General features: G+C 37.1%; 2 protein-coding genes across 3 annotated transcripts; one reads left to right on the top strand and one right to left on the bottom strand.

Annotated features, from left to right (window-relative positions):
* The first annotated feature begins 444 nt into the window (after positions 1–444).
* Positions 445–32950, top strand: SLC10A1 (solute carrier family 10 member 1). The gene is made up of 5 exons (XM_074236025.1): positions 445–924; positions 19090–19300; positions 24698–24876; positions 26594–26790; positions 31464–32950. Exons 1-5 carry the CDS (start codon positions 548–550, stop codon positions 31550–31552), a joined length of 1053 nt encoding a protein of 350 aa, XP_074092126.1. The 5' UTR covers positions 445–547; the 3' UTR covers positions 31553–32950.
* A 6416-nt stretch (positions 32951–39366) lies between these two features.
* Positions 39367–45439, bottom strand: SRSF5 (serine and arginine rich splicing factor 5). 2 transcript variants are annotated; one of them, XM_074236026.1, is made up of 8 exons: positions 45286–45439; positions 44258–44402; positions 43901–43971; positions 41963–42061; positions 41799–41868; positions 40536–40609; positions 40308–40418; positions 39367–40205 (listed from the first exon to the last, which is right to left on the bottom strand). In XM_074236026.1, the coding sequence occupies exons 2-8, from the start codon at positions 44381–44383 to the stop codon at positions 39956–39958; spliced, it is 801 nt and encodes a 266-aa protein (XP_074092127.1). In that variant the 5' UTR covers positions 44384–44402; positions 45286–45439; the 3' UTR covers positions 39367–39955. The 2 variants fall into 2 exon arrangements, with proteins under 2 accessions (XP_074092127.1, XP_074092128.1); XM_074236027.1 differs by lacking the exons at positions 39367–40205; positions 40308–40418 and having other exon boundaries at positions 40594–41547.
* Between the last annotated feature and the right edge of the window lie 26650 nt (positions 45440–72089).

The raw sequence follows: 72089 nt of genomic DNA on the forward strand, positions 1-72089 counted from the left end.
GAAGAGATTCTCAGGCTCAGGCAGGATAGAACATAGTTGCTCTTAAAATCTGGCTGACCCCCTGAAGAAGCAGAAGAATGAACAAACTCTACTCTTTGCACTCATCCTCTATTATGGGACTCTGAGAATCACTGACTACTATCTAGAAATGAACTAAAACCCATTTGATGGGTTTTAGAAAGAGATCTGGGATATGGAGGTATGGAAAATGAGCTAGACCACCCTTTAGTGGTCTCTTGCTGTGATATAATTAACGAAGGCAGAAAAAGAGAGAGTCCAAGATGTCTGGAGTTTATAGGGAGATAGAGGAAGGTGAGGAAGTAGGTAGATGAGAAGAAAGAGGAACTACACAGATGCAAAATTGTGTTTTCTCTCTACAGGGAAGCTGCCAAAGAAATCTACATTGCATCATTCTTTCTATTTACCCAAAGCTGTATTTTGTCCTTCAGTTCTAGGAGGCACCATAGAGAACTGAGGGGAGAGAAGGTATGAAAGAGAGCTGTTAACCACAATTTACATCACGGCTGTCCCAGGAAATTTCAAGAAGATGGAGGCCAAGACTTGGGGCTTGAGTACCACCAATGCTTCTTCTCCCCTCAACTTCACTCTACCACCCAATTTCGGCAAGCGTCCCACCGACCTGGTTCTCAGTATCATTTTAGTACTCATGCTCTTCATTATCATGATTTCCCTAGGGTGTACTTTGGAATTCAGCAAGATGAAAGCTCATTTCTGGAAGCCCAAGGGGATTGCCATTGCCTTGATCTCTCAGTATGGGGTGATGCCACTCACAGCCTTCGCTCTGGGCAAGATCTTCCAGTTGAACAGTATTGAGGCTTTAGCCATCTTGATATGTGGCTGTTCCCCAGGTGGGACCCTGTCCAACGTCTTCAGTTTGGCGCTAAAGGGAGACATGAACCTCAGGTAAGATAGAAGGAGGCAAGAATGAGAGTGGAGAAGACTGGTATTGCAAGGACTCAGCAATGGAATCATAATTCAGTGAAAGCAAAAAGATTAAAACTGGGTTTAAGTGTCTTGTGGAAAGCTGGGTCATTGAGGTGGGAAAGGTATCAATTGCTCAGTCTTAACTGCTAACCCTAGGTAGGAATTAAGGGTTATGCTTTAATTTAAATACTAAGATGACTGGAGAACAGGTTAGTCAGGGAGTGCCCTTCTCTACTGTCAGGGGTAGCTCAAGTAGAAGTCTCCAGACTGCCCTGAGAGGGTACAGATTTGATTCAAAGTAGGCTTAGGAAATTCATACCAGTTCTAGAGTTCTTGTTTTAGATATAGAGATTGGAAAGAGGCAGATTGACTCTAGCCCCTTAAATTTCAAACCAGTCCAAGAAGATCATGGAAGATTCTTTTTGATAGAACCCCAAATTACCCAGAGATAACTAGCCAACTCTTCACCACTACCACCACCATCAGCACCACCACCACCACCAAACACACACACACACACACACACACACACACACACACACACACAGAGGCAAAGCAACTTAGTCATTGGAGAACTTTTGAATTAAGCTATCAAAGAATTAAGATGCTTCAGGAACAACTGTATAAACACACAATCCAGGGAGGTTTAGCCGGAGAACATTATTAAAATTCCTCAGTTTTTCCTGTATGGCTAATGGAGTCCCAATGGTCTAGTCCTGCTGTTCTCATTCCATTCATGAGGGTATCCAGGTTAAATAGTAAATAGACTTAAAGGTAAAGAATGTTTGTTTGTTTTTTTAATTTTTTTCTGTACTCTTCAATTTCCTAGCATAGTGTTCAATACTTTTTGAGTTTTTGGTTTCTTGGTCAACTCAGCACCAGATCATCCCAACTAAACTCAGCTCTTTCCTGCTTTCAAAGCTCTCCAGTGAAAAATATTCTAACCTACATTAATAATTAATAGCTCATTCTGTTCCTGATAAGTCTCATCTTTTATCTGACCCAAATTTCTTATGATTAACTATTTTCCTCTTGTTCTGAGCTACATTATTCAATAGTAGGTCTGGTGGTCTAATGAGTATTTATTCCTTGTTTCTTGAACTGAATCCCATTAACAAAAATAAAAACAAATTCTAGAAAAAAAACTAAAGGTCCAAAGTTGATTTTAAACTAAGAAACCTAAGAATTGTGTCTTGGGGTATTAAATAAGGAGAAGTTCTGTTTATATTAAAAAAAAACACTTTCCAGGGCAAAGGAGAAGAAAAAAATAAGTGACATATACATTCCAAGTGAACCTATTAAAGTTTTAAAAACCATTATCTAGTCAGAAGCTCTTGGCTTTATCTTATCAAAAATTTTCTGGTTTCTTCCTCACCTTTTTTCTTCTGACCTTAGGTAAGACAATTGCCAGTCACCAGCTAATAGAAAACAAAATTTATTTTATACTTAACTAGGGTCATCCAACAGAAACCTTATCTTTGGTGCAAAAGGCAGTTAGGTGGTGCAAAAGAAGGCTGAGGCTGGAATCAGAAAGATCCTACCAAATCTAGCCTCAGATACTAACTAGTTTGTGATTCTGGGTAAGTCATTTAACCTTGACTGCCTCAGTTACCTCATCTGTAAAATAGGGGTAATAATTAGCATTGCTTCATTTTCCAAATTCCAAAGAAGTTCAGAGATACTAGCAATTTTTATTGATATAGAAAGTTGGAGGATGTGACTATTGTGGCCCCAGGCTTAAGGTATTGAGATAGAAGGCAAAGAGAAATCTATCTGTTTTGGGGCAGTTGTTTTTAGTTGTGTTCAAATCTCTGTGATCTCCTTTGAGGTTTTCTATTGGAATGATTTGCCATTTTCTTCTTCAGTTCATTTTACAGATGAGGAAACTGAGGCAAACAAGATTAAGTGACTTGCTCAGGGTCATATGGTTAGTAAGGGGTTGGGTTAGATGGTGTCTAAATTTCCTTTCAGTCTCCTAATCCCTAATTTTCAAAAAGTGAAAATTAAAACTCAGAGGAGAACAAATTGCCCAGAATCATATAACCAAGCCAAAATTGGAACTCAGGTTTCCAGAGCTGTTTTTCTCATGGCTATGGTAACTGTCACATTCAGTGTGCCCATTGCTACAAACTAGAATCAACTGGAGATACACAAGAAAGAAAGGGAAACAAACATCCTAAGTAAACATGAACTTTCCATCCATACCAATGAACATGCATTATTTTTTGTAAAAGATCAATAGTCTGGGGTGGCTAGGTGGCATAGTGGATAAAGCACCGGTCTTGGAGTAAGGAGTACCTGGGTTCAAATCTGGTCTCAGACACTTAATAATTACCTAGCTGTGTGGCCTTGGGCAAGCCACTTAACCCCATTTACCTTGAAAAAAAAACCCTAAAAAAAAAAGATCAATAGTCTGACTGTTTCATTATTATCCAATCAGAATTTAACAATTCTACAAATAAAGCTCTGTCCACTACAATGCTCTTACCTATGAAGTCCATAAACTTCACTTTTCCTGGTGGGTAGCAGAGGAAGATAAGTTCTCATGAAACAAAACAGAAAATCCAAATAAAAGATTTCATAGTACTATAGCATCGAAAATCATTTTGACTCACCTGACAGAAGCATGGGATACCTGACAAGTGATCATTCAGCTCCTTCCATTCAGCACTTCCAATATTCACTCTCTCACCATCTAGCTTAGTACATCTCTTGCTATTAGGAAATTATTTATATTGAACCCAAATCTGCCATCTTCTTCTTTCCACCCATTAGTTCTATTTTTTGTAGTAACTCACTTCCTCTCCTAGATGATAACTTTTCAAGCATTTAAACACACATTAATCTCTTCTTCAAATTTTTGTTCCTATATTATTTCTAGGACACCCCCCCCAACCATCTTAAAAATAACTAACATTTCTAGTTTGTACAATGTTTTGCATACATTATATCATTTGATCCTCACAAGTCTAGAAGGAAAGTACTAATCATTCCCATTTTACAGATGAGGAAACAGATTCAGAAATATTAAATGACTTGTTCATCACACTGTCAGTTGTGCTAGTTATGTCAGTGGTCTGAAGCCAGATCTCATCAAACTTGGAATCTAAAATGCCATCCCATGATGGTACACCCCATGCATAGAGTAAAGGCAAAGCTTCCTGTAAGATTTGATGACTTTACAATTTGAAATATTTACCAAGCATATATACTTAATATACATTGTACTTGGTGTGTGCTGTACTGGGGAATAAGAGAAAGACAATTGTATGATCCATGCTTTCAAGGGGCATATCATCTAGCTGAGGAGACTCCAAAAATATAAGAAACAGCATAATTAAGTTCTAAATCATGGGGTTATTTATGATACTGTAAATATGTTAGAAATTCTTTTTTCTTATTTGTATAGATGTTGAAGAAAAGTAGTATATATTGAACTCAGGCATTGTAATGTTTTAGGCATACATCTGTTAAAATAATTTTGTTTAATTGAATATTATTATAATTTTTAAGCATTTTTAGTCTACAAAGAAAGATAATCAAAATGGTATAGTCCCTCCATGATCTTTGACATGATTTTACCACTTTATGATTTGAGGTTACCTTTATAGAAATCTTTAGGAAGAAAAATCACAGTATGTAAAAACATGCAGTTTGGTGTGGTTGTTGTCATTCACGTCTAACTCTTTGTAACCCCATTTGGAGTTTTCTTGGCAAAGATACTGAAGTGCCATTTCCTTCCCCAGATGAGGAAACTGAGGTAAACAGGGTTAGGATCTCACAATTAGTGTCTGGGGCTGGATTTGAATTCAGGAAGATGAATCTTCCAACTGGAACACTAGCACTCTATTCACTGCACCACCCAGTTGCCCCTGCTGTTTTGGGTCACCATTTCAGAACAATTGAGTAACAAAATCACCAACTCACTTCTTTCTGGAACACTCCTGAGATTCAAAGGGACTCTTCACAACAATCAATATAAGGAATCTCTTCTGAAAATTAAAGAAGGTATTTTCCCTTCCAGTGGACCTGGGGCTCTTCCCTTGGATGAGTAGGTCATCTGATTTGGAGATGGAGAAGACAGACTGATCTTCATCAAGCTTCTGTTTCTATCCTTAATCCATTTCCTTAAGAATGATCTTTTTGTCTACAAATATGTCATCCATCTTTCCAAAGAGGGAAGAAATTTGAAAAGGGTTTTTTGATCAGAGAAAATATTTTTAATGTTCAGTTTTACAAAAAGGAAGTTTTAAATATGCTTCTACAACTCCCTTCTTGTGCTTCTTGTAAAATTATTTGAAGTAATCTATACTGATTAATTCTAGAATCTTAATTTAGAACCTGCTAATCAGTGGTAAACTACATTACTCAAGTTGATTCAAAATATGCAACTCTGTATTTTGCTTTAATGCAGCAAATGCAACAAAATAATAAGATGGCAAGAACTATTTTAGATAGTTTAACAGTCTGTCAAGTGACATAAGATTGCTTTGATATAGAAAAAAATGCAGTGAGTGGAGAAAAACCCAGTGTTCAAATATAAGTTTCCAGCCTACCCTTTAATCTCTAACAAGAGTCAAAATCCTATGCAGAATATCAAAACCTTATACGATCAAGGTAGTTCAATTTAAAGACAAATAGAACTGATCAATTTAACCATAGCTATTACAGAACAGACATTCTTAAGCCCATACACTGATTTTCTATTATAATGATAGCTCTTTTTCTATGTATGGGTTGTTCTTAGTTCTAGCCAATAAATCTTAACAAGTACAGCAATTATATTCCTATCTCAATTTTGGGGGGTTGCACTTTGCAAATGGATGACTGTAAAGGTCAGAAAATTCACTGAATTCCTATTTCATACCTCATATCCATCATTATTCCAGGAACATCTACTAGGAATTAGATAGTACACTACATAGAGTGGAACTTGGAATTGAGAAGACCTGAATTCAAATTTGACCTTAGATATCTGGGAATGTTTGACTCTGGGGGAACTCAGTTACCTAAATTTCTTCAAAATGGGAATAATACCACCTACATCCCAGGGTTGTTGCTTGTTCAATAGATTGAAATGTTCTCTTTTGATGAAAGTGTCCAGTAAAATAGTGGAAAGATGATGATGTGTTAGGACCTGGAGTAGTCAAGATTCCCATTAATACTTCTATAGAACTTTAAAAATGTAGCAGGTTTAAAAAAAAAGTAGGATAACCTCTAGGTGCCTTCACTCAGCCCAGAAGTGTACAGAAAGATAATTGGAATCCTACAAAAATAAAGACAGGTCAGGATAAGTGGAAATCACAACACAAAGTAGCCTCCTGGAGAGGTTCAGCATAACTTGAATTTCAGCATTATTCAACATCCCAGAGCCTAGTGGCAGGAGATTAGCAACCACAAAGTCCCCTGGTGGGACTATAACCCAGAATGGGGAAAGGGACCTCAGCTAGAGCCTAATGTAGACTGAGTGGGAAAAAAGGAGGTCCCAGGCACAAGTTTAATCTCACAGCACCTCCTGAGCTCAGAAGCAGGAGGGAAAGACCCTAAGGTGAACCTAACAGGGGTTGCCATCTCAAGAACTTTATGGTAAAAGAAAAGTCTTTTGATAGAGCACAACTTGGGAGAAACAAGCAGCTGAATGTAGCAGCTGTCACTATGAAGAAAAGAACTTAGAATATAATATTCCCAAAGAGAAAAAGATGTAGATTTACAACCAAGAATAACTTACCTGGCAAATTAAGTTTAACCCCACAGGTAAAAAATTGGATCTTTAATGAAATAGAAGCTATTTAAATATTCCTAAATAAAAGGCCAGAACTTAGTAGATATTTTGAAATAGAAGCACAGGAGCCAAAAGAAACAAAGAAAGGTACTCATATTTATTTAATTTGAAGGGAATACATGGAAATGAATTGTTTAAAAGCTATTGAATGATAAGTGTTTTCTGAGAAATTTCATATCTTTAAGGTTAATAAAGGAAAATATAACTGAGGGCCTGTGGTAATTTTTTCCCTCCTTCTTGTTTTGATAGACTCAGGAAAAAGACAAAAATGGGAGGGACAGGGAACTGAATTGGGGAAGAAAGGAGTGCAAGAATTGAAGAATAATTAATCATAGTGAAAAGGAACTGGCATTTCATGAATTTCACTTTTATCTGAGCTAAATAAAAAAAAAAGAATGAACAAAATCATACCCATACAAAAATTTTGGTATATAAATACATTAAACCCATAAAAAAATTAGGAAGATGGGTCAGGGGAGGGAAAAAGAAAAACTTAGGAAGTTGGGCAGGATAGGTAGAATAATAGTCATAAGTAAAACAAACTTTAATATTGGAGAGAGGAATGTGAAGGAAGTTGGGTTTTGTTTTTTTTTTAGGTTTTTGCAAGGCAAACGGGGTTAAGTGGCTTGCCCAAGGCCACACAGCTAGGTAATTATTAAGTGTCTGAGGCTGGCTTTGAACTCAGGTGCTCCTGACTACAGGGCTGGTGCTCTAACCAATGCACCATCTAGCCGCACCCAACTTTTTGTGTGTGGGTTTTTTTTTGTTTTTTTGTTTTTAGTTTTTGCAAGGCAATGGGGTTAAGTGATTGGCCACACAGCTAGGTAATTATTAAGTGACTGAGGCTGGCTTTGAACTCAGTTATAAATCACTCTTGCAGTTCTTGTAGTTAGATCTTTTTTTCTTATGGTTATTTTGATATTAATCTCTTATTTTGAATTTCTTTCTTGAGATTCTTTTCACCCATGACTTCTCTTTCTTGATGTTTAGTGTTTTCTTCTGTTAACACAGATTTTCAAGCTCAGTTCCTGGGTGTGGATGTTGTACTTGGGTCAGTTCCCTTTGGCAGTTTTGCATGGGTTGGGTTCATCATCTTTGTCATATTCTCTCGATAGTCAAGACACCACTGCTGATCCTGAGCTACATGAAGTGACTGGTATTAAGCCCACCCTCAGCCTCTATGCTTGCCTTCTATCTTAGTCTCCTGATAGTCCTCTGTGAATTATGACCTTAATCAGTCTTTTCCTTGCACAAATCCCAATCTAGATTTGTTTCTATCCCTATGAACCTCTCAGGTCTTCAGTACTGTTCTTCTGTTCCCTGGCATAGTTGGCTATGTCTTGTGCTGGGGCTTCTGATGCTTGATGGAGTCCACAGTTGGGCACTGTGTCCCTGCTCAGTGACTTACAGGTAATGTGTATTGCATTTTCTATGTGTAGCATAATTAGATATCTGCTCTTGGATCTAGCTTACTCTGTTTCCAAACAAGAATGCAACTTCTATGCAGAGAGTAGGAAAAGACTTTGTCAGCAAGCACCATTACAGCTTATTGTGAAGGAACAGGGAGGATCCTAAACAAAAATGGTCAGAAATCAGAGAAGTTATATAATAAACAAATAAAAACACAATAATAAATGAATTCTTCAGTTTGAAGCAAGAAAGGATCATACTGCTTGTCATTTCCTTTTTTTTTTTTTGCAAGGTAATGGGGTTAAGTGAGATTTTGCCCAAGATCACACAGCTAAGTAAGTATTAAGTATCCGAGATTGGATTTGAACTTATATCCTCTGACTCCACAGTGGGTGTTCTATCTACTGCATCACCTAGCTGACCCTCCTTGTCAGTTCTTATGTCACAATAATATTCCACCACAATCATATGCCATAGTTTGTTCAGTCATTCCCCAATGGATGGACATCTCAATTTCCAATCCTTAGCCATCACAAAAAGAACTGCTATAGTATTTTTGTACAATAGGTCCTTTTCCCTTAAAAAAAAATCTCTTTGGAATATAGATCTATCAGTGGCATTGCTGGATCAAAGGGTATGCAGTTTTATAGCCCTTTGGGCATAATTCCAAATTTCTCTACAGAATGGTTGTAATTATTAATGTCCTAGTTTTCCCATATTCCCCTATAGCATTTATCATTTTCCTTTTTTACCATATGAAGTCAATAGCTAATCTATAGAAGGTGAAGTTCTACAAAAACTCATTATGCATTTCCTTTGACCAAATCAGGGCATATCCAATCAGAAAAAGAGTCACTTTAATTTTCTTAAAATTACCTCATTTTCCAAGAAGTGTAGGTACTATGGAAACCAGATAATATTTTTCCTTTTACTTTCTCAATGACTCCCAATGATAAGGGAAAGCTTTACTTGCAGGTCACTTTCACCACCCGCATAAGAATGTTGTCTTTCTATATATATGAACAACAAAAACCAAAGGCAAGAGACAGAAAGAGAAGTTCCATTTAAAGTGACCATAGACAACATTAAATTCTTGTGAATTTACTTCCCTAAGCAAAGCTCAGAAACTGTATGAAAAAAGTTTCTATGAGTAAACTTCACAGGAGATCATCTCTCAGTTTTATTCCCTCATTGCCTGTTCTAATTCCTTCAATTTCTTTTTCTTCCCTTATTGCAATAGCTAACATTTCTTTCTTTCTTTTTTTTTCTCCTTGTGCTTTTGAGTGCTCTGCCTAAAAGCTGGTAAAATTTCTTGGGGATTACAGGCTCTGAATCTCCTTGATTGGCCAAATGAGTCTCAGACCAAGCCCACTTAATCATTGTTTGGGACTTGATTGGTTCATAGTGAATTCAAACAGCAATTGTTTTTGTTTTGGTCTGAATCTCTGAAGATATTCCCCTCTTAGATTTTTTTTGAGTTCATGAAAGAAATTCCTTGCTTCTTTTCTTTCTCACCTGCCTTAATCACTGATTTACACTGAGGTTCTTACCCTTCCCCCATATTTTTCCCCCTTCCTTTGGAAGTGGTCTTTCTTGGCTTCTGTCTCATCTCTCTCTTACCTAACCTTAATGACTGAATGGGCATTGACTCAGATAAACTGTGACCTGGAAAGACTTAACTTTGAAAAGTCAAATTATCTCCTATATCAAAATAAGGTCAAAATGAGTTTAGAATTTAGACATAAAGGGAAATACTGTAGACTAATTAAGAGATCAAGAAATACTCCATCAGTTGGATCTATGGAAAGACGAACTTTATGACTAAACAAGAAATAGAAAACATTATAAATTGCAAAATGGGTGATTTTTGACCATATTAAAATAAAAATGTTTTGCACTAATAAAACCAATGCAGACAAGATTAGAAGGAATACAAAAAATACAAAAAACTGGGAAACAATTTTCACAGCTAGTTTTTCTGATAAAGAACTTATTTCTAAAATATATAGAGCATTGAATCAACTTTATAAGATTATAAATCATTCCCCAATAGATAAATGGTCAAAAGCTATGAATAGGCAGTTTTCAGATGAAGAAATTAAAGTTATATATAGTCACAAGAAAAATGCTCTAAATGATTATTGATAAGAGAAATGCCAGTTAAAACAACTATGAGGTACCATCTCATACCTATCAAATTAAGAACAAAAAAGGATTGAAGAGAATGTGGGAAAACTGGGACATTAATGCATTGTTGGTGAAGTTGCAAACTGATCCAGTCATTCTGGAGAACAATCTGGAACTATTCCTAAAGAGCAATAAAACTGATCATACCCTTTTGACCCAATACTAGGCCTATATTCAAAAGAAATCATAAAAAATGGGAGAAGTCTCACATGGTTTAAAATATTCATAGTAGCTCTTTTTGTAGTGGAAAATAATTGAAAATTGAGGGGACACCCATCAATTGAGGAATGACTGAACAAATTATAGTATATGAATGTAATGGAGTACTATTGTTATATAAGAAATCATGAGGGGTTGGACTTTAGAAAAGCATGGAAAGAATTACATGAACTGATATGAGTGAAGGGAGCAGAACCAAGAATTGTATACATTAACAATTACACTGTGAGATGATCAACTATGATGAATGTGGCTTCTCTCAGCAGTTTGGAGATCACAGGCAACCATGAGAGAACTGCTTTGGACAATGCCATCCATATCCAGAAGGGGGAAAAACACAGAATCTGAATGCATACGATACTCACTTTTTAAAAACTTTTCTATGTTCTTCCTTCTTATCTCATGGTTTTCTTTCTTTACATTACAGATAATGCTTATTGATTGTTTTAGATAAATATTATTTATCATTTTAAAATAAGTCCCATTTATTCCTATGCTTTTTTTTAAGGTTTTTTTTTTTTTTGTAAGGCAAATGGGGTTAAGTGGCTTGCCCGAGGCCACACAGCTAGGTAATTATTAAGTGTCTGAGACCAGATTTGAACCCAGGTATTAAGTGTCTGAGATCAAATTTGAACCCAGGTACTCCTGACTCCAGGGCCAGTGCTTTAATCCACTGGGCCACCTAGCCGCCCCTCTCCATGCTATTTTTTCCTTTTTAATCCCTCTTTCTCTCTTACTTTGCTCCTGTCCCTCTTCTTCACAGAAGTGTTTTACTTCTGATCACTGCCTTCCCCAATCTGCCCTTTCTTCTATCAGTCCCCCCCACCTCCCTTATTATCATTCCTTTTTACTTCCTTATAGATTAAGACAGATTTCTGTGTTCAACACAGTGTCTATGTTATTCTTTGAGTCAATTCTGATGACAGTAAAGTTTAAGTATTGCCTGCCACCAGCCACCCCATCTTCCCCTCCATTATAATAGCTCTTTCATGCCTCTTTTATGTGAGATAATTTACCCTCTTCAATCTCTCTCTCTCTCTCTCCCTCAGTACAATCTCCTTTTTCATTCATTTATTTTGGGGGGCATCCCTTCATTAAAGTCACCTCATAGGGGTGGCTAGATGGCGCAGTGGATATAGCACGGGCCCTGGAGTCAGGAGTACCTGGGTTCAAATCTGGTCTCAGACACTTAATAATTACCTAGCTGTGTGGCCTTGGGTAAGCTACTTAACCCCATTTGCCTTGCAAAAACCTTAAAAAAAATAGTCACCTTATAGCTACGCTGTTTACATATACTTTTTCTAATTGCCCTTATAAACAGTAAAGTTCTTTTTTTTCTGATACTTAATTTTATTTATATGTAACCAATAGTTACATCTTTTTTCTTTTATTTAATATTTATTCTCATTTTGTACAATGTTTTTTTATACATTAATAAAATATTCTTGTTTAAGAGAAAACAAAATACCCCCTCCCCCCAAAAAATATAGACTCACTTGAGTGATAAAGTAAAGGGGAGAGAAAAAAAAATTTAATTTAAATTAAAAAAAATAATAATAGCAATAATTGTAGGTATGGCCAGGTGGCACACTGGATGGAGCACCAGCCCTGGAACTAGGAGCACCTGAGCTCACATCCGGCCCTGCACACCCAACAATCACCCAGCCATATGAAATGCAAGCCACCCCAACCCCACTGCCCTGCATAAACCAAAAAAAAAGAGAAAAAAAAGACCTAAAATAAAATAAAATAGTAATAATAGTAGGGGTGGCTAGGTGGCAGACAGAGCACTGGCCCTTGATCCAGGAGCATCCGGGTCCGAATCTGGCCTCAGACACCCAAAGATCACCCTGCTATTCGGCCCCAGGCAGGCCACTCAGCCCCACTTGCCCTGCACCCCCCACCGAAAAATAATAATAATAAAAATATGCTTCAGTCTGTGTTCCAACACCACCAACTCTGTTGTGGGTAGATCACATTCTTTATGATAAGTCCATCACAAAAGTTACTTCCATATTTTTCCACCGTTGCCATTGCTAATCACAACTGCTTCCTTTCATATTTCTCCACTACCATGTACTATATTTTCTCTATCCTTTCACTCTGACTCTGCTGTAGGGTAGCTGAGTGGCACAGCAGACAGATCCCTGGTCCTGGGGCCAAGAGGCCCTGAGCCCCCCTACCACCCCTTAGGCCCAGCATCCACCTGGTCCTATGGTTCCGGACAGGCCATCCAATCCCAGCCCCTTGCAAGAAGTAAAAAAGAAAATGTGTTATATCTGACCATTCTCCCCCCCATGGTCCATCCTCTCCTCCTTCATTCACATCCCCACCCCTTCCCCCTGTCCCCCCCCCACTCCAGATGTCTATACCCTAATTGAATATATATATATATAAATATGCTGTTTCCTCTCCTAGTCACCTGAGAGCAAAGATTCCCTCATTCCCCCTTGCCTTCCTCCCCTTTCTTATCATTGAAAAAGCTCATTGTAATAAAGAAAAATCTTCTTATATGAAATATGTTGGCCTATTCCCCCTCTCCTTTTTCTTTCTCCCATTACATTACCCTTTTTTTCCTATTGACTCCATTTTTACACCATATTTTATCTTCAAATTCAGTTTTCTCCTATGCATATGAGTATTATCAGTGTCATTTTTCTATGCAGGAATATATGCAGTTCATCATCATTAAGTCCCTCATATTTTCCCCTTCTCCTCCAATCTCTATGCTTCACCTGAGTCCTGTATTTGAAGATCAAACTTTCTGTTCAGCTCTGGCCATTCCAACAGGAACATTTGAAATTCCCCTGGTTCATTGAAAGTCCATCTTTTTCCCTGGAAGAGGACATTCAGTTTGGCTGGGTAGTTGATTCTCAGGTGCATTCCAAGCTCTTTTACCTTCCGGTATATTATATTCCAAGCCCTACGAGCTTTTAATGTAGTTGCTGCTAAATCCTGTGTGATCCTGACTGCATCTCCACAATATTTGAACTGGCTGCTTGTAATGTTTTCTCTTTGATTTGGGAGTTCTGGAACTTGGCTATAATATTCCTGGGGGTTGGTTTTTTGGGATCTCTTTCTCAGGGGGATATGTGGATTCTCTCCATTTCTATTTTGCCCTCTGCTTCTAGGATATCAGGGCAATTTTCCTGTAGTAATTCTTTGAAAATGATGTCAAGGCTCTTTTCCTGATCATGACTTTCAGGTATTCCAATAATTTTTAAATTATCTTTTCTAAATCTGTTTTCCATATCAGTTGTTTTTTTAATGAGATGTTTCACATTTTCTTCTAATTTTTCATTCTTTTGGTTTTGAAGTATTAAGTCCTGATTTCTTGTGAATTCATCAGTCTCCCTGAGTTCTATTCTTTGTCTGAAGGATTTGTTTTCCTCAGAGAGCTTTTTTATCTCTTTTTTCCATCTGGCCAATTTTGCTTTTTAAAGCATTCTTCTCCTCAATAACTTTTTTTTAGGTTTTTTTTTTTTGCAAGGCAAATGGGGTTAAGTGCCTTGCCCAAGGCCACACAGCTAGGTAATTATTGTCTGAGGCCGGATTTGAACCCAGGTACTCCTGACTCCAGGGCTGGTACTTTATCCACTATGCCACCTAGCTGCCCCCAGCATGCTATTTTCTTCAGCATTTTTTTTGGATTTCCTTGACTAAGCTGCTCACTTCATTTGAATGTTTTTCCTGCATCTCTCTTATTTCTTTTCCCAGTTTTTCTTCTAACTCCCTCATTTGATTTTCAAAGTCTTTTTTGAGCTCTATCATACCCTGAGCCCAATTTCTATTTTTTTTAGAGTCTTTAGATGCAGGAGCTTGTGCTTCCTCATCTTCAGACTGAGTGTTTTGATCCTTCTTGGGCTCACAGGCAAAATATTTCTCAATGGTGTTCCTCTTGCTTCTCTGCTTGTTCATTTTCCCAGCCTTAGCCTGTTTTGGGGGTGCTTGCTGAGCTTTTAGGACATTCCCACAAGGATCTCAGTGTGTGATGCTTTGTCCTCCCTCCTGGTCTGTGAATGACCATAAGAGCACCCCTCTGCCACAGGGCTGAGGTGGGGGGCCCTGCTGTTCTATGGGGGGGCCTAGACTGTGATCAGGATCTGAATGTGGTCAGAGCCCTAGAGTCCTGTTCCAGGGGCAGAGCTCTGCAGTTTCTCTTCACTCCCCTCCCTAGGTTCAATGGGCTTATGCCTTGGGGGCTCCTGTTTACCGGCTCTGCCTGCTTCTGTTTCCTGGATCTGGACTGCTGTGTGCCCTGAGGGCTGGGCTTCACATGCTTGCTCTGGCAGAGGTCCCCCGCTGTTCCCCCAATTTGTGCTCGGTGCTCCCTGGGGCATAGCTCAGGAAACTCCCCTGCTGCTGTGAGCTGAGGCTCCCAGCACCCTGGGGCTGCCTCCAGGAGGCTGAAGTTCTTTTGCTCTGGCGGGCTACCCCTCTGGCAGGCCGCCCCTCCGATCCTGGGGAGCAGAGCCTTTCTGCTCTTTACCAAGTTACCTTGAGTAGTAGAACTGCCTCACTGGGTCCCTCTGTGGATTCTGTCTCTCAAAAATTTAGTTAAGAGTCCTTAGTTTCAAAGTTTTATGAGAGAGCTTCTAAGAGACATTGCTTTCTTGACGCCATCTTGGCTCTGCCCCCCAGCCGTAAAGTTCTTTAGAGTTAATAACATTATCTTTTTATACAGAAATATAAACAGTTTTGGAATCTTTTAGAATCTCCTTATATTTTCTCTTTCTTGTGTCTCTTTTTTAACCTTTCTATGTTTCCCTTGTCTTGTATTTGGAGATCAAAATTTTTATTCAGCTCTGGTCATAAATTAGAAATGTGTCAAAGTCCTTTATTTCATTAAATAATCCCCCCGAATGATTATATTCAATTATGTGGGGTAGGTGGTTCTGGGCTGTAATACTAACTCTTTTGCCTTCTGGAGTATCTTATTTCAAGTCCTCCAGTTCTTTAATGTGGAAGCAACCAAATCCTGTTTAATCCTAAATGGATAGCCACAATATTTGAATTATTTCTTTTTGGCTGCTTTGAAGTACTTTTTTCTTGATCTGGGAGTTCTGGAAATTGGCTATAATGTTCCTAGGAGTTTTCCAGGAGAGAGAAGAAATGTTCACAGGATGGTTTTGCTTTCTATACTATACCCTAAGGTGCAAAAAAAGAACAACAGATCTTGAGCTAGAAGGGACTTAAGAGAATATCTCATCTAGTTTACAGATTAGAAAACTGAGGCCCAGAGATGTTAAGAAACTCATTTGGGGGGGGGCAGAGCCAAGATGTGAAGGCAGGAAGTGAAGGCAGAGTGAAGGCATGAAATTCCAGAAGTTCTCCCCCAGACCACTCCAAATGCCTTTAAATTATGACTTTAACCAAATTCCAGAGTGGTGGAACCCACAGAAAGATGGAGTGAAACAATTTTCTGGCTCAAGATAATTGGAAGATTCACAGGAAGGATCTGTTTCACTGGGCTTGGAAGGGGTTGCATTGGAACAAACCAGCTCCAGTCTTCCAGAAACAACCTGCAGGGAGTCTAGGTCACTGGAGACACCTGGGTCTGTGGCAACAGGCAGTTTCCAGACTTCTCATCCCAGGGATTGCCAAGGATAATTTGGAAGGTCAGTGGGAAAACTGCCACACCAGAATGAGAGCAGATCCCAGGCCACTGTAGCCTCAGAATAGCCCTGGTCTGGGAACCAGAAGGAGTTGCTTCCAGAGCACTCAGCCCATAGATGGTAAGGGGAATAGGGAAGACTGCAGAGGTCTCTCCGCTATCCTTGGATTAAGACTCTGTTGCTTTGCCCATACTCAAATCCAGGTCGCAGTCTGGGGCCTCATACTGCCATAACAGAGCAGGGACCCTCCTCACAGTTCCAGGGCAAAGGGGAGGGCCTGTGGTCATCCACAGGCCAGAGCACAGGCCAGGAGAACAGTCAGAGTCTCTCATAAGACCTTGAAAGAATTGAGATCCCTGGGTGGTAGCGGGGAGGGTGGTGGTGGTGTCCTTGCAAACAGCTGCAAAAACCTTCAAAAACTTGGCCTCTACCCTGGAAGTAGAGCCCCACCTTAACAAAGAGCTAAAAGTAAATCATAGGCTGGGGAAATGAACAAACAACAGAAGGAAAAAATCTGACCATAGACAATCCCATGGAGGATCAAAATACACATTCAGAAGATGACAAAGTTAAAGATTCTGTATTCCAAACCTCCAAGATAAATATAAATTAGTCTGAGGTAATGGAAGAGCTCAAAAAAGATTTTAAAAATCAAATAAGGGAGGTAGAGGAACAATTGAGAAGAGAAATGAAAGCAATGCGGGAAAATCATGAAAACCTAGTCAGTAGCTTGGTGAAGGAAGTACCAAAAATACTGAAGAAAATGACATCTTAAAAATTAGTTTAGGGGAAGCTAGGTGGTGCTGGCCCTGGAGTCAGTAGTACCTGAGTTCAAATCTAGCTTCAGACACTTAATAATTAGCTAGCTGTATGGCCTTGGGCAAGCCACTTAACCCCATTTGCCTTGCAAAAACCTTAAAAAAAATAACTAGTTTAGGTCAAATGGAAAAATCAGTCCAAAAGGTCATTGAAGAGAAGATTGCCTTAAAAAGCAGAATTGACCAGATGGAAAACGAGATAAAAAAAAATCTTTCTGAAGAAAATAATTCATTCAAATGTAGAATGGAGCTAAGGGAAGATGATGACTTTGTGAGAAATCAGGAAACAAGACCAAAAGAATAAAAAAAAAAAAACCTTAGAAGATAATGTGAAATATCTCATTGTAAAATCAACTGACCTGGAAAACAGATCCAGAAGAGATCATTTAAAAATGACTCGGTTACCTGAAAGTCATGACCAGGAAAAGAACCTAGACTTCCTTTTTCATGAAATTCATCCAGAAAATTGCCCTGATATTCTAGAAGCAGGAGGGTAAAATAGAAATTAAAAGAAACAATTCAAATATCATGGAGCCAGAAAGAAACAATTCAAATATCATGGAGCTATAGTCAGGATTACACAGGATTTGGCAGCATCTACATTAAGTGCTCATAGGGCTTAGAATATGATATTCTGGAAAGCAAAAAAGCTTGATTACAACCAAGAATCAACTACTCAGCAAAACTGAACATCCTTTTTCAGGGGAAAAGATGGACATTCAATGAAATAGGGGACTTTCAAACTCTCCTGTTGAAATGACCAGAGCTGAACAGAAAGTTTGATCTTCAAGTACAGGACTCAGGTCCTCAGCATAGAGAGGATAGATGGGAAAGGTAAATTATGAGGGCTTTAGTGAGGATGAATAGCTTATGTTCCTGCAGGGGAAGATGATACTAGAACCTCATGAACCCTCTCATTCAGGGGCAGTTAGAAGGAGGGAGTTGAATATGAAGGTATGAAACATTATAAAGATGGAGTTAATGGGCAAGAAAGGAATGAACTGGGAGAAAGGGAAAGGAGAGGTAGAATAGGCAAAAATATGTGACATAAAAGAGGCAAGAAAAAGTTTTTGCAATGGAGTAGAAGTGGGGAAGGTGAAGGGAAATTAGTGAGTCTTCATTCTCATCAGAAGTGATTCAGAGAAGGAATAAACAACACACTACATAGGATATAGAATTCTATCTTATCCTAGAAGAAAAAAGGAGAGGAAAGGGATGGAAGAAAGTGGAGATGGGGAGGGGAGGGGGATGTAGTTGATAGAAGAGAGGGAAGATGATGGAAGAGGGTAATCAGATACAACACACTTTTGAGGAGGTACAGGGTGAAAGTAGAGAAAATAAAATAAATGGGGGTGAGGAGGAATAGGATAGAGGGAAATACAGCTAGCAATAGCAACCGTGGGAAAAAAATACTGAAGCAACTTCTCTGGTGGACTTATGATAAAGAATGGGATCAGGGTGGCTAGGTGGTGCAGTGGATAGAGCACCAGCCCTGGAGTCAGGAGTACTTGAGTTCAAATCTGGCCTGAGACACTAAATAATTACCTAGCTGTGTGGCCTTGGGCAAGCCACTTAACCCCACTGCCTTGCAAAAAAAAAACACCCTAAAACAAAAAAAAGAATGGGATGCATCTCAAAGAAAGAGCTGATGGTATCTGAATATGGAATGAAGTACACTTATTTTTCTCTCACTTTATTTTTCTTGAGGTTTCTCTATCTTTGTGAGGGGAGGTGGGATTATGTTTACTTTTACAAGACTATTGTAGTAATGTGAAAATTAATTAATTAATTAAAAAAAAAAGAAACTCATTTCAGATGACACAGGAACAGACACAAACCTAGATCTTCTGACTAGTGTTTTTTGTACTATGACCCTGGTTACTTCTGTAAGTTAGAAACAAGAGCCCTAACATTTTCTATGTCACTAATGAAACTAACATCCTTTGATCAAAAGATTTTCTAAATAATCTTTCTCTCTATCACTCCTATCACTCAGTAGGGCTGAAGCACTACCAGGATTATGTCATAGTTATGAGTAGGAAATAATCTGACAGGGCTGGTATAGTCAAATATGCCCCAGGATCTAATTCCACTTCTTCTCCTACTATTCCAGCATTGTGATGACCACCTGCTCCACATTCTTTGCCCTGGGCCTGATGCCTCTCCTCCTGTTTATCTACTCCAGGGGACTCTATGAGGGGGATCTCAAGACCAAGGTCCCCTATGGGCAGATTGCCATCTCACTGGTTCTGATACTTATTCCATGCACTCTAGGAATCATCATTAATTCCAAGAGGCCACAATATGGACGTTACATTGTTAAGGTAGGAATTCAGGAAGATGTTTATTCACCATTTTCAGTCATATTGGCTCTTTGTGACCCCATTTGCAATATTCTTGGAGGGGTTTGTAATTTCCTTCTCCAGTTCATTTTATTTTTTTATTTTCTTATTTATTTATTTATTTATTTTAGGTTTTTGCAAGGCAAATGGGGTTAAGTGGCTTGCCCAAGGCCGCACAGCTAGTCCAGTTCATTCTAAAGATGAGAACTGAGGCAAACAGATTAAATGACTTGTCCAGGGTCACAAAGTTAGTAAGTGTCTGAAACCAGACTTGAATTCAGGAAGAGTCTTTCTAACTCCAGGCTCAAAAGTCTATCCACCTTATCAGCTGACTACCCTTGAGAAAGTAGAGTTGATAAATTCAAAGACCACTGTTCTGGGAATCATGACATTAGCTATTTGTTTGATATTAGGCAAGTCATTTAACCTTTCTGCATCTCATCTCTCAAATAGCTAATATTTGTTTAGGATAATAATTCCTATAATATGGTGTGTTAAAATGGGCAATGTTGGGCTTGGAGTAAAAAAAAACCCACCTAGTTTCAAATCTCACCTTTGACTTTACTAGCTGTGTGACTATAAACAAATCTCTTAAACAGCCTCAGTTTCCATATTTGCAAAGTGTAGGTAATGATACCTATCTGATCTGTTTCATGTGTTTGTAGTGAGGTATCTTCTACATGATGACCCATCTTAGGAAGTATGGGCATTTGTCAAAGTCCTATTATATAAGGTGGCTAGGTGGCGTAGTGGATAAAGCACCGGCCTTGGAGTCAGGAGTACCTGGGTTCAAATCTGGTCTCAGACATTTAATAATTACCTAGCTGTGTGGCCTTGGGCAAGCCACTTAACCCTGTTTGCCTTGCAAAAAAAAAACCTAAAAAAAGTCCTATTATACAATACCACAAAATTTTATATTTTAAAACACCACAAAAATTAATCTATCATCTACTTCATTGAATTTTAAGGGAATAAATGCATAATGAGAAGTTAGTGTGGAAGAAATAATACTAATAATGTTCCTATCTTGGCTAGAAAAAATTCTACTAATTTAATATTAATATATATATATATCTAAACCAATTTTAGCTTGGAGAAAGAGATTTCTAAGTTGTCATGTGACATTTGACAGAATTCTCTGCCACCAAGATATTTTGAAGTAACATTCTTGAACAAGGAAATGATAATTCACTAAAAGGCAGTTTGAAGTTAGCATTCTAGAATAGTCTTCACTCAGTTCCTTTCTAGACCTCTTCCCCTTGAAAGGTCTTTTCTGTATTCAATGTTTTAATCTTGAGTTTCAAAAGAGAAGCCACTGTCCCCAGGTACATCATGTCACTACTCAAGGTGCATGTGTAATTTTAAGTGTCAGGATTCAAAGGCATATCTTTCTGCTGTACAGTGCAGTCTGGTTTTACCTGCATCTGACCCTTACTGTTAAATGAATCAGCTAATAAGTGTCATGTACCATGAACCCACTGCATGGTGGTGCAATAGAACTCAGAAAAAGCACAAAAGATTATCTGTGACTGCAAACTTTGTTAAAGTAACAAGACCAAGGAAGGTAAAAGAGTTGCCAACAATTCAAGACAGCAAATGTAAAGCTATGTAATATAGATTAGAAATAGTATACGATATTAGAGGAAAAGGAGGGTCAATGAGAGCTGGAATAACCAACAAAGACTCCCAGGACATTAGCTGGACTTGGCAGAGAAAAGATAGTGGCATCTATCAAGGACCACTTCTTTATGAGACATGAAGCTTATGAGGCACTATATCTGACAGCTGCAGGTAGGCTGTTTGTGGCCAGACTCAATCAACTAATCACCAACTATTTATTAAGTACCTAAGAGTACCCAAAGGAAACACAAAGTTCACTTCTGTATTTGGCATAGCCAAAGTACTAGTTGGTCCATTGCTTTTCAAGTCTGGATCTTCATCAGCATCTCAGAATGGTAGGAAACCAGTAGATTCTGCTATTAACTCTAGTTGTTGCACCTTTGATGACTTTTTTCACTTTTTGAAGCTCATAAGGTCATAGCATGGTCAGTTCAATCTCTGAATATTCAGTCATCTACAATTAGGAAAGGATAAACACAAGAGACAAAAGAAACAGAGGTGCCAAGTGATCATAGAAACATAGCAGCTGAGTTGGGGAGTAGTTCCCCATATTGAGAGAGAGAGAGAGAGAGAGAGAGAGAGAGAGAGAATTTTCTTTGGGACTTTTTAAGCTTTAAGTCTCTTCAAATATTCTGGCTTTCAACTTTCCACCCCACTTCAGGTGAAAGAAAAGACTCTGGGAAGACATGAGAGGAACCAGCAGTCTATCTCATATCCTACCCTCAGCTTGTTACACTTAAGACTTCATTAAACTTCTCCCTTAGTGAGATATAGAACTCTTTCCCTCATGTTTGACTCTCAACAAGAGAGCTTCTTCACTCTGTGTTGTTTGGTACTTATGCTCCTATGTAAATCTTCTCTAATTTTTGCATTCTAATTTGCATAAATGGGTTTTCTTGGCTAAGGGGCATGTGCCTTCATTATGGAATTAATTTGGAGGGAAAGGAATCGTTTGGTATTGCCATGAACTTGATCATCTCCTCTAAACTAATTGTTTAAGAGAGAAGATAGGTATAATTCTAATCCAGGAAACCCTCTCTCTGAGGAGAGTAGGGGGTAAGCTTCTGACCCCAACTTTCTATTTCCTTCCCTGGAAGGAATCAAAAGTTTCCCTTGGAGAAAGGTGTGGAGAGAAGAAACAAGGTATATCTATTCTTTCTCACTTTGAGCCACATAATGAGACCCCCATTCTATATTCAAGGGACTATCCTCACTACAATTGAATGCTGTTTTAATTTTATTTAATGTCATTTTCCAATACTTGATTCCATAAATAGAATCCTCCCTTTTAATAAAGAATAATTAAGAAAAAAAGCATGTCTTGTCAATGTATGTTTCTTTCCACACCTATCATCTGCACCAAAGGGAACTTTTTTCATCATTTCTCATTTCTTCCTTCAAATTCCAGTTAAAATTCCACATTCTATAGGAAGCCTTTCCTTATCCATTTTAATTCTAGCACTTCCCCTCTTTTGATTATTTGAAATTAATTCTTTGGTGTATTTATACATGGTTTGTATGTTTTCTCTTTTTTTTTTTAGACTATGAGTTCCTTGAAAGCAATGATTATCTTTTACACTCATATCACCAGCATTTAGCACAGTGTCTGAAACAATGTTTATTAGTTGACTGATAATTTTCATGAAGTATTCTTTTCATTACAACAGTCTATAAAGATGATTTGGAAGGATGTCAATCAATAAATAGAGACTGCATAATTTGCAAAAACTGATTCCATTTGACCTTCAAACTTTTGTGGATAGGTCATTATAAGGTGAATGGCTCTGTTTGCTGTTACTAAGCATACAAACAGGAGCCCACTCCACCACTGTTGGAGATTTTTCATGTAAAAGCAGTGCCAAGAGACAGGTGGGTGGATAGCCAAGGGTCAAGAATTGTTTTGCTGCTTTGGTGCTGAAAGTTTTGGATATTCTCCCTTTCCCCTCAAATGTTCAGATCCTACTTTACACACTTAACTATATGACCCTATAAGTCCCTCTGACTGAGGGTTACAGGACTAAGTGATTTGCCTAGGAACACACGCGCACATGCACACGCACACACACAGAGTTTTGTGTGTGTGTGTGTGTGTGTGCGTGTGTGCACGTGTGCGTGTGTGTGTGTGTGTGTGTGTCTGTCTGAGGTCAAATTTGAACTCACAAAGATGAGTCTCTCTGATTCCAATTCCAGTGCTCTATCCACTGTAGATCTATCCTCTAGATGCTGTCAAAAGTGATTTAAGATTTCTATAATAAGGGGCAGCTATGTGGTGTAGTGGATAGAGCACCAGCCCTAGAGTCAGGAGGACCTGAGTTCAAAACTGACCTCAGACACTTAATACTTGCCTAGCTGTGTGACCTTGGGCAAGTCGCTTAACTCCATTGCCTTGCAAAAAAAATTTTACAAAAAGATTTCTAAGTGATTGAAAATCCCTTTATTTCAGAAAACCTCCTTTTGATCATATCAGGGTGTAGAGAGGTGGCAGAAGCTCCTTTCACTTAGATACCTAATCAAGTCAATTAAAAAAATTGAAAAATGTTCTTAGATATGACTCTCTTAATTGTAAAACAGAGGCCTCCTCCCAATCTTTTCCTTAGTTCTCTTTCCTTCATCCATATCTGGCCTTCTTCCTATCCTATGTTAGGTCATACTCTTTTTTGATTAGACAAGCAAGAGATTAGATCACATCTCTTGTTGGACAAGGTTAAGGGTAGATGCCCACGTGTTCTAGCTGAAGGTCACAACTTAAAGGAAAATCATTAAACTGATGGTTAATCTAATTCTGTTTTGCTCTTCCTAAGCCCCAAACCTCTTTTGCCCCTATTTAGGATAAAACTTGGAAGGTTAACATATATTTATTCCAACAATTCAACTGCTGGCGAGGACCCCTCTTATTTTGGGAGTATCTTTTACAATGCTCTATTATATCATATATGGGTGACAGTTCACATTGGTGGAAGAAGTTTGCCACCCTGACAAAATTATAGCTTTTCCATGGATGGAGGGCATTCAAATATGCTGGGTTTTGTTGAAGAGATTACTAAGAAATATATTCTTTATCTTAAGAAGCTTACTTGTAATGAGAAACAGATGGAAAGCATGCTGATTTGGAATCAGGAATGACTGAGTTCACATCTTACCTCTATTTTTTTTTTTTTTTTGCAAGGCAGTGGGGTTAAGCGGCTTGCCCAAGGCCACACAGCTAGGTAATTATTAAGTGTCTGAGGCAGGATTTGAACTCAGGGACTCCTGACTACAGGGCAGGTGCTTTATCCACTGCGCCACCTAACCACCCCTATATCTTAACTCTACTTACTTAATAGCTGTGACCTTGTTTTGTTGCCATCATTTCCTTGTCTATAAAATGGATATAGTAAGAGTCATTATTATAAAGGCAACTGGGTGGTGCAATGGATAGAGCACCAGCCCTATAGTCAAGAGGATATGAGTTCAAATTCAACCTCAGACTTGATACATAGTAAACATTTGACCTTAGGTAAGTCACCTAACCTCAATGCCCCATTAAAAAAATTTTAAAATAACATTTATCACACAGAATTATGATGATATCAAATAAGATAAAGCAAAGCACTCAGGTCCGCTCTAGTTATTCCTGGGAATGAAAGTGGAAGGAGAGGAGAGTAAAACAGGATCTTTCAATTTCATTGGGATTCCTAAGGACTAAGTCCCTTTAAAAAAATGTTTTTTTCTTTTTCTCTTGTTTTTAACTTGTTCTTTCCTCACTATCTTCATTTTTAGGGAGGAATGATCATAATGCTCATTTCATCAGTAGCCATTGCTATCCTTACTGCCATCAATGTTGGCCGAAGCATCATGCTGATCATGACATTTCATCTTGTGGCAACTTCTGCTCTGATGCCTTTTATTGGCTTTACTCTGGGTTATATCCTCTCATTCATCCTACGACTCAATGGACGGTAGGTGTGACATACAATGCTACTTTTTTTCCATTTCTAGTTTCTTTCTGGAGGAACAAGAAAAATCTCTGCATTTTCCCAACCACATGGGCAGTGGATTCTTAGGGATGCCCTCATATGACACATGTAGGGATTTTTTAATTCTGTGGAAAGTGTTGGGTTTCAGAAGCTGAGAACTCTAGACAAGAGCTACTCACAGAGTGATTTCTGTAATTTTCATCTTTTCCCATGTACTTCCAATCAACAACAAACATTTATTAAGGATTCAGTCCCCATCTTCAAGGAAATCACAGTCTAGTAGAAGAAATATATATATATGTGTGTGTGTGTGAGAATAGTAATGTAAACTATGATTATATAGAGAGTTGTAAATAGAGGTGTGTGTCTGAATCATGAAGAATTTGTTTTGTAAAGGATGGAAAGGATGTATTTGCACAGACAGAGATAGTGGGTAGGGATAGGAAGGTAGAGCACATACTACAAGAATGGACAAAGAAAATGAGGTAGGAAAGTTTAGGAAAGGGTAGTTTAGTTTGACTAAAGCATAAAGTATATTAAAGGGAGTAAGAAGAAATAAAACTAAAATAGAATCTCAGAGTTGAAAAGGATTCCAGAGGCCATGAAGTTCAGACTAACCTGAACTACAAAATACTCAGAAAATGGTTATTGAACTTTGACTTGAAGAGCTCAACTAAGCAAATACCTCCAGTTCTGCCCTTTCTGCCCAAGCATAATAAAACTAATTCTTTCCACATGACAGCTCTTCAAATAAAGACATTATATGCTCCTGAAAATATTCTCATCTCCCTGAACATATGAGGATCAATTTATCCTCATCTAGCATACTGTTCTTCAGTTTATCCACGTTCTTCCTAAAATCTAAGCCCCAAAACTGAATGAGTTCAATTGTTTTTTAACTGGGTCCAGCTCTTGTGACCCCATTTGGAGTTTTCTTGGCATATATATTGCAAGGATTTGCCATTTCCTTCTTCAGTTCATATTACAGATGAAAAAAATTGAGGCAAACCAGGTTTAAGCCTAGAGTAACACAATTAGTAAATGCCTGAGGTCACATTTGAACTCAGGAAGATGAGTCTTCCTGACTCCAGGTCCCAGAACTCAAAATACTTTGCCTTTTTACTGCTCTGAACACTATACTTCAAATGTCATTTGACATGGGTAGAAGAGTAGAATGGGGCTATGATTTCCCTAATCCAAAACACAATGGTTACACTCATATTAGCTTTTTGGGTTGATTCTTCAGATTCTTCAGACACTTTGATATCCAGTCATATCTTGAATTTATGAAGTTAATTTTTAAAAAAATCAGTAAAATTTTGGGATTAAAATTTTTTCACAAAAATATAAAATGTTAACAAAAATCTAAAATATTTTTATAAGTCATTTAGATAAAATTTCTCTTAGACTATTGTCCTAGTCTTTGAAGATGTTTTTGGATTTATCTGTTATCCAATGAGGTGACAAATCCACCTCTTCTGGTTTTGTGTCACTGCAAATTGGGTAAGCATGTCATCTATGATTTTATCCAAGTCATTAATAAAAAACCTTAAACAGAAGGCCAAACATAGTGATAGGTAAACCATAAATGACCACTCAGATTCTTATTTTATACCTATCAGTTTATCTTTAATTTAATTTAAATTTAATTTGCTTTAAATTCTCCTGAATTTGCTTTGGGGTTGATGTGTCTATATAGATGCAGACGAACTGTCAGCATGGAGACTGGATGCCAGAATGTCCAATTATGCTCTACCATCCTCAATGTGACCTTTCCTCCAGAAGTGATTGGACCTCTCTTCTTTTTTCCTCTTCTCTACATGATTTTCCAGCTTGGGGAAGGGCTTCTCCTTATTGCCATTTTTAAATGCTACAATAAAATAAAAACTCCCAAGGGTAAGTACTGAAAAATTATCTTATAAACTCTGTGACTACTGAGTCTGACCTGCCACAGAGAAAATAGCAAATGGCTCTTTTGAATGAAGCATTGATTCTTTTAAGCTATGGATTTCCATAAAGTAAGCCATTTTTTCCTTCTCAGCAAGATCCTATTAGTACTGGGGTTGGAATAGTGGAACTAGATTAATATATTAATATATTCAAATGATAGGCAATGACAGGTAGAAAGTAAGGATCTGGAGAAATGGTAATTGTGATAAACAAAACTATGGATATAGAAAAATTGGGAGGCTATAAGGAATAGGATGACAGGATCTATTCACACTATATCTGGGGTAAAATTTATTAAGGCTTTGGGATAGCCAAAGTTCTGCCTTGGATTTAACTCTATGGTCCTCAGTTTCTTATCTATAAAATGAGAAAACTGGATGATCCTATGATCCAAGTTAAGAATGAGGAATCTTTTTTCTGCCAAAGGACATTTGGATATTTATAATATCATTCTTGGGTTATATTTGGTCAAACATTTAATTAATTCATCCCTAAAAATCACCTAGATTTATTGAATTTCGAGTCTTGCTTGCAGTCTTGGCAATGCCAGACTAATATGCCAGTTGGAGATTCCCCACCCCTGAGATTCAATCCTGAATCATATACAGTATTAGGAAAACTTCCAGTAACTGATATGTAGTGGTCAATATGGTAACTTCTTGAATTAAAATGTCTAATTTTTTTAATCAAGTTTTGATTATTAATGCTGGAGTCATGACTCTAAACATTAAGTCTACTTAAAGGAGTTCAAAACACTTTATTGTCATATGGATTTTATGATCTGAAAACTCATTGAGATCATATAATCTAGGGGTTCTTAACCAAGGACCTGTGGATTTGTTTTTTAAAAAAATTCTAAATACTATTTCAATATAATTTATTTTCTTTGTAATACTATACATTTTATTTTATGCTTTTTTTTTTCTTTTTAGGTTTTTGCAAGGCAAATGGGGTTAAGTGGCTTGCCCAAGGCCACACAGCTAGATAATTATTAAGTGTCCGAGACCGGATTTGAACCCAGGTGCTCCTGACTCCAAGGCCGGTGCTTTATCCACTACGCCACCTAGCCGCCCCTTATTTTATGTTTTTAAAACCATTATCCTGACAGGTGGATGACTTTGTCAAACTGCTAAAGGAGTCCACAACACAAAGTCATTTTAAGAATCTCTGATCTCATCCATCTTTCTATCTGTGGCTAAAAGTATATAGAATGAGTTGGTTGAAGGGCAATAGGTAGTAAGGAAGTACTGCCATCCAATTCCTTTCTTTCTCAAGACTGGTTCCTCTTCTTCCTTCCCCTCTTTGCCCCATTTCCATTACATCTTTTTTGGTACACAAATGAACATCATAACCAAGGAAGAAAAGACCTTCAAGCTGACATTGATCAATTGGAGGCCTGGCCACCATGTGAATAGCCTGTCAGGAGTTGGAGTTCATTCCTGCTAATTTCCCTGGCTTTATCTAGCTTCCTAACTTGTACTCTTTTCATTTATGATTGTAGGTCATACTTCAAAATATCAGCATTAAAATTCCAAAAAAATCATTAACAGATTTCTAGCCTAGAATTTAAAGTAGTACCAAAACCGGAGTGAATGACATTTATGCAACTCAGAGGGGCCACTTGATATAGCAAGGTTTAGAAGGTGAGAGTTGAAATGAAACTAGACTCATGACCATTATTATTCTCCCTATCCAAAACCACCTTTGGGATCCACCACGGGTACACTGTGAAAATCAGACTTATTAATCTCAAATCAATTCTGAAGGTCAAATTTCCTGAGAAACCAGGAACCCTTGGCTACCTCCCTTCCTCTGATTGGAGATGGCAGAGGATAGACATCAGAGAGTTCCTCCAAGATTCTCTTTGTAGGGGCGGCTAGGTGGCGCAGTGGATAAAGCACCGGCCTTGGAGTCAGGAGTACCTGGGTTCAAATCCGGTCTCGGACACTTAATAATTACCTAGCTGTGTGGCCCTGGGTTCAAATCCAGTCTCGGACACTTAATAATTACCTAGCTGTGTGGCCTTGGGCAAGCCACTTAACCTCATTTGCCTTGCAAAAAACCTAAAAAAAACACACACACACACACACACAAGATTCTCTTTGTAAAGAGGTAACCTACAGTGGCCATTTTATCATGCCCTCAATCATGCCCCCTCTTTCATCTCCCTACCTTTCTTTAGGTTTCTGTTTATCTTCCCATATTAGAGTGTGAGCTTTTTGAGGGCAGGAACTGTCTTTTTTTTTGAGTTTTGCAAGGCAAGGGGTTGACTTGCTCAAGGTCACACAGCTAGGTGTCTGAGGTCAGATTTGAACTCAGGTCCTCCTGACTCCAGGGTCTGTGCTCTATCCACTGCGCCACCTAGCTACTTAAAGGAGCTCAAAACACTTTATCGTCATATGGATTTTATGATCTGAAAACTCATTGAGATCATATAATCTAGGGGTTCTTAACCTGAGAACCTGTGGATTTGTCCATAGGAACTGTCCTTTGCCATCCTTTACTCTTAGAGGCTGACTCTCTCCCCAAAGAGTCAGCAGATGCTAGATTTCTTATTAATAGCTGAATTAAGAAATATTTAATGATAATATTGAGTCCATCAAAGACAAAGCAACAGCAACACTGAGTCATCCAAAACAATTCTAAGGATAGTATGTTTACTTCTAGGTTGGGGGGCAAGTTTTTCCTAAAGCAAGATCTCTTGACTTGGTGTATTATCCATATTATGAGGAAAAGGTTCACTGGGGCCACCGACAAACCAGTAGTTGCTCTCCAGATAATGTTTTAGTTTCTGCAGAATAAAGGATTATCCAATCTAAAAAATAGCATGACATGACAAGTTCTTAGATGTCATTGTTTTTAAAAATTCTGACTCAATATGAAAAAGTTCTCTACAAAGAGCAATCGACACAAGGGGGCCCAGTGGACAATGATAGACTTGGAGTCAGAAAGATCTGAATTCACATGTGACCTCAGACAATTTCTTGATGCCTCATTTTTCTCATCTTTAAAACAGGTAATAGCACCACGTCCCTCCCAAGGTTTTTGATGTTAGAGATATTGTAAAGGGCTTTGTAAACTTTAAATCACTTTATAAATATCACTGCTGCTACTACTACTACTACTAATTATTATTAAGACCTGTAGAAGTCACCAATTATAAATTATATATGGGAGTAAGTGAAAGGACTAATGTATGTAAAGATGACAATTTGCATTTCTCTAATCAATACTAATTTAGAGTATTTTTTCTTCTTTAAACATCTACCTTTTCATTTCATTTCTTTTGACCATTTATCAATTGGGGAATGGCTCTTAATTTTTTATAACTGAGTTTTCCATGTATTTGAGAAATGAGACTTTTATCAGAGAAATTTGCTATAAAATTTTTTATATTACTTCATTGTCTGTGACATCTTTTAGCAAAATGTAGCTTCCTGATTACTTTTTAATTAGGCCTATTTTTAATTTTCCTTTTTCTGAGATAGAGCCACCCCTGACTTTTTTTTTTTTAGTTCAACTGAAACATAATAGATTCTGCTTCAGACCCTTACTTTTAAGTCTGGTCTTTGTTTCAATTGCATTTCTTGTTATTGTTGGATTTTGATTTTAATCCATTCTGCTATTCACTTCTATTTTACGAGTGCATCCCATTCACATCCTCAGCTATGATTACCTTCATCCCATTTTTTCTCTTTTTACCCTGTCCCTCTTCAAAAGTTTATATCTGACCACTGCCTTCCTTAATTCTCCTTTATCACATACCCCCTTCTCTTATCCCTCTCCTACTTCCTTGTTGGAAACATATATACTTCCCTTTTAGAATGTCAATGAAAGTGAGGTTGGTTGTTACCCAGCAACTCCTCCACCCATCCATTTCCTCCTCTAATGTAAAAGCTTTTCCAAGCTTTTCCTTTTGAGTGTCTCTGTTACCAGATTTCCCCCCATTATCTCGATCTTCCTTCTCAAAATGTATCCCTCTATGTAGACTCTTTCCAACTTCCCTAATAATTATAAAATGTGGGGCTGGGGGTGGCTAGGTAGTGCAGTGGATAAAGCACTAGCCCTGGAAACAGGAGTACCTGAGTTCAAATTTGGCATAAGACACTTAATAATTACCTAGCTGTGTGACCATGAGCAAATCACTTAACCTTACTGTGTAGCAAAAATAAAAAAAAGTTTTGGGGCAGCTAGTGAAGTGAATAGAGCACAGGCCCTAGTGTCAAATAGGCCTGAGTGCAAATCCAGCCTCAGACACTTAATACTTCATATTATGTGACCTTGGGCAAGTCACTTAACCCCACTGCCTTGCAAAAACAAAAAAAAATAGTAAAGTTCTTAGAAGTTACATTTATCATCTTATATTGAAATGTGAACATTTAATCTTACTGAGTCCCTTTTGATTTCTCTTTCATGTTTACTTCTTTATACTTTTCTTGTAGTTGGAATATCAAGCTTCTAAATCAATGAGAGGAGATGGTATAGCATAGATTCTAAAAAGTAGATTCATAAGTATATCCTGGGGCCGAATTTCTTGCTGCTAACATCTGCTGGCTCTATTACTTTTACATAAACTTGTCTCATTTGCTGACTTTGTTTTTCCTTTTATCTCCTTACAGATAAAACAAAAATGATTTACACAGCTGTAAGTGACACTGTCAAAGAAGCAGGAGCAAGAACTTTGGGCAATGGTACTAGTGTCGCCTAGACTTAGGTCATCTCATAAGCAACTAGATCTTATCCACAGTGTCATACCAAGTGGCAGCAGTAAGGCTTTAAATACATAACAGAATAATAGCTGCATTATCTGAATTACAAGGGCAAATTCTCCTGTGCCCTCCATATGCCATCCCAGCAGTAACTACTTAAAATGATCACAGTACTGCCCCTAGATGTTATAGATTTCCATCTGAGCAACTTTTAGCAAACAAACAGCAATCTGTAACTTTTTTCCTGGCTACACACAAAAATTAAAGTGAGACTAATGGAATTTGGTGATTTAATGTCCGGATATGTAAGAAAGGCTCAATCTTAAATGTTCATTAGAAAAGAATTGTACCCAGACTCTCACATCTCATAGTTTCTGTCATCTTCTATTCCTTTGCTCAATTATGCCTAAACAGACATAATTTTGATGAGTTATCAGTTCCTAGTAAACATTTCAATGAAAAAAAAATCAGATATACTTTGTTTTGACACAACACATTCCTAAGACCCTGCAAAATAACACCCCAAAAGCAGATTGTAACTGATGTAAATTCATTTTTCATTTTAGCAGTTCAAAAATTGTTTTATATTTGACCAAGTTTTGTTGACTTCTGGTTTTGTCATTATTTACATTATAGCCATTGCTAAAACACTCAAATTCATTTTCATAGGTAACTTTAAAAATCAACTCTTAAGGTATATTTGAATATTCTTAGAACAAAGGAGAAAAAGTCTCAAGGGCCTAGGGAGATTTCAGATATCTTCCTAAGTTGATGTATTCATCATAAATATGCTCATAATAAAGAGGATTGTTAATGTTGCAAAATGCAACTTAAATTTTGTGTCTATATTGTTATTACAAATGTTTCAGCAGTCTTACTTGAGCCTTTTGAGTCTAAAACAGTTTAACTTTGTTTTTGTGTTAAAGGTAGTATTGGTTTCCTTAGTCATATTTTCCCTCTTCCACACCTTGTACCCCCATCCTGAGGAAATATAACAGAAGACTAATCCCAAGACCAAAAATGAACACTTGTCCATTTGGTTTTCTTGTAAAATGCAGAAATTTGTGGGAAATAAGGACAATAGAAATTGTGGTAACAAAAAAATAACTAAGGGGGCGGCTAGGTGGCGCAGTGGATAGAACACCAGCCTTGGAGTCAGGAGTACCTGGGTTCAAATCCGACTTCAGACACTTAATAATTAACTAGCCATGTGGCCTTGGGCAAGCCACTTAACCCCACTGCCTTGAAAAATCTAAAAAAAAAATAAGGTTTTGTAGGAATGGGAAGCAGACATAAAAAGCAAAAACTCAATTTTGAATATGAAAACTTGAGAGGTCATAGTCTGCCATAGACTAGACTTACCTTTATGCAGTCTAATAAATTTAACCAGAAGATGTGTAAATAGCCTGATATCTTGTCATTACTTATTACAACAATAATATTATGCCATAAAACAAAATTACATGTAAAAATTTAACCCTAAATAAACTTCTGGGACCTTGGGGAAACTAAAGATTAAATAGGACGAATGAAAACTTTACAAGTGATACAGGAAGAAAATGAGAAAATAATTTCCACCTTATGGTAGCTTTGGTTCCACTTTCCAATTTGAAAATATTTTAAGGAATCATTCACATCTTTTCCAATTCTTGCCTCCCTCATTCCCTGCAAACAGAAAATTCACAAGTGCACCTTCCTAACCATGTCTAGTCCCTTTAATTTTAAAGATGAATATTATTAGATCATAAATTTTTCTTGACAAGCACATAAAATTGTCACTAGATTTTATAAACAAATACTTTCTCAAGAGAAATTCTTACCTTAAAATGTTATCATAGGATCATAATGCCAGCCAACCCAACTCTCTCATTTTTACCTAAGGAGATCAAGTTATTTGCCCAAGGTCAAGACTACACAAATAGAGAAGAATGCTCATCCCAACAAATTTAATATTAAAAATAGCATTTATATTGCATTGCTATGTGCCAGGTGCTAAGTGCTTTACAAACATCATCTCACTGATTCTCACAACAGTTCTGGGAGGTATAGGTGCCATTATTATTTTTTAGTTGAGGTTCACTGTACCTTCCTCACCTCACCCCCCACTTGCCCAAGGTAAGACAGTGCCTCAAACTGCATTTGAGAGCTCAAGAGTTCTAGCAGATGTGCCACTCTGCCATGTTTGAAAGAGCTACCAAAAATGGGGAGGCCAAAATGTTAAATCTTAAAAAAAAACCACCTCTGATATTGTTTTTATATTATCTTCATTTCTGAAGTCCCTTAACCAGGGTACCAGTTCTTGTAACAAAAAGTCAACAGTCATTTATCAAGTGCTTACAATTTGCCAAACAGCATGCTAAACTCTGGGTTTAAAGATAAAGTGTCACTGTCCTCAAGAAGCTCACATTCTAAGAAAGGGGAGAGATAGCAAGTCAACAACTATGTATATACCAGATATACCCAGAGTAGAAAGAGTAGGTAATATTAGAAGGTAGCAACTAAGACATGAGTGGGAGGATGAATAAAAATGGAAGAGCAGCTGGGGTTGAAAAGGCCTCCTCATATAGGTAGTAGTTCAGATGTCTTGAAGTGAAAGAAGCCAGAACACGAGAACATTTAAGGCATGGGGGATTGCCAATGAAAATTATGTTGGGGTAGCTAGGTGGTGCAGTAGATAAAAAGCACAGGCCCTGAAGTCAGGAGGATCAAGTTCAAATATGGCCTCAGACACAAAACTTAGCTGTGTTACTTAATCCCATTGCTTGCAAAGACAGCATCAGTAGATGAGTAGTGCAAGAAACAGCAAATAGCCTAGTTTAAAACTAAAAATACAAGAAGGGGAAAAATTATCAGTTATTTTTTTAAAACTTAATTTGTATTTACATTTTCTCCAACACTAAGTCTAGACATTTAGCAAAACAGTAACTCAGGTCTTAATTTGTACTATTTCCAAGGCGTAAATGTTCACATTGGAAATTTTAAGGGCCACTAAGTGCTGACTCCAGCACATTCTTGGATATAAGGGAGGAGTAATACCATGTGTTCTAATGGAGAAAACTTATTGGAACAGTGTCTTTAAGTTACAATGCTCTAGGTCAGTGTCAATAGAACTTTCTGATCTACATGGCCATGCTTAGTCCAGGGGACAATAATGCTTATCTAATTAGAGATAACCCACACTTTTATTCTGAGAAAGCTAATAAAACACTAAGAAATTAGATTTTTCTTTTCCAGGAATATGATGGGTTTTAAATGACAGAGCATTTCATAACTGATGTCAGAGGGGAGCATCTAAGAAACGAGTTCAGAATTAGGGAGGTGTCTGAAGTCAATAGAAACTGTTCACTGGATGAATTAGAATGGAGATAAAGTAGGGATACCAATCAACATTTTGGCATTTTGGATTTAACTTACAATGATGGCAATATGAGTTAGAGGGGAACTAAGATGCTGGGTAGAAATGACAAAATTTGACCACATATTGAATGTGTACTTTAAGCAAGGGGCTCGCCAACTGTCAACAATTTGGGGAGAGGGTTTTGGGAGAGATACCAAGTTCTCTTTTGGATGTATGGAGTTTTGAGATGCATTTTAGACTATCTGGTTTGAGATATCCAAAAGACAGTTGAAGAGACTAGAGCTGTAGATATAAATCTGGCAATCATCTTCATAGAGAGAATTGAATCCATGGGAATTTATAAGGAAAATAGTATCAAAGGTGAATGAGAAGTCCCTCAGGACTCTCAAATAGTACAGAGAAGTCCAGAAGGAGGAGGATTCAGAAAAGGTCATTAAATTAGGCAATTAAGAAAACACTGATAATTTTGGTTTTAGTTTTCAATCTTAAGAGTTGAAGTCAGATTGAAGAAATTTTCATATTACAAGAGGAAATCATGGAAAATTATGGTGATTTAACCTCATAATTAGTAGGGATGGTACATTGAGAGTAAAAAGAGTTAGCAGATAAAAGATTACAGAGCGGGAATGAGGTTTAAGCAAAACCAACTCATTAACTGATAGTATATGCATATGCATACCTATAGTACTCCACCTCCACAAAGGTAGCAAAAAAGTACATTTTCTTATCTATTCTTCAGTAAGTTATTTCAGTATTTATTTTGATCAGACCTCTTTAGTATCTGCCAAATCTGTTCATTCATACACCACTCTAGTTCAGGCATTAATTACTAATTACCTTACTCTCCAGGTTATCCTCAAAGCTGCCCAAATTGATATAAAACGCAGTATCATGATTCTTTGTTCAAGAACTTAAATACTATCCACCATCTTTTTAAAAATCGTTTTACTCTTCCTCTCCCACCAACTTAAAACTAAAAACAAAACCCCTTTAACTAGTCAAGTAAAACAAATTCCCACTGCAAATCCCCAAATGTTTCATTAGATTACATTAGTATGCAAGTTCAAAGTTTGACTTTAATTATTGTATAAATTGTTTGCCAGATTCTGTTAATTTCATTCTGCTCATACAAGTCTTACAGATTTTTCTTAAAACTGTTCCTTTCATAATTTAATGGCACCAATACATTCCTTCAAATCAGTTGTCACATATTGCATCCCAGCATTCTAAAGTCAAGAAAAAAAGTCCCTGGTTGTAAGCTTACATTTTGGTTAACTGCACACATTGCAATGTAATTTTTTCTATATGGGCTACTCTAATGAACTCAGGTTTTGGGTTCCTCCAGGAGCTGTTACTATTCCTAGGTTGTAGACTATTCAAGTACACAGCTCACAAACCCCCACCATTAATAGCCATATTATGTTATGTTTAACCAGACCAAACAATGCATAAAGGAGTAATGTGTGTTTAGGAAAGTTAGCTTAAATCTCAATGTAGAATGCAAATGTCAAATAATCTGAATAAGTTAGGGGAATGGGGATACCATGCTTTAGGACTGGATGAGACTGTCCCATCAGTGGAAACACAGTTGCTAAGTTATGTGATTAAAAGGTCATAACGTGGAAGCATAATTCAAGTCTGACCTTTCTTCATGCATTTTATATCCCAAATGTTTTCTTGCTAACCTCCATTCTCCATCCCTCACCACTTTCTCAAAGGTTGGCAAATATTCCCTCCGTCTCCTGGAATCTCCTAGATCCCTTCAGAACTCTGCTTAATTGCCCTGGCAATTCCAGGGGTTTTTCAATCCGTCTCACCCATCATTTTGTATTTATCCATATTCATACAGTAGCATCTAAGTTTAAGGATAAACCCTTTCTTTGTAACCCTAAGACCTAGCTAACAGGCACAATGAAGGATGGAAAACGATGGGTTCTTTTATATGCTAAAAAAAACCCCAGCTAGGTGGGGCACAGAACCTGGAGTACCAGAGCTCAAATCCAGCCTCAGACACTTATCTAGCAGTGTGGCCTTGGGCAAGTCACTTAACCCCCATTGCCTTGCAAAAAAATAAAAACACCGCACCCACATTTTAGTGATTTTACAAAATTCAAAAATTTCAACTAACATTTATTAAAATGCTTACATGCAGGTGGTGCAGATTGGTACAAGGACAAAGATGCAACAATACCTTCCTGTGCTGTGAAGAAACATGTAACAAGTAAATACTATGTATTTACAACAAATTTCAAGAAATTGCTGACCAAGAGAAAAGTCAGAATATGATATATAATTGCTTTCAAAACCAATTCCAGTACTAAGACGTCAAGATAAAAATGCATTCCGAAACACAAGGACTCATTTACACAAAGGTATCAGAGATGGGGAAAAAAAAGATTAAAGATAAATATGCTTGGGGAAAAAAGTATGTTTGACCATAATGAACAGGTTCTAAAAGTCCTGAATGGAATTTTATTCCAAGAACAGAACCTTACTATTGGCTAAGCACTGGATAATCCAACCCAAGTCTTAAAATTAGGGTAGAATCCTAAGAATTGGATTTTCTTGTGAAGTGTATCTGTCAAAAGTAGTTAAAAATGAAGTCTGCTGAACAAAATAGTGATCAGCAATGTTGGAAAAGAACCCTTTTACAAAGCTAAACTAAGGAACTGGGGAGTGGGATGGAGAAACAGGCATAAAATTTGGGCTGTTGACAAATTATGGATAGCTTAAGGATAAAATGACAATTTAAGCATGGGTGTGGCCATGTTTATTAAAGCAGGGAAGAAACCCAATAGACAAGTTTGGTAACCAGACAAAGCAAACTCCCAAAGGATGCCTGAGGTGTCAAAATACTAAGCTTTGACAAGGCTCACCTCTTCAGAAGGACCAGAGTTCAAATCCAGCCTCGGATACTTAATTGCCTGTGTGACCTTGGGCAAGTCACTTAATCTCCACTGCCTTGCAAAAAAAAATAAATTGGGAGCAGCTAGGTGGCGCAGTGGAGAAAGCACCAGCCCTGGAGTCAGGAGCAGCTGGGTTCAAATCCGAGTCTCAAGACAATTACCTAGCTGTGTGATCTTGGGCAAGCCACTTAACTCTTATTTGCCTTGCAAAAACCTAAAAAAAAAATTCTTCCCATTGAGATTAGAGAATTTGAACATATATTTTGTGGATGGGGAATGAGGTATTTTATTTGTTAAAAGATAAAACAGGATTAAGTATGACCAGAATCTGACTTCTAAACAATTAAGGGTTAAAATGAAATACTTAAGAGCAGTGGATGATTGGGAAAACCAAGACTGCTAGGTAGCCTAATCAAATCAGGGTGAAATTAAATATTTCAGAATTTTTTCAGAAAAATAGTTGCCTACCAAATTGGAGCACATCCAAGTGTCCTAGAGATGTCAAAATGAGGTAAATGCAAAGCGTAATTCATTTATTTCTAATAGTTATAATTTCTCAAAAAATATCTACTTTTGAATATGTAGTAGACTATGTAATAGTAGGCATTACACAAATGCAAGTATGCATGTTTAAAAATTCCAGGATTTAGTAATAGGAATAAGATTACCCACTTTAATCCAGGCTTTGGCTTTTGTGTGGTGACAAAATAAAATGTGTTTCTGACCCAGGTACTTGATTCATTTAAGGTTTACTATATATGCAAGATATGCAGATATATATATTTGTTCTCCTGCAAGAAAATTAGAGTAAAACCCCAAACCCAACCAAAATCCAATAAAGTAAACCACTACATTCCAGGGAAGGCTTCACGGTTACCACCTGAACTATTTGGGAACATTGCCTTCGTTAATTGCTAATGCATAGTACCTACCCTAACCCACTTTAAAATTACCCAGCTTCTTTCAAGTATTTCCAGTAGAAAGGTTTATTCCCCTTATTACCCCATTTAACAGATTTTCTACCTGAAGATTTAAATGATTCTGTCTCACACCTTGTTTCTTGCCCTCCATTAAAACTACCCTTAAAATTTAAAAATGAGGGGCGGCTAGGTGTCACAGTGGATAAAGCACTGGCCCTGGAGTCAGGAGTACCTGGGTTCAAATCTGGTCTCAGACACTTAATTACCTAGCTGTGTGGCCTTGGGCAAGCCACTTAACCCATTTGCCTTGCAAAAACAAAAAAAAAAACCCAAAATGTGTGACAAAAATTTAATGCACCAGGAAGCATGTAACATTTTTTTTACACTATCAGGATCTTCTAACGGACCACACAACCATTTACTAGATTCAAGAGATGGTGCTGGGTGATGAGATCTGCAAAATCATTTTGAAAATCTTAATGTAAATTTTTACAAATTTTTCTCCCTTCTAATTCCCAGACAATGGTACTCCCAAAGCAACAGTGAATGCCTAACTCAGGTCTAGAAAGGGTGAATTCTGAATAATAAATAAGAAGAATCCTTCAGTAGTTTTAATCAAATGAACCAGACAGTTTTTACAAATTTTATTATCAATACCAACAGCGACTTTAATGTGCTGTCTTTTATAGCAGTGAAAAGTTGAGTGGGAACATACCCCGTGTTCCCTATCAAAAACCAAAAACCCAAAATACCCCAAAACCAAAAACCCCATTCAAACTAAGTTTTATATACAGTAGATGTTGAGCTCTTGAAGTATCCAAAGCCATTAGTTTAATCATAAAGCATTAAACTAATTTCTGAATTGTCACTCACATATTCCAATAAACTAGGAACTAAAACGTTCAAATTATTTCTTTAGTACAAAAAAATTAAAGTTGCTCTAGTTATAAAAGAGCAGTCAATATACATATCTATACACTTCAGACATTCACAAAAATGTGAGCAGGAGAAGGCTTATGAAAAGACATTTAATACAATTAGTTTTCAACAACCCTTGGTGGTCCACTTCTACAAAGATTTTCCAGCCCCCTCCCTCCAAACCCCCCACTCCCAGAAAAGCACATACTTACCAGGATTTTTAGCAAGTATGGTTTGATTTTTGTCTTTTTTGTTTTGTTTTGTTTTTTAAAAAGGTCCCCAGGGCAAGTTATTTACAGTTCAATTGCCACTGTCAACAGATCTAGACCTAGATCTGGATCTCTGACGATCCACAGATGCTGGAGATTTAGATCTACTTGAAGAGCCACGTTTCTGGCTCTTTTCAGGCATAGGTGACCTACTAACAGAACGGGATTTGCTATGGCTCCGGCTTCTGGACCTGCTGTAAGATTTGCGGCTACGAGAACGAGATCGGCTCCGAGATCTAGAAGAGCTCCTAGTACGGGAACGCGATCGGCTTCTTGACCTACTAATGTTAAATAAAACAGCAAAGTTAGTAGGAACAAAACCTACCAGAACCAGTACTCATGTAAATTTTATAACAGCAGAAAATATAGACTTAAAATAATACCTGTGTCTTTTGCTGCCTTCAATCAGTTTAATTTTCCTTCCATTTATTTCTTTTCCAGAAAGCTTTTCAATAGCATTCTTTAAGTCACTGTAAGAGGCAAACTCAACCACCCTAGAGAAGAAAGGTAAGGTTATCAGAATTCTGCTTACAAGCTTTGAGGTACCATTATCTTAATTTACATAATTGCACACATTCTAATTTCAAGTGATTTTTATAATCTTTACCTACCCTTCATTTAGTTTAGGTCTATGAGCATCAGCAAAGGTTACTTCCCCAGCTTGCCTCATGAAATCTTTGAGATCCTAACACAAGACAATTATGTTAAACGAAGAAAAATGAAAGAATATAAAACAGATAACATGGCATAAAACAAGACTACTGAAAGAGAAGATGTTAGATAAAGTACAAACATGGCATTTACCACACTTGTATTCTATCAGAATTCAAAATTATCTACATCAGGGCACGAAATAAGTGAAAATAGCATATTGCTATATGCAAAATGCGAGGGAAAAATTCGGATTTTAAGTATTAGTCTATACTGAGCTCAGCACAAAGAAATAAAAAGAAAAAAAACAAAAGTTAACAGTACATGTTTGTAAAGTAAAGACTGAGGTAGAGTAAGTCTTATATTTAAACAGAACATTTACAAGACACCAGTTATTTTGTGCCCCATATGTCATTAAAAACGTAGTTTACTTTACCTTCATTAACATTTCCCTAGGCTAGTCAAGCAGCAAACTGCATTAATCGCTCGGAGATACCGTCATGACATATGCCCGACTGGCTCTTCGCCACCCACTTGGAAGGACACTACCCAATCGATGGAAGCCTTTAAATCGCACAGCCCTCCCTATTAGCAGACTACTGACGGATGCAGACATTTTCTACTCTTGTGAAGTTACCAAGGACCACTTTACTGCGATCAGGATTCCAACGACCACCTAATTTCGTATCTTTCAACTCTTTTCGACCAGGACCTCTTATTCGGAAGCGTTACAGGAGGACAGCTCTCAACTTAGGGATCAGATCTCGTTATCTCGGGGATCGCTGCAACCTGGCACTTTAAGGAAGTGCACCGATTACGTCTAGACCGGCAAACACAGATCTAGAGGTGGCCAACTGATCACTGTAGGAGCTGACTGGCAAAGTCAACCAGGCCCAACCAAGAGTGACCAAGACAGAACGATTAGGATAACCCACAGGCACTCCTCGTCATAAGGCCAACGACACAGATAGGCTGGCAAATAAAGGGTTTAATATTTGGTTAAAATTGATTTTAAAACAAGAAAAATCCTCAAAAACATTTACATTTGAACACTATCATTACTCTAGGCTTGAAATATCCCCCAATTATGTTAAATAGTTTTAAATATTATAGATGTCCAGTTAAGTTCATATTTAAAGATAAAACTACTTTATTAAAAGGTTTAATATTAACTACCCATTAATTTTTAAAATATTAATGTTTTAAACCTTATTTCAACAAACCTGCCAGCTGACTCTTGAAGATAAATTCTCAACAATAAGGCGATTTTCTGTTCGTACAGGTGGGGCATTTCTGAAAAAGACAATTAGAATGGAAGAATTTTATCTAAATTTTAAGTAATGGCTACTTATCAACTTTTGCTTTTTGAATTCAGAAAACTCCCTACCTCCTGTCGTTTCGGGGACGACGGCTACTAAAACGATCAGAGTATCGCCCTCTTCCTCTTCCACCTCTAGATCGAGCCCTGGCGTGTTCAATTGTAACCCTAGAACAAAGGAAAGTCTTTACACTTTATTCTTTCCCAAGTGCTTATATACATTGTCATTTAAGTTAATACAGTTTAAACTTAAACCCTTAGAAATTGAGTTAAGAGATTCAGTTATGGAGAGGAAGCTACCTAGAGTTAAGTATTTGATCATACATTTTGCAACATACCTCAGTACATACGTATAGTAGGTAACAGCTAAACCTTCAACAAGACTTTCAAAAGATGCATAGAAAAATTGTTATTGGCTCACTTGATAGTTTTTTTAGGTTTTTATAAGACAATGGGGGGTTAAGTGTCTGAGGCAGGATTTGAACTTAGGCACTCCTGACTCCAGGGTAGGTGCTCTATCCACTGTGCCACCTAGCTGCCCTGACTTGTAGTTTTAAGAGATGGAATGATTAAAAATATCCTGTTAAATCCTGAATTGTTCATTTCATTTTTTTTAGCCAGTATTCAGATTGTAAAAGAATGCGAAGATCCCAAGGGTATGAAGGAAAATCGTTTTTTCCAATAGGACTTGCTAAGATCTTAAGTACAGAAAATCATCACAGTTTACTTTCTGATTTTGCAGCTTTTTTCAGCATTTCACTTGTTTTATAAAAGAACACCTATCCTGAAGAGAATCAATTCATTTAGGTCTGAAAGCATGGGTAAACGTGCAATTTCTTAAAATAAGATATATAAATGCCCTTCATTTACTGTTTAGGAAAGATACAAGCTCTTATACTTTAGGTTTCTTCCTTAAGGATATGATTTCTCATCACACTCAATTTGGATCACTGTACAACGTGGAAACAACGTAAAGAATGACAAATTGCTTTCTGGGGGGGGGAAGATTAGGGGAAAAATTATAAAACTCAAAATAAATACAATCTTTAAAATAACAAGATACAAAAAAAACCTGTTAAAAATAGGCTACATCTAGCTCCTCTCATCTATTCAGAGATAAAGCAAAACCCTGAGACCTGCTATGAACAATGTCATCCATATCCAGAGAAGAAAACTATATGCTATATTCATCACTTCTTTAAAACTGATGTTTTCACTTCCTATCTCATGGTTTTCTTTCTTTGTTCTAATTCCTCATACACAAAAATGACTAATATAGATGTGTTAAATACAAATGTATAAGGTACAATTTTTTTTTACTAGGTTGTTCACTGCCATGGGGGAGGCTGGTAGAAAAACATATAACTCAAATTTGCAAATGTATGAATGTTTGTAAAACTACTGTAAGCATGGGGCAGCACCGGCCTTGGAGTCATGAGTACCTGGGTTCAAATCAAGGCTCAGACACTTAATAATCACCTAGCTGTGTGGCCTTGGGCAAGCCACTTAACCCCATTTGTCTTACCAAAAAAACTACTTGAAGCATGTTACTGGAAAAATAAAGATTAAAAAACAGGGGCGAGGTGGTGCAGTGGATAGAACAGTGGCCCTGGAGTCAGGAGGACCTAAGTTCAAATCTGGCCTCATAATTATATAGCTGTGCGGCCTTGGGCAAGCCACTTAACCCAGTGGGGTTAAGCCTTGCAAAAAAAAAAAAAAAAATGAAAACAGGCTCATCTTTTAGACAACTCATTTAAAAAAGCACTATTGGCTTTTGAAATGTTCTACTAATTCACAGCATTTACTATACTGTAGTGCTATAAGAACATTGTAACTTGTCTTCCATTTATTTAATAAAACCAAAAATGAAGAGAAGGAAATGTGATTTCAAAGGCTCAGATTTAAAACAAGTAATTTTCTAGATTATTTTACCAAACTCTCATTTTACATGATACATAAGACTGCCTTGAGTCAAATCCAGCTATGTTTAAATGAAAAGAAAATTACCTTTCACTGCAGAGTTCCTTTCCATCAAGTTCATAAACTGCATCATCAGCATCTCGTGGGTCCTCAAATTCCTAAGAAATCAACTGATTTAGCCATTTCATCTCCATAAATCATTAACATGTAAAAGCACTGGGTAATCTTAAAGCACTGTTAACGAACTGAATCAACATGAAAATATCATATAATATTAATCCATCAATGCTTGTAATTCAATCCTCTAAAGTAGAGACTGTATTAACACAATATTTTCTTTAAAAAGTTAAATTTACGTAGCTTCTGTAAGATTATTACATACTTAAGACAGTGATTTAATTCTTTTATCATGCCTTTACAAAAAAAGGTTTTACTGATACCTACCACAAACCCAAAGCCTCTCTTCAGATCAATGTCTCTTATTCGTCCATATCCTTTAAAGAATCTTTCTACATCTTTTTCTCGGGCTGCCGGATTTAGCCTTCCAATGAATACTCTACAGCCACTCATGGTATCCCACTTTCAAGTCCTTTTTAAAAACAATAAACGATATGTTAATTACAAAACTAAAATGTTATCCTAGTCAAAACGGTGCTTGCGTAAACGTCTTAAAATTTTTCTGGGCTTTTAAATACCTAGAAAGAAATTAAGATAAGCCAATTGGTAAAAAAACAATGAAAATCTCCCGCAGGAAAAAAAGGGGGGGGCGTCCGTACCGGCGGTCACTCTACCCCCTGCACACTGCAGCAGCTGCAACGCCCACTGAGGTCTCAGATTGCGCAGGCGCACCCACCCTCCCCTCTGCCGCAGTTGGAAAGGCCGAGAAGGGAAGGTGGGGCGTAGGCTACATCCTCCTCATTCTCGGGCCAATCTCCAGCCGCCGCGTGAGCTCCTCGGCTCCCAGAGCGTCACAGTCACACAGAAGCTCGAATCACGCGACGCGACGCCGGCGCATGCGCAACCAGCCAACGGAGCCTTCAGAATCACAAAATGGCGTCTCGATAGGGAAGGGGCTCGAGTTGCGCGCGCAAATCTAACTCCACCCTCCCCTCCCCCATTAACGTTCCCAACCGGATCAGCCGACCGTCTCAAGGGCCGGTTGAGTGTCAGAATGGACGATAAAGACCCGTCTCCCAAATCTCAACAATCAGTCTCCTGAGTTAAGCTGAAAGGGGGGGGGAAGCCAATTAAGATATAAAGGACACCGCCCCAATACCCTCCAGCCCTCCGAAAAACTCGGGAGACGCCTCCGGCCTGCAATCCTTAAAAGTCCTTTTAAGCCCAAAGGGCGAGAAAGGTGATGGAAATCTCTTGCCTGAAATACAGGGTCCTTCCCTTAATCCTAATTACGGGAAGACAGGCGGCAAAAAATAAATCCTAAAGGCATTTTCCTTGGAAGGCGGGTCGCTTACCAATCCAAATGGGCAGGAGCTAGCGCGTTGAATCCGCGGAGGGTAGAGACGACGAAGCGGTCGAAAGTCCGCGGCTGGCGTCCCGTCGGAGAGGGCAAACTTACTCAGGCTACGTCTCTCTGCAACTGACGCACTTAACAACTCGGGCGTTCCACAAAATGGAAGGCTCTTGGCGTCACTTCCGGACCCGCCCACAGCGTCACGTGGCCCCCCTGCGCGCTCACGCCGGAGAACCTCCCGGAAGGGTCGGCTCCTCCTCTTCAGTCCCAGAGACCGAGAGCGGCCGAGGGGCGGGGCGGGAGGCGGGCCTTGATGGGACGGGAGAGGAGGAAGTGGAGGGGCGCCGATGGAGGGTGTGGCTGCAGTTGTTTGTTGCGAGCATCCGGAAGCTGCCGGGCGGTGCGAAGTGCTTCCTGAGCCTGGGGCCTGCTTTAGACGCTGCCGGAGACGGCGGAAGCGGAACCGCGCTCGCCCCAGCGAAGCCCAAATCCCCTTGGGAGGAGGCGGAGCGAGGAACATTCGGAAGCAAGACATCCTTAGGGGAACGCCCGCGCTCGGACACCTCCCACAAGGCGGAGTGGAGCGCACTGTTTTGCTCGTTTTTCCATATATCGAATCACAAAACCACCTCTGTATTATACCGGACCATTTTTCCTTAATTCTCATCCTTGGGTTCAGAACAAACCCAGTCCCTGTTTTGATGTTGGATCTCTAAATCTCTCCGATCACTAGGAAAATAAAAAAAACTCATCTGTCCCTTCAGATTCCACGACTCTTTTCTATGCCCTCCCAAAAAATATAATTCCACTTTCAATTCTTTGTAGATAGTTTTATACCAATACCCATCACCTTGCCCCATTTCAAAGCGCAGTGAAATGCTGGGTCAGATTCCTACTGTAGAATATTCTCTGTGGAAATGCATCTTCCAGAACAACTCAAACTTTTCTTTCTCAGAATTTCAGTAGGACTCTCAGTTTTCCTTGGGCACAAAATCAAACATTTCCTAAAAGCGTCAGAGCAAGAAACTCCAACTTTTCACAGAATAAAATACCAAGAATCCTAGAGATCTGTAGGGGACCCAGCAGGTCACCTAACCCACTCCCATCATGAGGTCATGTAAGGTCGCACATATGTTCAAACTCAGATCCTTTGACTCCAAATTCAGTCCTTGACAATTTTCCTTCATAAAGGTGCTTCCCACGTCAGATAATATCAGACTATAACTCTGAATGCTGTAACAAACCATGACATTCTTTTTATTTTTCATCAGAACTATCTGATTGAGTTTCCAACCAGTTTCAGACTGTTTCATCAGTCTTTATAATAAAAACAATGCTGGGGGCGGCTAGGTGGTGCAGTGGATAGAGCACCGGCCCTGGAGTCAGGAGGACCTGAGTTCAAATCTGACCCTCAGACACTTAATAATTACCTAGCTGTGTGGCCTTGGGCAAGCCACTTAACCCCATTGCCTTGCAAAAAAAACAACAACTAAAAAAAAAATAAAAACAATGCTATCTTTATTTGACACACAGGATTTAACCCTGGAAGGAGTCTTAAGAGATTCTCTAAACCAACTATTTTATTTTACAGATTCTCCAGTAATTGTCCTATGTGGCATATTTTTTTTTAATCCATGTTTCATCAAACTTATTGTGAGAAGCACATTCATTAATTTGGGCGTTTACTTTGCAAAAGAAAAATGAGGGTCCTACTGAAGGTGCCATCTATATTTAACTTGAGGTTATGATTTTAATGTTTTGAAAAATGAAAAAAAAAGGGTTCTTAAAGACTGTTTTCTTGGACTGTTGTTATTATTTTGTTTCCTTGGCTGCCTTCGTGCCACCTTCTTTAATCTTTATCCATTAATTCTCTCGTTCTCAAAAAGAGACAGCTGGCAACCAGTCAGCTCCAGGTCTTCAAATATGTAGAGATGTACCCACCATGTGTTTGTTTGTCTTCCATGCTTTAAATGAATCTGACCCTGTTATCCATGCTTTGTATTGTACAGACAACCAAACACCTAAGGTTTTGAAAACTATAACAAACTCTATTAACAAACTCTTTGTGTTGAAAATTAATATACTTAACTAGAATAAAAATATTGCATCATTATCTCCTCTCTTTCCTTCCAATTCTTTTTCCTTTTATTTTACAGAGAAACTAGATGTTTATATTTACAAAACCGTGAATATCACAGAAAACATACTGCTGGAAAAGCCTAGGAAGACTGTCCAAAGCCTCCCCAGCAAATACTTTACTTGTACTAAGCTATTTGGTTAGACCATTCCACTTTTGGACAACTTTAATTGTCAATTCCTAATATTGAACTTAATTTTTTTTTCCTCTTCTATAATGGATGCCTGCTTGCTCTGCAAAGTTCTCCTTGAAGGATTACATCTAATTTCAAAGTTTTCATCCATATCAGGCTACAGTAAATAGAATTTTACTCCCACAATACCCACTCCCACAGTACCCTCTTCAAATTTAGTTTTGGTACTTTCTCACCCTCACCAGTCTAGAGCAAAGTTCTCAGATTTTTTCTATAGAGTTAGAATCCCCCAGTTTAAGCAAAATATTGGCAGAATGCTTGTAAATAAAATTTTCTAAAAGTATTATTTTAATGCCTATTAACAAACGACATAAACTTAATTTAACAAAACCTTAGAGTTTTTAGAGTTCCTAGCAGCACAGTTTGACAAACACTACCCTAGAGATGCAGTGATTTTGAGTGATGAGATGCAGTGATTTTGGAAATGTGAGTGATTAGGAAATCTGAGAGAAAAGCTAGAAAATTACCCTTCTCTGTTCAGTAAAAATATAGCCATTGATCTTGAAGTGGAGTCTTTATTCAGGATCCCTCTCCCCTTTTTCACCATTTGAGTAGGTTTGCTATTTTTTACCAACATCAGCAGCTCTCTTGCTCTGTAATATATTCATCTCTTCCAATTTACCTTTAAGTCTCCCATTCTTTTACTTTCATACTCCTAAATCAGGGCAGGAAAAATCATCTACTAGATTTATTTAATATGGAAAAGGGAGCTATTCAATGTCCTCTCCTAAATTAAAAAAAATCTTTTATTAAATTTACAAAGCTAGAAGTTTAAATTGCCAATATTAGTTCTGGGTATTCACAATTATATCTGAAGCTTCTATTCAATGACTGCTTTTGAGTGCTGGAGAGGGGAAGGCTAAGAGAGAGTGGTGGTCTTAGGCACAGATTCTGAGGGATAGGTCTTTGGGGGGGCAGTTACCAGAAAAGAAGTTTTGGAGGGAGAAAGATGAATGCCTTGTTTATAACTGCTCATATTATCCCAATACTCCTTTCTTCCTCCCCCTCCCCCACGTACACAATGGAGGAATGTCTGTCAGACTAGGAGTCTGTCCCAGCAGCTTCTGCTTATACAAAGCATAAACCTAGAAATTCAAAAGTGACTTAAGATGGCAACTTTATTTAAGTGACAAAGCTCTTTAACATTTTAATCACTAGAGACCTTGAGGCAACTGAATCAAACATAGGAAGTAAAAGTGTAAACTATAAGAATCATTAACAGTATTTTCAGTACCTCTTTGCACTGTGTGGCTCTTTATTTATCTTTGTATCATCCCTTGTTTGTAGAACAAAAGAACTTGCTTGTCTTTTGAATATTGCCTTTAAGTTATTCTGAGGACTCCAGGAGATACTAAGCTTTCATGTTGGTCTAGTGGAAATAAAGATTTTGTTCAGTCTGGTTTAGCAATATGAAGACCTGCCCTATATATGACTGATAAATGCGTTAAATAAAATTTTATTTTATCCCCAGTGTGAAGACACCAATTCTTTCAATAATATTTTATATAGATAAGTTTACCTACATGCAAATCTTACTCATCATGATTGTTTTCAACTCTTAGAATTTGAGTTTAGGGTGAACCTAAAACTAGTTAACTTTAAGAATATAGGATTAAAATAACATAACAGAAAAATATAGATTAGACATGAAATTTTATTCTCTGAGATTTACCATCTAAAACTATAGTGGAGTCTGTTTGTCCAAAATGGTCACGTTGAACTGGAAAAGAAATTTGGACTTTATATAGAAGCAAAGAATAGGAAAAATCATTAATCTTCTTTGTGACCTAACCATGACACAATAATTTCTGCCCGAAACTGCTCCTCAGAGATGATCATATTTGTACAATATTATCTAAAATTCTTTTCTCTTTCTGAAAGAATCCTAAGTTTGTAATTAACATAGGGAGAAATACCTTGGAGTCTACATTTTTTTTTTTTTTTTAGTTTTCTGCAAGGCAATGGGGTTAAGTGGCTTGCCCAAGGCCACACAGCTAGGTAATTAAGTGTCTGAGGCAGGATTTGAACTCGGGTACTCCTGACTCCAGGGCCGGTGCTCTATCCACTGCACTACCTAGCCAAACACGAGTCTTCATTCTTACTAGGTTTGGCAAGGTGCCTGTTATGAAGCCCCAGTACCTTTTAAAGAAATCAAATCTTTTTTAACAGGATATAGTTATGAGAAATTATTATTATACTTTCACACTGACTATTCTTTTACCCAGGAGTTCTAGCCAAGAACAAAGATAACAAAAATTAAATGGGAGGAAATTTCAAAGCCAACTCAGCATTTCACAAAAAAGATAAGATGTGCAAGGGAGAAGCACATTTTGGTCAGTACTAGGGGAATGGGATAAGCACAGGACTTTGTATTCCAAGTGGCTAAATGCCAGACAAGATCTTTAGTTCCTAATTTAAAAAAAAGGCTGATAAATCAACTAACTCAAGGACTATCCCATGCCTGATTGTTGATTCAGTTCTTAGAGACTCACTACTCCCTTTGGGGTCCTATAAATTTGTAAGGAAGGGGAAATGTAGGTGGAAAAATCTTCCTCTCTGGAACTGTCTTTTTAGAAGGATATTTTATAATTGCCTTTTAATACAGGTTGTTTTCAGCTGCTATTGACCTATTCTTTGTATCTTATTGTTGTTTTGTAATTTTATCCAAAGAAAAATACTATACTGTAACTCATTATTACTTAAAACATTTAAAGAAACAAGTGATATAAACATTGTAAACTCTTACTACACTCCTGGGTCAGAGAGCTCTGTAAATCCATTTCATATTTTGAGGAACCTGCAATCTTTTGCAAACCCCCAGCTGACCTCCAGCCAGTATCACCTACCAGGTGGTCAGTGTCACTGGATCAAAGAGTACTTGTTGTAATGTGTAAAAAAACTGTAAAGATGATGGGGACTACCTTATGAAGAGCTCTGAAAGCCAAACAGCATTTCATATTTTATCCCTGGAGGAAATAGGAAGGAAGCTTCTGAGCAGACCAGTACTTGAGGAAAATCACTTTGTGGATGAGTGAATGAGTAGAAGATGAACTGGAATGGGAAAGACTTGAGTCAAGTTGATCCTACCAGCACAATATTACAGTAGTCCAAGTGTGTGAAGTGATGAGGCCCTGCACCAGGGTGGTAGCAGTGTTAGAGGAGAAAAGGGAATATGTTGGAGAGATAATGCATAGATGAAATTCTCAGACCTTGGCATTAGCTTGGATAGGAGGGGTGAGAGATAGGAGTCTAAAATGACTTCCAGGTTTTGACAATAGTTAGCATAGATAGAAGGATCAAGTGAGGATTTTTTTTTCAGTATGGAAGAGACAATAGGAAATGAGCCAATAGGAAGGGAGAAATTGAAAATAGATGAAAAAATGGAGATCACAGAGGGGAGGATCTATTGGAGGAAATAGGAAGGAATGGAATTCCTTGAGTAGGGAGTTAATCTTGGTAAGGAGGAAGGCCACTTCATTATATGACAAGAGGAGTGAAGAAATAGGAAGTGACAGGAGACACCTGAAGGATAGAAAATGATAAAGAGGGAAGTACAGGGAGCTCATGGTGAATCCCCTCAATTTTTTCTGTAAAATATAAAACAAGGTTCCCAGCTGAGAGAACAAGGGGAGGAGGAGGCATGTTGACAAGTTTTTGGAAGAGTTGCTGTGGAGAATGAGAGAGTAAATTGAAAAAGGGAGGAGGTATACAAGAGTCACCAGCAATAAGAGTCCAGTTGAGATTGCATAACATAAATTTTGTAGTGGATAGAGTCAAAAGGGATGTATGAGTTTCTTCTACTTTTTTTGGCTTTTGTGGGTCAATGGGGTTAAATGACATGGTCAAGGTCATTGTAGCTAGTAAGAATCAAGTGTCTGAGTCTGGATTTGAACTCAGGCCCTTCTTTCTCCAGGGCAAGCGCTCACCTAGCTGCCCCAGGGATGCATGGTTTTGTCCATTGATAATAGTACCTATTTTTAAATTTTAATTTATATTGATAAATTGTTTTAATTTTCATTAATAGACAAGAATTCAAATAAATGCACAGGAAGCAAGAGAGATAGTATAAACAATAAAGCAACTAAACAAAATAAAAAAACAAACAAAAAGATTATGGATAATTGTACTGCCATGTCATTCTGTTGCTTATTGCCACAGAATGATGGATCAGGAAGGGCAGGGACAGAAGTGTATACCAGCATCCAGCAGCAAAGGAATTACTGAGTGAATCCCAGAGCACAAACTTATGAGTCCTCCTGTGTGCCATTTTAGAGATTGGTAGGGGTGGGGATACTGACTGAATGTATTAAGGATTAGCTTTCTCTGACATTAATTTATTCCAGTTCTGTAACCTAGGGAAGAAGCTGTAATTATTTTACCTTTTACATATAATTTTTATTTTGGGGAATTAATGGACATGAGATCCTTGTCAGTGACCAGTGAATGAGCATATTGTTAGAAGAGCAGAATCATATCAATTTTACATTAAATCTATGAAGGAAAGCAGAAGCAGGAAGGAAGTTGAAGCTAAATGGGATGAGGGCTCATAGATCATTCTTTGAGAGTCAAAGAAAAAAATTGGTAAAGTGAATTTAATCATATATCCAGAAGATACAAGTAAAATTATTTCAGGAGATATTTGTTCATTACATATATTGAAGTGGTGATTATAAATATTTGTAAAAAGATTGCTGAAAATCATAACAGTTTCAGACCAACATTAGCTGCTAAGGATGATGATGTAGAGAAAGTCTACAAAGAAATCAAATGAACATACTCTAATACTTAGCAATTTCAAAGGAAAGGTTAGAATGGGAAGAAAATTTATGAGAAAATAAGGTTCAGGAGGTGACTGGGTGGTACAGTGGATAGAACACCGGCCCTGGAGTCAGGAGTACCTGAGTTCAAATCCAGCCTTAGACACTTAATAATTACCTAGCTGTGTGGCCTTGGGCAAGCTACTTAAACCCATTGCCTTGAAAAAAAAAGAAAAGAAAAAGAAAAGAAGGTTAAGGAAATGAAAGAAATTAAAATCTTTTAGAATTTAGAGACGTATCATGCCTCTACATCACATTTTCTTCACAAAGAAGCATTGGTAGGCACGGAACATATTGAACGTCAAATAACAGAATAAAAAACCAAAGCTGACTTCATTCTTTTAATCAGAGCTAAGATCAGAATTTGTTTTAGAAAAAACAAAAGTGATGAGAGAAATGTATGTTGTATAATTCAAATGATTTATCCTTGAATTTTTATGTTTTTGAAATATTAGAAACAAGAAATGAATATCAGAAATCAGATCAATATTGACTAATAATTTAATATTGAAATTAAAACAGCATAAACTGTCACAACAAGGGGACCCCAAAATCCCCATGAAGTGCCTTAGCTAACTTCCAAGATATAATACTTTCCAAATGGAGATTGCTACCAAAGGCAACACCAAATTAGAATATGAACTGGATTGAAAATTTAATGAAGGGGAGTAGCTAGGTGGTGCAGTGGATAAAGCACCGGCCCTGGAGTCAGGAGTACCTGGGTTCAAATCCGACCTCAGACACTTAATAATTACCTAGCTGTGTGGCCTTGGGCAAGCTGCTTAACCCCATTTGCCTTTAAAAAACTAAAAAAAAAAAATCTAATGAAGGATAATTATGAATGATTATGAACACTATGGACCCATCAAGCAGAGACAAGCTGAGGGTAAAACTAGGAAGCTTGACAACCAAAGTTATCTCAAGGGCATTCCAAGGAATAGTGTAAAAAAACACCTAAAGAAAAAATGAAAAAGGTTTTCAAAAACTATTTCTTTTTTAATATTATTTTTTACCCAATTACATGTCAAGTCTTTCAGCATTCATTTTACAAGACTGTGAGTTCCAAATTTTTCTCCCTCCCTTCTTCCCCATCCTTCCTCCTAAAGCAGTAGGTAATTTGATATGCCATATTTCCCCATGTATAAGACACTCTTTTGCAAAAAATTTGCGATCTAAAAACTGGGAGTGTCTTATACAATGGTTGTAGATTTTTTTTATTTGCAATTCCCACTTTTTTGTGCTTGTTGTCTTTGTGCTCCCTGTTTCACTTTTGTTACCAGTATATTAGGTTATGTTTTGCCACATTCTGCAGAAATGACTCAGAAGTGCTGAATTCAAGTTGAAAGTGATCTAGTTTGCAAAAGTGAATAGAAATTGTGCTGCTGAAGATCAGTGTGGGCCTCCTCCAACTGAGAAAACAATGGAGCCTGGCTACAGGAAGAAGAAACCCTTCTGAAAACACTGAGGCAGAAGAAGGTCATGAGAGGCAAGGCAGCCAAATGGCCTGAATTAGAGAGGGAAGTGAAGAGATGGATTGAAGAGCAAAGGGCCAGTGGCATTCCTGTGTCCACAAAAGTAGTTCATCAGGAGGCCAGAAGAATTGTGATGATCAAGAAGTAACTGATTTCAAAGGAAGACACAACTGGTTCTTCAGGTTCATGAAACAGAATGGACTGAGCATGCATCCACCTAACAGACTTACCCAGGGAGTGCTTGTGATCAACCATAGACCAGAGCACAGGCAGGCGAGCAGTTGGAATTCATCATCAAACACAGATGAGGATGAGCCACTGGATGGGAGTTTTGACAGTGATAAGGAGTTGTATGAATTTTATGATGAATAAAATTTGAGTTCAATTACTTTATGTAATACATTTTTTCAAATTTCAAGTCCACAAATTAAAGTGTGTCATACATGGGGAAATATGGTAGGTTATACATATTTTATCACATAAGAAATATTTCCATATTAATCACAGTTATGAAAGAAGAAAATCAAAAAGAAAAAGGCTGTAAAAAAGAATAAAATAAATGAAAAAAGTATGCTTCAGTCTTTATTCAGAGTCCATCAGTCCTTTATTTGGTTGTGGATAGTATTTTCCTTCATGAACCCTTTGTACTTGTTTTGAATAATAGTGTTGTTGAGAAGAATAAAATCTGCCAAAGCTGATCACACAATTTTATGGATATTTGGACAACATTTTCCTGTTTCTGCTCATTACACTTTGCATCAATTGGTACAAGTCTTTACAGGTTTTTCTGAAATCTACCTGTTCATCATTTTTTTTTCAGGTTTTTTTGCTAGGCAAATAGGATTAAGTGGCTGGATTTGAACTCAGGTACTCTTGACTCCAGGGCCAGTGCTCTGTCTATAATTACCTAGCTGTATGGCCTTGGGCAAGCCACTTAACCCCATTTGCCTTGCAAAAAAACCTAAAAAAAAAAGAAAAGAAAATATTGTATTAGAAATTTTAGCTTTAGCAATAATAGAAGAAAAAGTAATTGAAGGAATTAGAATCATTAATGAAGAAACAGAGTTCTCTTTGCAGATAATATGATGGTATTCCTAGAGATCCCTAGAAAATCATCTAAAAAAGCTATTGGAAACAATGAGCAACTTTAGTAAAGTCTCAGGATATAAAATAAACCACATAAATTCTCAGCATTTACAAGAGATAGAGAAATCTTATTTAAAATAACTTCAGACACCTTAAAATATAAGGTAGATTCAGAAATTATGAAAACTATAAAACACTTCACACAAATAAAATCAGATCTAAATAACTGAGCAAATATCAATTTCTCATGGGTAGATCAAACTAATATAATAAAAATGACAATTCTACCTAAATTACTTATTTAGTGCCATACCAATCAGACTTCCAAGAAAATTAGTTTAGTGAGCCAGAAAAAAATAGTAACTAAATTAATATTGAGGAACATTAAAGGTTAAGAATATTAAGGGAATAAGGGGGTGGCTAGGTGGCTCAGTGGATAAAGCACCTGCCCTGGAGTCAGGAGTACCTGAGTTCAAATCCGGCCTCAGACACTTAATCATTACGTAGCTGTGTGGCCTTGGCCAAGCCACTTAACCCCACTGCCTTGCAAAAAAAAACCCTAAAAAAATATTAAGGGAATTAATGGAAAAAATGCAAAGGAAGGCAGCCTAGACAAATCAGATCTAAAATTTCATATATATATATATATATTATAAAGCATCAATCATCAAGCAACCAATGGTATTGGCTAAGAGATAGAGTAGTGTATCAGTGGAATAGATTAGTCATAAAAGAAACAGCAGTAAATGAATATAGTATTTACTGTTTGATAAATTCAAAGATTCCAGCTTCTATGATAAGAACTCACTCTTTGATAAAACTGCTGGGAAAAGATGGTATGGCAGAAACTAGGACTAGACCAACAACTTACACTCTTTGATAAAACTACTGAGAAAAGATGGTATGGCAGAAACTAGGACTAGACCAACATCTCACACACTATGCCAAGATAAGGTCTAAATGGGTATAAGATTTAGATTAAAGATAATATAATGCCAATTAGGAGAACAAGGAATAGTTTTACCTGTCAGATCTATGGAAAGAAAAGCAGTTTATGACCAAAGATGAGCTGGAGAACATTATAAAAAACAAACTGGATAATTCTGATTACATTAAATTAAAAAAGTTTTGCAGAAACAAAATCACTGCAACCAAGATTAAAAGGAATGTAGTAAATTGGGAAAAAAATATTACAACTAGTATTTCTGACAAAGGACTCATTTCTAAAATATAGAGTAAAATTTATTAAAAAAAAACCAATTCATTCCCCAGTTAATAGATGGTCAAAGGATATGGAAAGGCAATTTTCAAATGAAGAAATTAAAGCTATCTATAATCATATGAAAAATTGTTCTAAATCATTATTGGTTAGTGAAATGCAAATTAAAGCATCTCTGGGAAACTACCTCCCATCTCTGCTTGGCCAATATGACCAGAAAGGATAATGATCAATGTTGGAGGGGATGTGAGAAATCTGGGACACTAATGCATTGTGGGTGGAGTTGTGAACTGATCCAACCTTTCTGGAGAGCAATTTGGAATTATGCTCAAAGGGCAAAAGAACCCTTTGATACAACAATACCACTACTGGGTCTATATTCTGAAGAAATCATGAAAAAGGGTAAAAAAATCTCACATGTACAAAAATGTTCATAGCAGCTCTTTATATGGTGGTAAAGAATTGGAAATTGAGGTAATGCCCATTAATTGGCAAATGACTGAAAAAATTGTGAGATATATATATATATATTATGTATACATACATAATATATATATATAAAATTTGTATGTATGTGATGGAACACTATTGTTCTATAAGAGATCATGAGGGACAAGATTTCAGAAAAGGCTGGAAAGACTTGCATGAACTGATGCTGAGTGAGATGAGCAAAACCAGAAGAACATTATATACACACAACATAGGGTGATGATCAATCCTGATGAATTTGCTCATTTCATCAGTACAATAATCAGGGACAATTTTAGGGGATCTGTGATAGAGAATACCATCTATATCTAGAGAAGGAGCTATAGAATTTAAAAAAGACAAAAGATTATTATCTTCAATTTTTAAAAGTTGTCTTATGTATTCTGTAAATTTGTTATCTCATGTATTTTTCTTTCCCTTTGGATCTAATTCTTCTCTCATAACAGATTCAATTTTGATCTACATTTAGAATGGTTGCAAATATAAAGCCTTTATCAGGTTGTTTTCTGTTGGGGCCTTGCAGAAAAAATGATTGGTAAAAACTACCATGTATGTAGATGAAAAAACAAATAGAATATTTATATAATTTTTAAAAAGAAATATCATGATGAAATATTGAGAATTACCCAAGAAGAATACCCAGAAGAGAATAACCCCACAACAACCTAAAGCCTGGCCTCAGAGGAAAAATAATTGTTTGGTCAGAAGTGTTACATAAGTGAAATAAGCATTCTGGAAGAAATAATTGAAAGGAAATAAATAACTTAGAACTGAATGTGGAAAACATTAGCTTGGTATCATTCTCTGAATATTAGAATAAATCAAAAATAGAATTTAATAACTATATCTATGGCTTGAAGTCAGAAAGCCCTGAGTTCTAATCCCAACACACACATTTACTGGTTGTGAAACCATAGGCAGGTCAGTTTACATTTCTGTTTCCATTCCCTCATCTACAAAATGAAAGGGTTGAAACTGTTGACTTCAAAGATCCCTTCTAGCTTGATTTTATGATTCTCATGCTTGACATAAAATATCTACTATTAAAAAAAACTGGTCTGGAAACAGGTGAAGTACAACTTAAGAATCATCAGTCTCCCTGAAAACCATGATCAAAAATAAAGGAACTAAATTTTCTTGATTAGATCAAATTATCAGACTCAAATAAAAAACATCTTAAAGCTGAATGCCTTGAAAAATTTTGGGAAATGAGAGAAATGGCACAAGATAAGCAAAAAAGCAAATGTCTTAATTAAAAAGAGATTTTAAAAAAGTATTGATTTCAAATTATAGGCCAATAAGATCAACCTTTATTCTAGGTATAATTCTTTTTGTTTGTTTTTTTTTGCAAGGCAATGGGATTAAGTGACTTGCACAAGGTCACACAGCTAGGTTGTTATTAAGTGTCTAAGGTCCCATTTGAACTCAGGTCATCCTCACTTCTGGGCTGGTGCTCTATCCTCTGTGCCGCCTAGCTGCCCCTGATTCTAGATGTAATTTTAAAATTTCTTCTTATAAGGATGATTGGGGAACATCCAGAAAAGTAAATGGTGTTCATCATGATCTAATATTGTGTCAAAGTTATCTCATTTCCCTTTTCAGATATAGTTACTTGATTGGCAGATCCAGAGGAATGTTTTAAATATCATTTATTTAGATTTCTGAAAAGATTTTTTTTTACACCATCACAAATTATTTATCCTCACATTTCAAGGGACTCTTGCTAAAACTATTCTCAACTAAATAAATAATAATCTTTCATGCCATCCCTGTAGAGGCGAGAGAGTGATGTGGGCTAAGTGAAAGTACATTTAGATGAATTGAGAACTGATTGAATGACTAGCTCCAAATTTGGAATCAAAGAATGAGATACAGGAGGATTCTTAAGGTTTACAAGCAAAAAGATAAATAGTCCTTTCACATTCCCTTTCAGTTCCTCTTTCCCATCTCCTAAGACTTTATGCTTTTTCTAGAGAGGCAAAGAGGCAGTCCAGAAAGATTTGCCTTTCTGGACAGTACCTTTTCTCTTGGCTCTCCCCAGATCTTATAGTAGAAAGAACACTATCTCTGAACCTCAGTTTCCTAACCTGCAAAATGAAGGGGGGCTAGATAGCCTGTAAAAGTTTAAAATTTAAAGTTCTAAAGGTATGATTTTGATAATTTATCTCTTCAGTTTTTCCCACTCAAAATGGCTTTGTTTTTTGCTTCTGAAAATTGCTTGGGGTATGCATGCTCCATTTTTACTTATCTGTGTAAATGTATCCTCTAGTAAAATGTAAGCTCCTTGAGTTAATAGATTGTTTTGCTAGCAGAGTGCCTTGCATATTTTGTTTTAGACTTAAGTAGCTGGTTTAGGGAACTCCTGAGTGGAATATTCCCAAAAAAACCTTCTCAGGGTTAATATTTCTAGTGAAGTCTTCTTAGGGTTAAGAATATTAAGAAAACCAAACCATTATTCTTAGAAGAAAGACCTTGCATTCCAAATTAGACTTGTAACACCACGTGTTTTCTCGATAAGTCTATTTCTACTAACTGGGAGGATAATAGACTGTTCCTAGACCTTGTGTTCCAATCAAGTAACATTACTTCAATAAGATAGTTATAATCCTAAAGGTTATTATCACCATCTTTGTGGCTAGGGTAGATTTTCACAAGCAGAATGTAACTCTAAAGACTAACCAATGAGTCGACAGAGAGGGACAACAGGGAAGAGGAGGGGATTATATTGGGCCATATAATCTTGCTTGACTGTCAATTCGGGGCAGCTCCTTGTTCTTCACTACCTTTGTGAGAATTGGAGTGTGCCCTTCTCTGGAAAAAAGCAAATTAAAAACTTTCTTTTGCTTCAGACCACTCCCTGAAGATTTTGTTTAGTGTATTTTTATCATACACACTCCTTTTCATCATCTTTTCTGCAACTTAGAAGGGCTTATTAAGGACTCCAAGAAGCTAAGTGATTTGACCAAGGTCACATGTAATAAGTATCAGAAACAGGACTTAAACACAATTCCTTTGACTACAGAGACATTTCTCTTTCTAGCTGATAAATATCCAAGGCTCCATTTGAACTCTGGTCTTCCCTGACTCTAATCACTGCCTCTAACTTCTGGACGTTTTTCTAGAACACCTGTGCCAAAGTCTGTAACATCTGTTTCTGTAGCTATAAAATGGGTAAACTATAACATCTATCTCTCAAGAGTTGTTTTGAGGACAGAATGAAATATTTGTAAAGTACTTTGCAAACCTTAAAGCACCAAATACATTTTAACTCTTTTTTTATTTAGATATTGTATTCCTTTCTAGAAGTAGTGTACCCACTTTTTTTTATCTGCTAGTATTATGTATCTCTTAACATTCTTTGAATCAATAATCCTGAAACAACTCTTGGTGTTACATCTCTACCCCTCTCCAGTTAGTATTAGCAGTCTTGAATTGAATTCCCAGATTGCAAATGGTTAATTAGTTCTTTGTCTCAATCCATTATTCAGTCACCTTTCACTTAGTAAACTTGTAAGGTATTTAGAATTTTTGTTACATTGAATTATAAGATCTTTCCCTTAGCTAATTGGCCATTGGAAACTTTTCTGCTATACAAATTTACACTGAGGTATCAGAAATTGAAAACAGCCTGTGTGTGATTTGTATTTTAAGATTTTCTGTGCATAAATAATTAGTCTTGAAAGGTGGAATTTCAGTCCTTGGAACTGCTTGGGAAGGCTTGTAACCTTTCGAATCATTTTGGAAATTTCTTTTGTAATGGGGGGGCTGGCTATTGAGGACCAGTATATCTACTAGATATCCTTATGGGGCGGTTAGGTGGTGTAGTGGATAGAGCACCGGCCCTGGAGTCAGGAGTACTCAGACACTTAATAATTACCTAGCTGTGTGGCCTTGGGCAAATTACTTAACCCCCTTGCCTTGAACAATCTAAAAAAACAAACAAACAATAAAAATAAAAAAAATAGATATCCTTGTGGAGGCTTGGTGAGTTTTTTTTTTCAGGAAAGACTGTTGACTGCTGAGCTGGGGATGGAGGGAGAGAAAGAAAGGGAATGTGAATGTTTGTGTGTGTGTTTGTGTGTGTATGTGTGTTCTAAAAAGAAACAGGATTAGGCTAAGGAGTTAGCCTCCAGAACTTAATTGGAAGAAATAGCAAATGGAATTAGGTTAACATTTGTATTTATTAAGTTCTCTGGGCAAACAGTTATGTATGCATGGGACCCATAGTGGGATTTTGGAGAAGCATATTTATATAATTGCACGAGTTAGAATGTGGGATCTGATAAAGGGAGTGCCCTCAACTCAATATGTTGCCTCATGTCATGTTTATTAAGGATGGAGAGGCACTATAAGAATTTTATTAGTTCGGGGGTGGCTAGGTGGCACAGTGGATAAAGTAAGGGCCCTGGAGTCAGGAGTACCTGGGTTCAAATCTGATCTCAGAGGCTTAATTAGCTGTGTGGCCTTGGGCTTACTTAACCCCATTTGTCTTGCAAAAAAAAACCCCTAAAAAAAAAAAGAATTTCATTATATCAGGAATGCCCCTTCCTGAATCAGGACTTTTGTGCTTTATCAGTAATGCTAAAGACCTCTGAAAAGCATGGAAATCTTACCCCTACAGGGCCATCCTGTGACTGTTGATCAATGTGGAGATTTATATTTGTTACTGGAGAGAGACAAGCAGATAAAATTTATATTTGTTTTTAGAAGATATCATCTTGAGGGGCCTCAACTGAGTTTTGGCCTTAAAATGAATAATTAGATCAAATATATATTAATCCTCAGTTTGTTTTGTTGAGACAAATGTTAACTACCAGAGTTTGACCTTAAAAAAGAGCAAAACAAAATTAGATTAACAATCACATTTATTAATATTTCTCTTAAGTTCACTGATTTATGCAGGCATGCATAGGAGGGTCAGGCTAGAGAGCAGAATTCCTCAAAATGTAGCCTTATAGTGTGTGTGTGTGTGGGGGGGGATTGATTTATAGGTTTTACTATTAGAAGGCAGGATCTGAAATGTCACCTCCAGCTTGTCCAATCAAAGGGGCTACAGTCCCCAAATCAGGAAGAGGCAGAGGCCACTCTGGTTGTGGTGGGGGGGGAAGCTGAACATCAAACATTACAGTAAAAGGAGTGTCCTTTCCATTATCCTGAAGACCTTCAAAGCACAGAGATAGGTGTAGGGGCTATCTTGATGGGATTAAGAAAGCAAGCTTTTGTCCTTCAATTGACATTTTTACATTCAAATTTCTATCTGTTCATCTTTATATTTGCTAATTTGAACTGATTACCTGGAAGCTTCTATATGAAAACTGTAAAGTCAATTTTATATATATAAAATATATATATATTAAAAGTATAAAACTAATTGTTCACATTATATATGTATATATACACATTTACATATGCACACATACAAAAGACTTGCACAGATGAATACTTTCTCTTTCCTTGTAGCTTTTGAATGAGAATAAGAAGTGCTAAGTGTTTACAGGTTTAAGCTTGCTTAGCTATTTTATCTTCCTCCTTGACCACCTTATTTCCAGGAATACATGGAAATCACCATGTTCCCTGATCATAGGTGAATGGATATCATAGGAGGAACAGTACAGATTGTGTATGATCTTGTAAACTTTAAAAGGTTGAAGTAGGGGTTCAGCAATATAGTAGAAGAAGTTGACAGTGGTTGTAACATTTGAGCCTGGAAAGAAGCAAAGTCTAACAGTGAACCTATACAACAATTGAAATAGTGCTAAAAGATCTTGAAATCCATAGACTATGCTACAACCAGAAGTGAATTTGATGGAAAGAATGTTTGTAATAAGATAATATTTAATGAGGATAATTCCATCCAAAATTCCATCTTTGGTTTAAAAATCAATTTTAGAAATACAAAATGGAGATGAAAGGGTGATATAGTTGCAATATCTGTCACCTTGTTGATCTCTAGGATTGATCTGGTAGATACAGCTGGCTAGGCCAATGTCCCCTTCCTCCCTAACCATTCCATGTGCATGCCTCAAAGCAGATTATGGAAGAAGATGGCCTTCCCTGCTAAAGAAGTATGATTCTTTTTTTATTGATATTTTATTTTTCTGATTACATGTTATGAAAGTTTTTCAACATTCATCCACATGCATATGTGTATTTATATAATTTCTTTCTAGTCAGGTGAGTATTGTACATTCATATTTGTATTTAACGTGTTTACAGATTAATCATTTTTGGTATAAAGAATTAGGATTAAGGGAAAAGAAAGAAAATCATGAGATAGGAAAGAAATACATAAGAGAAATTTCTAAAAAGTGAATGTAGTGTTCATTCAGATTCTGTAGGGGTTTTTGTTTTGTTTTGTTTTTCTTCCTCTGGATGGGGATAACATTGTCCCTAACCAGTCTCCTAGGGCTCTAAATTGCTGAGAGGAGCTGCATCCATCAAGTATTGCTGTTAAAGTGTACAATGTTCTCTTGATTTTCCTCCTTTCACTCAACATCAGTTCCTATAATTTCTTCCATTAAAGAAGTATGATTCTTAAACCAAGGATATATGATCTGCTGTATTCCTATGCTAGGAAAAAACTCCCAAGGTCCATTGATAAGAGAACAAGACTTCCAAAATAAGAAAATGCAAGTGTTAGTCTATGTCTTTTACAATATTCTCCTCTTCTTTCTTAGCCCTCCATAATTAAAAAAAATAATAATAAAGCCAATTACATTATAAGAGAGAGGTGTTTAGATACCAATTTGTGTTACAAAGAGCTATTTCAGTATTTACTGTCAGTGTGAGTTAATGGCTTCTAGGGCAGCTAAATGGAATAGTGGATAGAGCACCAAACTTGGAGTCAGATATGACCTCAGACACATACTTGTTGTGTGACTCTGGACAAGTCATTTAACCCAGTTTGCCTAAGTTTCCTCATCTGTAAAAGGAACTGGAGAAGGAATGGCAAATCCATCCAGTAGCTTTGTCCAAAAAAAAACAAAACCCAAAAGGGGTCACAAGGAGTTGGACACAACTGAAAAACGACTAAATAACAATAAGAAGCTTCTTAAAAGTTAATGTTATGCTATTTTGTCTTCAAACAGGCCTGGATTCCAGAAAAAAAGGAGGTATATGTTCAGACCACATATAGAAAACTGTTCATTTATAGGTATTACATCTTAAGAAATAAAGAAACTAGAGTGAGTACAAAAGAAAGAAGATGTAAGAATTTAGGATCATGAGACCAAAGATTTAGACCTGAATGAGAACATGATGTTTGTAGATTAGTTGAAGAATTTGGAGGTGTAGTAGGGCCATGATCATTATCTTCAAGATTTGGTTATTTAGAAAAGGAGCTGTTAGACTTGTTCTGCTTGGCCTGAGGCACAAATGTAATGAAGCAGATGTAGGACATTTTGCATTTCTAAATTGACTTTTAAACCAAAGATAGAACTTTGCATTTATTCTCATTAAATTTTATCTAATTACAGATCTGAAAGACTTAAGACAAAAAATGTTCTCTATATCCAGAGAAGGAACTGATAAGAATCTGAATACAAATAGAAGCATATTGATTTTTTATGTGTTTTTTTTGTGTTTTCTTTCACATGACTAATATAGGGATATGTTTTGTGTGACTGTACATGTATAACCTATATCAATAACTTAGGGTAGGACAAAAGAGGGGAAAGAATTTGGAATTCAAAATTTTTTTTTAAATGTAAAATATTTTACATGCAATTGAAAAATATTTTAAAAATTTTATCTTATTCAGTTCATTCTTCTAAACTGTCAAAATTTTCTTTAGTACTGACTGTCATTCAGTGTATTATTGATGTGTCACCTGAAAATTTGACAAGAAGATACTTCTATATCTTCATCACAGAACCAAGCACATATTCTTGGGCATTTTACTAGGAACCTTTTCCCTAGTTCATTAATGCTTAATTAATGCTTAACAACCCCCCCCCCAACTATTCAATCAGTTTCAAATAGGATTATAAATTTAGAGTTAGAAGGGAGATAGAGGCTATCAAGTCTCTAACCCCTTCATTTTACAAATGAGGAAATTGAAGCTTAGAGAGTTTTTTGCTCATTGTCATATGGTGAATGTGTCAGAGGTGGAAATTGAACTTGTCTTCCTAATTCCAAATTCAACTGACTATCCTATGATACCTTGCTGTTTTCCTATTTTGTTATCTGGCTCACCTCTTCAATATTCTCCACAAAGATAATGTAACTGGCCTTTGGCACATACATAGACCTCATTGACTTCCTTGCTTGATTACACAGTGACATGAAATAGAAGTATCTTGGAGAGAATGGAACATTTTGTAAATGTTTCTAGTTTGCTAACCACCTTTTGAAGAAGGTACTTTTTGATTGTCTTTGCCATTCTAGGTGAAGGGGAAGAAAGCTTCTCAAATTGTATATATAAGATTGGACATTGTCACAATTCAGGGCCTTTTCCCAATAGGGAAATGACCTGTACTTGCAGAGATGTTAATAAAAGCTATTTAATCACTCTAGACTAAGTTTTTATTATTATGGGCCATTTATAACAGTGTAGGTTGCAGCATATTATCAAAAATGACCTGAGTCTAAGGAGTGGCCTTTAACACTTTATCCAGGATACATGTGAGTCAATCCTACCCCAAGAAAAGATGAATGGGTAGTCCAAATATTACACTGGTATCCAGGAAAGGTTAAAATAACTTGAGAGAGACCTCCAGTACTCTGGGCTGATACTGTACAGCTTATAAATTATAGAGTTGGGATTCAAATCTAGGTTTCTGATTTTACATTCAATCTTTTTTTCACCAGATTCTGCTGCTTCCCAGAGCCTTAGTCCATGTCTTTGGTAGGGTTTCAGTGTAGCCCTGCTAGATGACAGGGAATATGAACACCTACCCACAGATCTGATCATATCACTCCCCATCTCCTTTTTTGTCTCTAGAGTAAAACAAACTTCTCAGCCTGGCATTTAAAGCTCTTCACAGATCAACTCCAACATGTTTTTCAAGATTGGTTTCACATTCCATTTAGACATATTTACTTTCTATTCCTTGTACTGGCAATCCATCCCCTGAGAAAGAGCCTTTGCCCCTAGACTGTCCCCCAGGCATGGAATCTGCTTCCTCTTCATGGAATCCTTGGCTTCCTTAATCTTCCCAGTCTTCTCTGCCACCCCTCGAAATAAATCACTCTGTAGCTTATAAACTCCTTAAGGGTTAAGGACAACATTGTTTTTGTCTTTGAATCCCAGATATCTCACAAAGTACTTTGGTTATGGTGGGCAACTTACTTAAAATATTTTATGATTGAGTGTCTCTTCTAGCCCCATAAAAGAATTGATTCTTGGAAAAATTGTGAACACTCAAGGATGATCTGATGACCCAATAAGAAGTGTGCTGGATCTGGAGTCAGAGGACATAGAACCAAATGCTGACCCTGTCACTGTCACCTGAGTTACTTAAGGAAAGTCATTTAGCTCTCTCCATCTCTTTTAAACTAGAAGGCCTCTAAGGTAACTTTCATTTCCAAATTTAAGATCCTATTATCATTAGTGTCATGCTACACTAGAGAAGACTGTCCTCCAAAGGCAGAGGAGTGTCTCAATAGAGGAGTGAGCCGAACTTTTAAGAAGAATGTATTGGAGGGAGGGGGAGAGTCCTTGTTATTAATTATAGAACATATTTCTCCTACTTTTTTCTACTTCATTTTTACTACTTCAATTCCATCGATTATTATGGAATTCTGTTAGCAGAAAGCATCATTAAAGTGTTTTTAATGATTGATAACAGCCAGTATGTTTGTATCTTACTAGGAAAAGATTGAAGCTTTTTGGAGCTTCTATGTCCTTGACCATAAAATAAAAGACTGGAACTAAATTATTGCTAAGTTTACTTCCAGGTCTAAACCTCAGGATTTTATGCTTTGTAGATCCATTTCCCACATAGATTGTAAACTACTTGTAGACCCAGACTATTGATGAAGGAAAAATATTTTGAGGTGTGGTCTAGTTTTAGGTTCAAGAATGTGTAAACAAATTCATGAAAGACCAAGTATTTGGGATAAAAAAGAAAATTTATTTACATATTATTGTGGTTAGAAGAAGTTAAGGGAAAGAGAAAACAAAGGCAAATTAGCAGCAGTAGCAGCCATGCAGGGATAAGTAGCATAAGGGTATAGAGATATGAGAGTTTATTTGGGGTTCACTCTTCCCTAAAAGCTGACCTTTCAAAGGAAGACAGCACCTCAACTGAGGAGAGAGAGTGAGCTTTTAAAGGTGCAAGAAGATGAGGTAATTAGGGATATGAAGTTGAGGGCTTTAGGCTCCAGCAGGAATTCATCATTTTGTTGTTAAGGGTTTGTATGAGAGGTTATGGTATCTGTAAGACAGACAAATAGGATATAAGTATGGGTGGGTTTCAAGTGGCTTCCATTGCTTAGAAAATGGGGTAGGAATATGGGTGTCAAGTAGTTTGATAACTCCCCCAAAATGGGATGGAAATGGGGATGGAAGTAGGGGCCTGTGTGTGTTGGTCTTATGTAGTTTCAAGAGCCTTGAGCTTGAGAATGGGAGTCACTGTTCATTTAAGACCAGTTCAGAAAGAAAAAAGATTAAATAGGTTAACTGTTTGACATAGTTAGCACAAAGGGAACACATTAATTATAGAACATATTTCTCTGTCCAATATTTCCTCTACTATACTATATTTTCTTTTTCTATGCTATGTATCTCTGAATCCTATCCAATGTCTAATATAGGATTTTGTGTAATGTAAACAATGAATAAAGGTAAATAAGGTCATAGACTTAGAACTCAAGGGACCTTAGAAATTATCAGTTAATTAATCCAATCAACAAGTATAAAGTGTCTCCCTAGGGCTAGAGACATCTAATCTAATCTAATCTAATCTAATCTAATCAGCAAATCTAATCTTAGACACTCACACTAGCTGAACGTGGGCAAGTCACTTGGTAGAAGGAAATGGCAAACCTCTCCAGTATCTTTGCCAAGAAAACCCCATATAGTGATACAACTGAACAAGTGACAGATCCTGTACTAATATGAAATATATTTCAACTATATTAATTTTATCGATGAGTAAATTTAGCCACAGAAAGTTTTGTAACTTGCTTCAAGGTCACAAAATTAACTTTTGAAGGGCTAGGGATTTAAACCAGGTCCTCTAATTCCAAGTCCAGTGTTCTTTTTTAAAAAATTAAAATAAATTTTTTTGTATTTATTCAAGGCAATGGGGTTAAGTGACTTGCCCAAGGTCACACAGCTAGGCAATTATTAAGTGTCTGAGGCCACATTTGAACTCAGGTACTCCTGACTCCAGGGCTGGTGCTCTATCCACTGTGCTAAATAGCTGCCCCAGTGATCTTTTTCTTTGTGTAGTCTGGGGATGGGAAGTGGAAGTGGATAATCAAGATAGATAATATATGGGATATATAACTAAAAGGTCCTAAATTCTCTTTATTAAAGATTTTGAGTTTTATAATTTTTCCCCAATCTTACTCCCCCCCCCAGAAAGCAATCTGTCAGTCTTTACTTTGTTTCCATGTTGTATCTTGATCCAAATTGAGTGTGATAAGAGAGAAATCATATCCTTAAGGAAGAAACAAAAAGTATAAGAGATAACAAGATCAGACAATAAAATATCTGTTTTTTTTTCTAAATTAAAGGGAATAATCCTTGAACTTTGTTCAAACTCCACGGCTCTTTACCTGGATACAGAGGGTATTCTCCATTGCAGACAGCCCCAAATTGTCCCTGATTGTTGCACTGATGGAACAACCAAGTCCATCAAGGTTGAACCTCACCCCCATGTTGCTGTTAGGGTGTACAGTGTTTTTCTGGTTCTGCTCATCTCACCCAGCATCAGTTCATGCAAATCCCTCCAGGCTTCCCTGAATTCCCATCCCTCCTGGTTTCTAATAGAACAATAATGTTCCATGACATACAAATACCACAGTTTGCTAAGCCATTCCCCAATTGAAGTACATTTACTTGATTTCCAATTCTTTGCCACCACAAACAGGGCTGCTATGAATATTTTTGTACAAGTGATGTTTTTACTCTTTTTCATCATCTCTTCAGGGTATAGACCCAGCAGTGGCATTTGCTGGATCAAAGGGTATGCTCATTTTTGTTGCCCTTTGGACATAGCTACAAATTTCTCTCCCAAAAGGTTGGATGAGTTCATAGCTCCACCAACAGTGTAATAATGTCCCAGATTTCCCACAACCCTTCCAATAATGATCATTATCCTTTCTGGTCATATTGGCCAGTCTGAGAGGTGTGTGGTGGTACCTCAGAGAAACTTTAATTTGCATTTCTCTAAGGATTAATGATTTAGAGCAATTTTTCATATGGCTATGGATTGCTTTGATCTCCTCATCTGTAAATTGCCTTTGCATATCCTTTGACCACTAAATTCTCTTTAAAAGTAAAAATTTTTCTCATTAGATTTGATGGTCAAAGGATTTGATATTAAAGGAAATAGTTATTGTCTTTTGTTCTTGAAGAGAACCAAAATGACATCATTGTATTGGAGTCAAGTATGGTGTGTCTGTCTGACTGTGCTTGATCAGACGAATATGAGCTTGGAAGGCTCTACAAAGGTCGGTACAAATAGCCCACATGAACATTTGAAGAAGAGATAGCTCTCTTCTCATATTTGTTTTGAGCTATTGCAATTCTGCTTTTTTCATAAAGCACAGTGCTTTTTTTGATGTGGGTCCACTAAATTGGGAAGTCCTTTGGTCAAAGGATATGACTAAACAGTTCTCAAAAGAACAAATGCAAACTATCAATGACCAAATGAAAGAATACTCCAATCACCAGTAATAAAAGAAAAACAAAGTAAAACAATACTGAGGTTTCACCTCAAATCCAGCAAACTGAGATGAAAAAGATGAAAATAGTCAGTGTGAAGGAGGTGTGCAAAAACAAGCATACTAATGCATTATTAGCATTATTAGTGGAACTGTGAATTGGCACAACTATTCTGGAAAGCAATTTGGAATTATGTATATAATTGAGGATAAAATTTTCATATTTTTTTATTCAGAGATTAGAAATCATTGAAATTAGAAATCACTGAATCTCTGAATAAAAAAAAGCATGAAAATTCCAAGGAAATCATTGGCAAAAAGAAAGACTCCTATACAGTAAAATACTTAGAGCAATGTGTGTGTGTGTGTGTGTGTGTGTGTGTGTGTGTGTGTGTGTGTTTGTGTGTGTGTGTGTGCATGTGCGGGCATGTGTGCACACCCATGTGTAAAGAAATGGAAAGTAAATCTCATTGATTGGGGAATAACTAAACATATTTTGAAACATAAATGTTAATGGATTTTATTATGCTGTCATAAACAACAAGCAAATTTGAATACAGAGAAGCATGGAAAACCTTACATGAACCAATGTGAAATGAAGTAAACGGCACCAGGAAAACAATATCAATATTAATGGAAAGAATAACCACAAAACAACAAAAGATGAATGTGAAATTATAAAGAACAAGTTTGGTTTTAGGAAGACTTTCCTCTCCATTCCACAAATGTGGAATATTGGATATAATGTCAGATTTTTTTCAATATATTCATCAATTTTATTTGCTTTATTCTCCTCTTCCTTAAAAAAAACTGGTTTAAGTAATAATTTTCTCTTTTTTTTTTAGTTTTTTTTTTTTTGCAAGGCAATGGGGTTAAGTGGCTTGGCCAAGGCCACACAGCTAGGCAATTATTAAGTATCTGAGGCCGGATTTGAACTCAGATACCTGACTCCAGGGCCGGTGCTCTATCCACTGTGCCACCTAGCCACCCCTAAGTAATAATTCTCTAGGAAGGATTTGTGGAGAAATATATAGGAGAAAATTATGCAATGTAAGTATAAATGATAATAAAAATTTCATTTTTAAAAGAAATCATCATTGAAAGCTGCTAAATTCTGGAGTCATCTTAATTAATTTTTCTTGCTCCAGCTTTCTTTTTCCACCTAATCAGGTAATTTTTTTTTTTAGATTTTTTTTTTCCCAAGGCACTGGGTTTAAGTGTCTTGCCCAAGGCCACACAGCTAGGTAATTATTAAGTGTCTGGGGTGAGATTTGAACCCAGGTACTCCTGACTCCAAGGCCGGTGCTCTATCCACTGCGCCACCTAGCCAACCCCCTCAGATAACTTTCTAAAAGAGAAATGTATAGTACCTGTTTCCTGAGCACAGGATTAATTTTGGCTAGTATTGCCCTTCTTCACTGGTTTCCCTGCTAGTCAGTCAAATGGCAACCCATCTCCTCTGCTCCAAACCGGATTCCCTTTTTGAACACTAGATGTCATTATTTCTCTGTGCTACCCAATTTTCCGTATACTACTTAATTCTATTACACTACCAATGTCACTCTATTCTTGGTTTGTGAGGGGTGTTAAGTTTGGGAAAATCTCCGAAAAAGTTCTAGCATTCATTCCTAAATCCTGAATCTAGATGGATAGAAGCAGAATCTGAAAGGCAAGTTTTAATTAAGTATCATCTAGGAAAAAGGTATCTTCTCCAAAAAGAAATGGCAGCTCTCCAAGCCTCTTTTTTCTACCCTGACTTTATTCTTTTGCCCCCTCAATTGCTTCCCAGTTTGTCACAGGGTGACTTTTCTGCTGAGTTTCAGCCTTCAACTGATTGGAGTATTTGGTTAAGCTTGAACTTGACAAGAAAACAGTGTCATTCTTCTGAGGGATATATGCTTGTGTCTAGGAGGAGGAGTAGGAAATATATCAGGAGGACTTGGGGTATTAATTGAATGTTAAAGTTCATACTTCTACCCAGGTTGAGAAATAGTTAAATCAGATTTCTATTGATTCATTGCAGTATTTGCTCTGGTAATTAAGGGAAGCTTCCATAATAGAATGGCAAGGGGTGGCTAGGTGGCATAGTGGATAAAACACCGGCCCTGGAGTCAGGGGTACCTGGGTTCAAATCTGGTCTCAGACACTTAATAATTACCTAGATGTGTGGCCTTGGGCAAGTCACTTAACCCTGTTTGCCTTGCAAAAACCTAAAAAAAAAGACTTCATAATAGAATGGCAAAGTCAGTACCAACTTTCTCTGTCATGCTAGTGGAGATCAGTGACTCTGATTTGCAGGTGACAAAAAACTAAGAGATAACTCACATAATAATAATAATAATAATAATAATAATAATAATAATAATAATAATAACTAACACTTATATATCATTACATGTTTCCAAAACACTTTACAAAAATTATCTCATTTTATTTCCACATCAACCTTGGGAAGTAGATGCTATTATTATCCCTATTTTACATCAAGGAAACTGAGGCAGGCAGAGGGTCACACAGCTAATAAATGTTAGAGACTAGATTTTAACTCAAGTTTTTTT

This window comes from Macrotis lagotis, chromosome 4 (assembly GCF_037893015.1).
Source record: "Macrotis lagotis isolate mMagLag1 chromosome 4, bilby.v1.9.chrom.fasta, whole genome shotgun sequence".
NCBI classification, from domain to species: Eukaryota; Metazoa; Chordata; class Mammalia; order Peramelemorphia; family Peramelidae; genus Macrotis; species Macrotis lagotis.

What these genes read in the sequence shown, in the direction of transcription:
- SLC10A1 (XM_074236025.1), top strand. Translation starts at nt 548, where the DNA reads ATGGAGGCCAAGACTTGGGGCTTGAGTACCACCAATGCTTCTTCTCCC. An exon ending in ATGGACGTTACATTGTTAAG is followed by an intron (nt 19,301 to 24,697) that starts GTAGGAATTCAG and finishes CTTCATTTTTAG; the next exon opens with GGAGGAATGATCATAATGCT. An exon ending in TAAAATAAAAACTCCCAAGG is followed by an intron (nt 26,791 to 31,463) that starts GTAAGTACTGAA and finishes ATCTCCTTACAG; the next exon opens with ATAAAACAAAAATGATTTAC.
- SRSF5 (XM_074236026.1), bottom strand. Translation starts at nt 44,383, where the DNA reads ATGAGTGGCTGTAGAGTATTCATTGGAAGGCTAAATCCGGCAGCCCGA. An exon ending in CTTCAAGAGTCAGCTGGCAG is followed by an intron (nt 40,610 to 41,798) that starts GTTTGTTGAAAT and finishes GTCTTGTGTTAG; the next exon opens with GATCTCAAAGATTTCATGAG. An exon ending in GAAGGCAGCAAAAGACACAG is followed by an intron (nt 40,206 to 40,307) that starts GTATTATTTTAA and finishes ATTTAACATTAG; the next exon opens with TAGGTCAAGAAGCCGATCGC.